Source organism: Crocodylus siamensis, chromosome 2 (assembly GCF_052110815.1).
Source record: "Crocodylus siamensis isolate JL-2025a chromosome 2, ASM5211081v1, whole genome shotgun sequence".
In the NCBI taxonomy this organism is placed as follows: domain Eukaryota; kingdom Metazoa; phylum Chordata; order Crocodylia; family Crocodylidae; genus Crocodylus; species Crocodylus siamensis.
This window is the reverse complement of record NC_143396.1, coordinates 224,997,545-225,057,422: the sequence shown is the minus strand read 5'-3', so window position 1 is coordinate 225,057,422 and position 59,878 is coordinate 224,997,545. Positions and strand designations below refer to the sequence as shown.

The following is a 59,878-nucleotide window of genomic DNA, read 5'->3' as shown; positions in this document are numbered from 1 at the left end:
GATCTAGCTTTCAGAAATCCCTCTGCTGCCTCACAATCAGAAATGTGCAAATGAAACACACCAGCAGAGTTCTTGTGTCTCTTTTCAAGACTGGGCACTGGAATCTTCTAGGTTTGTGGAACTTCCATGAATACCACAGCAAGCCAATTGTGCAGAGAGGCAGATAATGCAGACAGTGCATGAAAATCACTAGGTGCCACAGGCATTCATTGAACAGCTCTGTACACTGGAGCAGTGCTTTTGGGCTTCTCAAATGAGCACCAAGGGGTAGCTCTGGGTCATGACTCACAGTACTACAGGCACCGATATAAGAAAGTGGTACGCAGAACAGTCCCCGGGAGGTCTGGCTGGGTGATTCATAGACATCCTGAATATTCTTGGCAGCCCTTACTGGATGGTGTGTGGACGGAGGGCCCTTAGCAAATAGCCTCTTTCCCAATTGCTCTGGGTAAGTAGGTGTTGCCAAAAAACTAAATGAAAGAGTTTTAACCAGTCTGAATGACAGTCACTTCCCCCCTCTGCTTTGTAGGAACTTCCTGATGGTTTTTTGGAAGGCTGCCCAAGTTCAGAGCAACCAGGAGCCTCACTCCACACAGGTTGTAGGCCCCAGGCTGCATACTGTGGGGGGTGGAAAGGGATTCCCAACTGCTACCACTGCAGAACAATTAGAGCAATGGGACTGCAGCTGCCAGGAAGGAGCCCAGAGGCTATGCGTTAACCACTTGCAGGCTGGAAGCAGCCTGTGGGCTACCAGTTGGACAGCCCTGGTTTGAGGGATGAGCCTGTTCATGTTGTGCTCTGGACTTCTGGTCCTGACCACACTGACATGAGTCTTTCTTCTGCTACCTGGTTTCTGTTCCTTCCCTACAGCCACCCCATTTGAATGTGTACTGGCCACAATCCCTGAGGACCTACTTAGGAATCCCAGACAAGCTTCCCATGCATCCTGGCTCCCCTGAACCCTTTTCCATGAGCCCTGGTGCCTTTCTCCATGCATTATGGCAGTAAGAGAAGAAACTAGCTGGTCTGTTTTAATTTCCCTTCCTTCTGCCAGCATGGGAGCAAGACAAACCAGAAGTTCTCTCTCCTCCTTTTCCCATGCCCTGGCCTGAGCATGAGAACAATAGCCCAGGGGCAAGCTTGCTGAGGGTGCTATGCTCACTATGTTATATTTCCTCTCTGCATGCAAGAGTTGAGCAGGGTGAATGACAGAGGGAGGAGTTGAGTTTCCACTCACTGCAGTGCATAGCATAGGAAGGGTCACTTGACCTGCATAAAAGCTGAATGAGAGAAGTCCTTCCCATGTTGCCATTTGCTCACTCTTGCCTTCAGTCTACTCGGTTTGGTCATGCCTCTCTCAGATTCTTCCTCTGAGATGGCTAACAGAGTACTCAGCTGTGATAAGGGATTGTATGACATGGATGCTTGTCTATCCACTGGCAATTATTTTTGTTCCTTACCTACCTAGGCCCTTTCTAAAGGGTTGCCTAGGCTCCTGGCTCAACCCCTCACCTGCATGATAGTTCCAAGGTGCGCAGTGCCTCTGTCACTTGGCAGTGTTAGGGCTGTGGTACAGGAAATAATGCAAGCAGTTGGCACAGAATCATCTTCATGTGTGCTCCTGGGGAAGATATGGAGCTGAGTCAGTCCCAGGCCCTGGCTGAAAGCATGGAAAAAGGCCAAAGGCCCTAGTACTTCCAACTGCTTGAGAGAAAAATCAGCATGTTCCATGACAACCACACAGCTTCGGGTACTCTCACCCTGCTTGGAAGCCAAACTTTTTGGCAGAAAATGTTAAAAGAATGGCTCCTAGCCTGTGGTCCGCACACCAATGCATGGCCCACAAAGCCAGGGTAAGTGGCTGCAGCAGAATACTGGGACCCACACTTTTCACTTCAAAGTTGGTGAGAAGTGGGGCACGATGGTCTATGAGAAACATTGATGGTGGCAGGTGATCTAAAAATGTTTGGGAACAGCTTTTAAAACATTTTTTTAAAACCTTGGTTGATGCTATTGCTCTTTAACACTCCTTTCCCATAGCCCCTCTGAGTAACAACAGACAGTCTGAGGATCCCCAAGGGCTCTGAATTCTGCATCCACAGAACAGCTAGAATCCACAGGCTTTGACACCACCCCGAGCCTGGCTCCAACTCCAGGGGCTGGGCAAGTATAACACCGAGGCTGCAGTAGAAGTCAACTGGAAGAACTAGCGGTACTTTTCAAGCGGTTGACCTATTTTTCTACAAGCTCTGATTACCATTGTCTTGGGAGTTATAGATGATCATCCTCTGAATATAATATATAATACCCCATCATTTGCATTATCCCTTTTTAGCAGTTATTTCAGTCGCTACAGAAACGCTGTCTAGACTGGAGGGGAGTGCAGCAGCAGCATGCCTCAACCTATCCTCACATGTCAGGGCTTGAACTAGTTGTTTTGGGAAATGCTTTCTCTGCCTGCTATTGAACAGCAAGAGAAGGTGCAGGAGAGAGAACGACTAGCAAAATTTCACAGCCTTTTGTAAGGCATTGGGGTGAGAGGATCTCTGGGATGTTAACTGATATGTTCTTGTTTCACAGCGGAGAAACTTAGCACACTCAGACAATGCCAGCCAAAGATTCACACTCACCTGATGGCAGCAAGAGCAGAAAGGAATTGTATCCTATGGTCAGATTAGTATGGATTGTGGCAGGGTTCACCTTCCTCTGCAGCGGGGGTGTGGTGTTCTTCCTGGGATCTCTAGAGGGTATTTTAATAACCTTTGCAGCAGTGCATGGTGATCCTTCTGCTTCACCTGTGGCAGACCTTGCTCTGTATTGTATCAGGGTCGACTGTGGTTTTGTTAACAAGTTAGACAATAGTTTTGCATAAGAAGGTTTGGATAGGGATGATCCTGCCTCAGGCAAGAGGTTGGACTAGATGACCTCTTGAGGTACCTTCCAGCCTTCCTTCTCTATGATTCTATGGGTTGTTGTGTGTATGGGGATTGAGGGGAGGAGACCGAATCCTTTTGTACACCTACTGACCCACAATCAAGAGTGCTTTGGCTGTCACTGAATTCTGCTTTGTTCCTACTTTGCGTTAGCTTTCCCAATGAAATCCTATAATTGGGTTTTCTTCCTACTTATAAGTAGGTGTCTTTTGCTTCTGTAGCATTTGTGGGCCAAATGAGATTGGTGGCTTTCTTGAACTGGATACTTTCATTTGACATTGGAAATATGGCATATCATCTTCAAACAATGCTGCTCTAAAACTTTACTGCCTGTGGGCTTGGGCTTTTGGATGTTGGCACCTTCCTCACGGTAGCTTTCTCATCTTCCTCACCCCCTTGCATTGCTTCCAAAAGCTTGGGTATGATAACAAACAGAGTATCAGGGAGCCTTACCTATTTAATGGGACTCAGCAAAGTAGCTGGAAACCTTGCCATCGCCAGAGAATGTTGGTTAAAATTCTGCTTAATCCATTCTGGCATGTATTAATATGGATGCTGGCCTGCAGGTGGCTGTATCTTTCCAAGGGAGACAGCTTCAGCACAAGCTCCCTCAGGGTATCATTTATATTGGTGCTTACAAAACCAAGCATAATTTTCTAAAAGGGATATCAACATCTTGAAATTAATCAGGTTTACTCACGTATAGCAAAAGCATCTTTGGTTTCCCCCAGTCCCTTTGGTCTTGTTTTAACTAGATAGCTCTGTTTTGTTTGAGGCTTTAAAATGGTTTTCCTCATCAGTTTGGTGCTCTGCGTACCTGGAACAAATGGGGGTAGGTTTGGGCAGAGCCCCATGCAGGTCTGAGCCCTTTGCTGTCCATTGGGCTAATATGGGAAAACAACAGAAATACCCACTGCAAGGGTCTGTCCCCATTCACTCCCTCTGACTTTTGGCATTTCCCATGCAGGTCCAGGCAGAAAGGTCACCTCCCCTTTTCACCTTCACTAACATTTACCTGTTCCTCCTTTGCCCCATGCTGGCCTTGTCACTGCACCTTTTTGCTTCCTCTAGCTATTACTGTGGTTTTCAACCTGTGGTCTGCAGATCACCGGGGGTCCACAGACTATGTTTAAGGGGTCCACAAAAGATGACTATGATTAATCAAAAGTATGTGATGCCATGTGATTACAGTCATCAAATTCACCTCCATTCAACATTTTTTACAGGTCTGCAAATGAAAAAAAAAGGTTGAAAGCCATTGCTTTAGTACCACAGAGCTGTCTAAACAAATTCCCTCCGTGTCTTTGTTTCCTCATGCAGTTTTGCAGTAGAAACTGTCATGTTTTTACATTTTAATGTAAAATGTTTTTATGTTTAACTGTGTAATACAGTTTAAAAATTAAACTGTATGTGCCAAATGAGGAGATAACAATAGCGCCCACTCACAGAATCATAGAAGTCGGGTTGGAAGGGACCTTACAGATCTTCAAGTCCGACCCCCTGCCAGGGCAGGAGAAAAAACTGGGCTCAAATGATCCCAGCTAGGTAGGCATCAAGCCTTCTCAGAAACTGGAGAAATGTGACCCTGGAGTTAAAAGGGGAAATGCAATTAGCTAGTATAGAGTGGGGCCATATTTTCTGTTGGTTCAGTGGACAGTATTGAAAAACTGGGGGGGGTCGAGGAGTGGAGAATGCTGTCAAGTCTGACCAAAACAAAAATGTTTGGGGGCATCAGGGGTGAGAGAGGAGAAGTTTGCAATGTGAAAAGAAAGCGGATTGTATTTCATGCCTACCTGAAACACGGCATGACCCAGAATGTTTCGCTTCATTTTGCAGTGTTCTTAAGTCATTTTGCTTATCGGGTTTTCTTTTAATACAAAAATGCCACCTCAAAACAGGAAGGTAAAAAATTGCACCTTGAAAACACCAGCACAAATGAAACGAGTTGTAGAGCAGGACCACAGGGCACAATGCAGATGCCAGGGAGAGACATCTGAGCTAGTTGAGCCAGCCCTCCTCAGCAGGCTTGAGTGGGACATGGCTGAAATGGGTCTGCCATCTCCATACAGCATAGCATTGTGCCACAGAGACAAATCTTTAATGTAAATTAACAGATTACATGTGTGGACATTGGTTCCAGGTTGCTGAAGGGTTTTTCTTTTCTTTTCTTTTTTACTTTGAGTTTAATACATGTTGATTTTAACCTTAAAATACATTTTAATCCAGGATGTAGACTTGGAAGCCAAGGTGCAGGACACATAGGAGAGAAAAGCAAGTGAAAGCAGAAGGAAGGACAAAGATATATATGTGTATGCATTTCTCTCACAGATGATGTGCAGTGTCTGACTGGAGCAGTCAAATAACACAGCCACCATCACCAATTTCACAATAATGAATGAAGCCTGAGAAAATGAACAAGCTGACTTCCAAACAGGAGATGTGATAATCAGTGCTATGATGTTATAATAGGACCACACAGGAGCTCCCCCCAGAGATAATGTTACTTTATTATATAACTAATGCTGCATCATAAAGGCAGGCAAAATACAGCCATCTCCTGAGTATAACAGCTCTCTCAAACTGAAAATGTGGAGTTTGATGGCAGATTAAAGGTGTTGGATATACAAGTCAAAAAGTGATTTTTCTAACTGCCTGGATTGCAAACTCCCTCCCCAGGACCAAGCTTAGCCAGTCTCTTCTCCCCTCAACCAATACAGATTGTATATTTGGAAGTCAACTGGTGATTTTTGTTATGAAGAGGCAGGGAAGAATAGACTGCAGCTTGCTCTTCTGGAGCTATACTGGCACTGTGGGAGCCAGAATGTGTTTGCATGAGTTGAAAACATAAAGGGACCAGAACAGTCAGAGGAAGCACTTTTACAAGGTCACTTGTATGATCATATCACTTGAAGCCTTTGGTGTCAGACATTGTCACCACCTGAATCATCCCATTGCTGGGCACCAAAAATAAAATAGGTGTAGGCCATGTCCCCATGGCTTCCCTTCCAAGCTCCCTGCTCAGTTCATATCTGCTTAGAGGCACCAAGCCATGCTCCAGATTCACAGACCCTGCTGGAACTATTCTTGCTTTACCAGCCCCACACTCCTTGTGATAGCTTAAGCCTCAGTCTCCAGCCTTTCTCCTGATTTCTACCTATAAAGAGAACTTCACTGATAGGACAATTGATCTACTGGAAGGAGAAGGTGGCTAGGAGCACCAAGACCCTTCTTAGTTCACTTATGCCACCACTTTTGTAACCTTGAATGTTTCAGTGCCTCGGTTTCCCTTTCTATACAACAAGAATAACAATACTTCCCCACCTCATGTGTTTATGAAGTGTTGGGTAGTGTGCTTGTTGTATCCTGGATAACTAGCAGCCTTGTAGGGTTATTTATTTAAAGAAACTGCTACTGGCAATGGGGTCTCCACAAAACAATCCCTCTCTCTCCTTTAATTCACAGGGTAACCGCATGCTGGCTATCTCCTCTGGGCTAAGATGAATCCAGGCTTCCATGACAGCAGCAGCACGGGCCAGGATGGGAAGGCAGACCCCTCCCTTCTCAACCTGGTTATTCACAAAGGTGGAAGCTACACTGCAGAGGAACTCTTATCTAACCTACGCAAGGCAAAGCCAGTAGGTGGCTGGTATGACACTGGTGATAGCGCTCTGTGAAGCGGGAAGGAGGGAGCATTCCTCAGGTTGTACATTAGTTTAACACTGTGGTAGCAGGACTCATTGCTTGGTTCTCCTCACCTTGCTGCCTCAGTCTCAGAGGACTGTAATAAGCTACTGATCACATATGAGTGAGCTGTTAGGGGCACTGGAGAGAGGGGCACACAGGTCCTGCATCTGTCCACTTAGACCAGTGTCCATGTGTAGTTCTGTCCCTGATTCTAGTCATTGGTGTCACTATACAAAGCAGGGTCAGTGGCAGTGGCCCTTCTACTCTGTACCCACCAACAGCTGAACATGAAGTTTCAAATATGTGGATACTTCAGGAGGAGGCTCTCTCTCTCATCAGCCTAAATCTTTGGGCCACATTGGCCCCCCCACAAGGCATCCCTCAAGGTTTTGTCCATTTTGTGCCACTGCCATTTGCTTAAAAATTGTTGCACCAAGAGGTTGTTCTATGCCTGACATTATTGCACATGCTTAGTGGGCTGAGCCTGCTGCAGTCTCTAGGGAATGCACTAAATAACATCCCTCTTCACAGTGCAGAGCCAGGGATGTCCCGTCCCAGCCACAGAAAAGAAGGCAGACAGCAAATCAGCTTCATCTGACCTGCTAGGTTTGCTACCTGGACATTGGGGGAATTAAAAGTGTTTCTCAAAAGTACCTACATTTGGCAGCCAAACTAGATGGTAAAGAAGGTACTGGGGACTCTCTAGGCTAAGGTCTGTTGTTCACTGTAATACTGAGTGTGGTAGTTGGGCAGACCCTGTCCTAATGAGAACAGCTGAAGTAAACTGATGGGACTTGGACTGAATGGCAGAGAAGACCAGCTGGTCTAAAGGCAGAGAGAGAGAAAGAGATCAGCAGTGCTCAGGAATGCAAAGTAAAACTAACCACCAACCACAGGGTGTTGCACGTATCCTGCCTTGCCTTTTTCCTCACAAAGGAGCAAGCTGTCCTCCTGACCCCACTACCCGGCCATTTAGCATTTGTTGAGTTGCAGGATGTGTTGAGATCAGAAGCCCCCTCCCGATGGAAGGAGACAAGGCTTCACTTCTTGTCCCCACAGGCAGAATCTTTCTGTGACATCATGATCTGATAGAGGGTTTCCCGGAAGTGCTGGTCCTGGCTCAGCCTCTTGGCTGCTTCCTTCAGCTCCACAATGTTACCTGCTTCTGTCTGCGAGAAGACGAAGGACTGTGACTGCTTCACTGAAATGAGAGCACCACAAGCAGGTGAGAACTCACTTGTCAGCAATCCCCTAAAGCCGACCCAAGCCCAGATCAAACAAAGAACCTGTACCAAGTAACTGCAATGAAATCATTATGTCCCTGATCTATGGGACATCCAATTACAGTTGGGAGCACGTGGACCCATGCCACTGTCTGCCGACAGGGGAAAGAATGAGGGTAGGGAACGATACATGTGCCTTTTGCTGCTGTCAGACTGCAAAAGTGCCCTTGAAGTAAGGTTTCCAATGGGACAGCAGTTCACATGGACTCAGCTGCAGGAGCGAATTCCCCCCAGTGCTCATGCAGAGTGCTACTGGCAACGAAGGGGTTAACACAAGTTTCCTCATACACACAATGTGAACGAATTAAGATGGAGGTTTCTTACCTTCTCTGCGGACAGAGGAGCCCCACATTTCTCTGCCTGCAGCCCCTTGTGAGGGCAACAGCGCTGCAAGGGGACAGAAAACACGAATCATTTGTGGAGGCCACTCCTCACCTATCCCACTACCCCCACCCCACATCCCAGCTCCTCAGAGTTTAAGTGGGGAGATGGAGCCCAACACCTACAGTCGTTCCATGAAGCACTGGCCCTCCGGCGGTGAAAGCGGCAGCTTTTTATTCGGCGGGTGGCAGCCCTGTGAATGTACACGGAGTTCTTCATGATCATGGGCATCTTGGCTTCCAGCTCGGCGCTCCGGATGCACTCCTCAAAGAACTCTGGGGAGGAGACAGCCCAGGGGACACACAAGGCCCTGGTCAGCCTGACCCATGTGACAGACTTGACACCGAGGGCATGATCCTGTTGAGATCAGTTTGCACTCCTGAGGGATTGGATCAAGCGCATCTGGATACTGTGCCCTTCTGTTGCACCTTTTAGATTAGGAACTCAGAGAATCTGACAAACACTAATTCATGAAGCCCCACAACGTCCTTTTGGGGGTAGCAGTAGCTTCCATTCACCACTGATCTAAGCTGGATTTGCGCTGCTGAAATGAAGGCAGCAGATCCCACTACCAATCCTACATGAGCCATCCACTCCTCCTCAACTGCTGTTCCTCTGGCGTCAACAACCTCTCTGTATCACCATCTAAATCAGGGCTGTCCAACTTCTGAGTGGCCAGAGGCTGTAGGCGCTCCAGCCACATACCACACGAGGATGATGCATGATCCCTAGGCCACATGCTTTGTTCACTAGAAACCACCTTGCTTAGTTTGTGTTCTTTGGCCTGGGGGCATAGGGCTTGTGGCGATAGCTCCTCTTGCAGAGCATATTCACCAGTAGGAGGGGTGAAGGAATAGTGACTTACTTTTCAAATTGCTGACATCAGCTTTCATTTTCTCTTCCTTCTCCTTGTTGCGATCAACAGAATTTAAGCCTTGCTCCAAGCTCTGAAGGGCTTCTTCAGCCTCCCCTAATCTTCTCTCTAGATCCATACGTACCTTTACTTCAGCCTGGGGAAGGAGGAATGAGGAACACCAAAAAAAACCTAGTTAAGCAACTGTCCCACTGCTGCTGACTCTCAGAAGTTGTAAGGAACCTAAGCAAATGGTTTTATAGATGGAGAAAGGGCCAGGATAAGGACAGCCAGTATAGACAAGGTAAGAAACCAAAATCCCAATAAAACAGCCCCCAAAAACTGAACACTGAGTCAATGTGAATAGGGAAGTGCTTTAAAGTGATCACAGCTCTAGGTCTGAAATGGAAGTGCATCACTTTCTCAAACTGAACCCAAACCTAAGGTTCAGAAGTGCTTGGAGGATGGTCTCTTACTCTGGTTTTCCAATTTCAGAACTGCCCCCACCTTCTGGAGTCTGTTTGGAATCAGATGGTTGGTATACCCCAGAAAGTACTTGTGGCAGATCTACCCCAGAAAGTACTTGTGGCAGATTTACCCCAGATAGTACTTGTGGCAGATGAACAGGAAATACATGGGACTTCCTGGAGAAAAAAAAACAACAACAACAAAACTAACCCTGTCCTTTCTAACTGAATGTTCCTGAGCTGAGGTCAGGGTATAACAATTCAGATTGAGCACTTATCCAGACTGATTCTCCAGGGCCCTTGAGGTTCAGCCATCACGAAAAGATGGAGAGAGATCCCTTTTCCTCTGCCCTTTGGCTAATATCAGATGCTCTATCAAGGGTGGCATCCTGTCTTTCTGGAAGGGACAGTCTCATAGTCTAATAAATCAAAGGTTTCCAAAACTGTGCTGCCCGCTCCATTTATTGCAATATTCTTGAAGTGGAGCAGCCAAGAGCACTCCTATAATTCATATGGTACTTTTCAGAGGCAGCACAGGCTTCCTATTCTGCCCTGAACAAGGTCCTGCACAAAGTATCTGATTGTAGAGGCAGAGCAGTCTCAGGGCATGGTCATGCCTGCTAGAATAAACCTTGCTGGTAGATCAGAAACTAAGCCTAATGATTTATGGGGCATGGTATAAGTTTCCTCCAGCCACTACTGCTTTTACCTATAGAGTGGGAGAGAGTCTAATGGTAGGGAGGACAGTGAAGAGGGGTGGAAGAGGCAGTAGATTGCAAGGTAGGGGTAGAGTCAGTGGACCACATGCACAGTACCTTGAGGTCTCTTTCTGTTTGCAGCTTCTCTGCAGTCAGCTCTGAGAGTGAATTCTGCAGTGCCTGTGACTGAGAAGAGTAAAACTCCCGCTCCTGCTCCAGGGCTTGGGACCGCTCCTCATTCTCCTTCATCCTGCCACGCAGAATGCCACATCAACATTAGGGAAGGCCTGTCCCCCACAAGCTCAACTCATAGGAAGGAAGGAAGGAACTGAATCTTGGTGGAAAGCTGCTCTTGCAAACACAGTTGGCCTCTGTTGGAGATGCACATATTTCACTTTGGGGCATTCCCTTGGCACTTCAATTCTACTTTTTAAACAGGCAAGTGCAGCACTTGAACAGGACCCCTGAGGTCTGGAGGGTTAATATTCTTTATCCATAGAACACATGCAACAGTAGCATGGGATTCCTGTTTACTGCTAGGCCCTCATGCCTTCACCCAGCTCTGAAAGAAACAACTTTAGACATTAAAGGAGTTCAGCTAGGTCCAGTCACAACTTGACTCTGCAGACTGCAGAAAGGGAGAGACATCTGCAATATGAACATTTGACCAGTGGGAATTAGATGGCCACCAAGGTCATTTGATACTGGCAATCACAAAGCAATGCCATCCCAGGGTCACCATTTTTCATCACCCCTGACCCAAACTGAATTTGAACCAGTTGCCCAAGTAGCGCTCTACTGCCTTCAGCCAGAACCCAGGAGTGGAATCTACCAGAGATCTAGCCATGCTGTCTAGGTTGTTGGCCTGAAGAAAATGGACATCGGGTCAACATGAACGGGGAAGTACTTATTGTGGTTCTAGGTCTGAAAATAGGTTCCAGCGGCTCTTCTTGGCATCACACTTCTTCTGCAAGGGCTAGATTAGCCCCTTCCTTCTCTGACATTCTGCAAGAGCCTTTTACCACCATCACTCTCATCCTCACCTCCTCTCTGCTAGGAGTTTCTCCTCCAGAAGCTGATGCATCTTCTCCTCAATCTGGCGGAGGTTGCTGTGCAGACCCCAGCTGGGGTTTTGCTGCTTGCTAATGTTGGGGAGAGGCTGAAGCTTGTTTTCATTCTCTTTCAACAACTCCAGAGTTCTTTGCTTTTCCACAGAAAGCTCCTTGGGAAGGAGTAGGAACAGATCATGTTAGTTCCAGCCAGGTCTCCAGCTTCCAAATATTGCTGTTCTTTTGCTAGACACCTTTCTGCTTGCCTTTTCTCAAAAGTTTCCTTGTTGCCCTTCCTTCCTTCCTTCTGTTGTCTACCTCCTTTCCTTACCCAGCTAAACTCTGTGTTCCCCTTCTCAGCTGCAACTCCGGGGTCAATAAGCACCATAGTGCTCTCTCTTTCCGCCTGGCATAGGAAAGATCCACACTCAGAATGTTTGCCTTATGGTCAAACTGAACTCAAACCACCCAGCAGTGAGCTGAAGAGATAAAGCAAAGCAAGATGGCCCTGCTTTATGGAAAAGCCACATAGAATCACAGAGATTAAACCAATAGATTTCTTTAGTAATTACTCTAAAATCCATTAGAATGGAATACAAAACTAGATTCTTTTACCATATGTTTTGGACCACCCTGCAAAATTCAGTACAAAATTATGAGTCAGATTCTGGCTGCAGCTGACAGTGTCTGGGAAGGGGTAGAGAAAGAAGAGCTCCTCAGAAGGCATAAAACTCATGTAGTCATCCTTTTAGCCCTTTGTGGGATTGGGGTCATGAGAGGTGAAGGCAGAATGCGACAGAGCTCTGCTTTACTCCACAAATTCTCTGCCAGTGTATGATTCTTCACAGAACCATACTCAGTGGTGGCTCTGATTTATACCAGGGTTAGGGTCAAGGCAGTGGCAGCCTTCAGTGGCCCCCTGACAGCTTCCTCCCTGCCCTGAAGGGATACATCCATATATCCTGACTAAAGAATAACAGGATGGATCATTGCCATTGCAGATGGATTTCATTCTCTATTGCACTCTAAAAGCTTTCAGAATAATTTCTATGGGACACTCATCTAATTGCTGTTCTGTTCAATAGGACTTTGCCCAAAAAGCACTCACCTCCAGTGTTTTCTGCAAGGACTCTGTCAAGCTTCGCAGATCCTTCTTCTCTTCCTCCACACCCTTGAGAGACCGGGCTGTCAGCTCTAGCTCCCTAAGGTGAAACAATGGTAACATACTTTTGTGCGTTTCCAATGTCAGACATTGCACTCACAACTGGAGGCTATAGATTTTAGGGCCATTAATATAAGACACTGTACTGCTAGTTTGTAAAGGATACCATCAAAAAGTGGAAATGCCAGGTGTATACTTTGACGGGAGAATGTTAGATATGTTATGTCTTAAATACATTAAAAATTGCTAATAATGATTAGCTCCTTCTGGCCCTTTAAATGAGTGCGGGGGTGGAGTGGGGTAGGGAAATCAGTCTGTTTGCTGTGGGGACATAACCACAGTTACCAGCTAGAATTTGCTGAAAAATCTCTGGTGGAACAGTTTGTCAAAAATGCATTTTTGCAAAATCACATCGATTTTGCCAAAATTCAATTTCAGAGTAAAAAAACAACAGTAACAAAGCTGAAACATCCCATGGTGACAGAATAGAAACAAAACAGATTTCTCCTTCCTAAGACACTTTCAATTATTTTTTTCAAATTTTTTTTACTTTTCATTACATTATATAGTACGGAGCTCCCCAAACGGTGCCTGACAGGCTGCATGCAACCCATGAGAGGTTAACTTGCAGCCCCTGGGCTCCCATTCAGCTGCTATTGCCTACAGCAGCAGCCAGGCTCTCCAGGTTCCTCTTCCCTCCTCCAGCTTTCTACTCCTTCCCCAACAGCCCACGGCACCTGTATAGTGCACCTGTATAGTGCTGTGCAGTCAAAGAAGAGTACCCATGCAGTGTAGGGCCTGCAGCGTATGCTGATGCAGCCCATGTGATGTGTGGCCTACAGCTGCTTAGTTGGATGGCCCCAGTACAGCATATAGAATACTGCACTGCTCTACCGGTGACCACACAACATTTTTTCAGCCTGTGGCTAAGGTGTAGCTGAATCAAGAAGGCGGGTCTTGTTTCTCAGCAGCTGTTTTGGGGTCACCACAGGAACTTTATAAACACTCTATGGCTCAATTGACAACTCTCCTGTAGAAAATAAGACGATCCTCCATCAGTCCCTGAACGCAGCATGTGAAATAGGAGGCTACCATGTGGAACCTCAGATCAGAAGTACTACTGGATGCTTGGACAAGCCAGAGATAGCCTCCTCTCACCTCCAGCTGAAGTGAAGAATCCCCGTTGCAATGACAGTGGTTCTCTTTGGGTTTGCTTAAGCAAACTCCCCTTGGTCCTGTCAGCTTTTTGTGGGCATTAAACAACCCATGGCCAGTTTTGCAAAAATAAAAACAGGCCCTGGTGTCCTTCATCACTCTTTTGGTAACTTGGTAAAAAGGTCCCCTTTCCACTGCTGTGATATGCCACTTCTCTTCCCAGTCTGACACCTGGACATTGCCTTGCTGATAAAATTGACACTTTTAGGAACCAAACCAATCCAGAGCATCACTCTACCAAGAGATGTAGTCTACATGTGCCAGAAACAAACATGCTCTCACATGCCAGGACTGTAAATACTTGAAAGGGAAAAGATGGCCCTACTCAAGAGTATATGCTTACACCTGTGGCCATCCGCATGGCACTGATGGACACTGTGTGATCCTCATGCTGCCATTCTACTTATACTCTTCTAAATCAAGCAGGTGAGGGCCAGAACGGAAGTGCAACTGAGGCTGCTTGCCCTCCCCCGGCAGAGGGGGCCAGCCCTCTCACTCCTCTGCCTGGTTTTCTCCCTGGCTGGACCTCATTACCGTTTAATCTGGTCTTGCTCCAACCGTAGCTCCTGTACCACTTCTTCAAACTGCTGCTTTTCTGCCTCCAGCACCTGGTTAAGACGCTCCAACTCCTGACAGGCAAGAGGAAGATATAAGTGCACTGCTTAACATTTAGTAACCTGCATCATGTTTTATTTGAACTGCTCTTGGAGAAACATGACCTCCTTTACTTAGACTTCTCCTTAGCCCTTATGGAGGCTAATAACATACCCAAAGCAGCAACAGCACGAAATACACAGTTAGGCATTTGCACTGTTTATCTAGCCAAAGGATGTTTAGCCATCACTGCTGTCTGTGCTCAATGATAAACAATATGTCACTTCTCTTCCCAATCTGGATGAAGCAATGACACCTGGTCAAAATGGCTGTGTTTTATCCCACCTGTGTTCCTTTTATACAGGGGCATGTGACTATACCATACAGAAAAAGACTTCTTTGCATTTCAACTTAGACTGTACTGGACCTAACCAAAAGATGGTGCTCCCACAGCAGCCTCATGAATATCCTTCAATCTTGCTTGAACCAGACAACATATTCCATTATGAATCTGTATCTATACAGCAGATGTATGATTCAAACATGTATGCTTTCTGAAACTTGGCTGCAAAGCTCTGCAGACCCTTAGAACATCAGACAGGTAAACTCATGCAGATCATATGTACATTCGTTCTTTACTAATGGACACCTAGAAACTCCCCTTTGTCCTGTCAGCTCTTTAAACATTACACAACCCATGGCTAGCTTTGCAAAAAGAGAGACAGACCCCAGTGTCCTTCATCACGCTTTTAGTAACATGGTAAAAAGGTCCCCCTTTCAACTGTTATGAGATGTGTAGCAGACCTACTAACCAGCCTCTCCAAAATAAGCCAAAGGGAACAATAGGAGCATTGTAAAAGGAGCATTATACATCTACCGTAATTAAAATGGGATCAGAGGAGGAGAAAGTTGAGGCACTGTGGGTTAGGATACATGGAGGTCGAGGGGAAAGGGACTTGGTGGTGGGGGTCTGCTACAGACCACCCCACCAAGAGGAAAAGCCAGACATGGAATTCTTGAGGCAGCTCTGAGAGGCCGTACAGTCTAGGGACGTGGCTGTCATGGGGGACCTAAACTACCCTGATATCTGCTGGGAGGAGCAGTCAGCCAAATCCAACTGTTCACGTAGGTTCTTAACCTGCATGCAGGACCTTCACCTGATGCAGGACAGTATCCAGTTCCACTAGAGGGAATGCCTTACTGGACTTGGTGTTGGCTACGGGAGACAACCTGGAAGAGGAGCTGCAGATTTGTGGTCACCTTGGGGACAGTGACCACCAATCAATCAAATTCACCATACGGTATAGGGTGGGTAAGATAACTAGCAGGGTGGAAGTGCTTGATTTTACAAATTTATTAGAGGGATGCAGCAAGGGATTGGAGATGCTCTGTTCACCAGGGTGCCTCTTGGGGTAACAAGGAACAATGGTCACAAACTGACAGAGAGCAGATTTAAGCTAGATATCAAAGAAAACCTCTTCATGGTAAGGGTGGACAAATTTGGAATGGGCTTCCAAGGGTGGTGGTGCTCTCCCCTACCTTTTTAGAGAAGGCTGGATAGGCATCTGGCTGAGGTCATCTGACCCCAGCACTCTTTCCTGCCTAGGTCAGACTCAATGATCTGTTGAGGTCCCTTCCAACCCTAGCATCTATGAATCTATGAAGAGATTGGCCCTAGAGGACAAAGAATTGGGCCATCCGCTTTTGAAGGTGCTAGAGGGAGTAGAAGTTCCCTGACCCACCCCCACTGTCAGGACCCTAACTGGCAGCCCAGCCTGGACTAGCTGTCCAGTTGGCCAAACCTGCCAAAGATTGTGATTGACAGCCCCACCCTGGCTGATGAACCAGCTGGCCACTGTTGGGGCCTCCGGGTTGGCTGCTGGGGAAATCAGTCTCTCTATTTAAGTCCACCTGTAGCTGCAGACTATTCAGCAGTTCCACCCTGGATCTTGTGCTCTGTGTTTTGTTCTGGCTTCTGATGCTGCTGGGCTTCACTTCTGGACTCTGGGGGTGTTGACAGACATGCAGGTCCCCACTCTAACTCATGGCACTTCACATGAAGGACTATGAGTTAGAGAGATTCCCCCCCACCCCCACCCCCAACCCAACAGGTAGTTGGCTATTGGAAGTAGAAAATTGAGCTCCACTTTGGACCTGATCCAATAGAGAAGACTGCCTCTCTCTCCTAGCCCCCTTCCTCTGCAGGTCCAGTACTGTCTGCAGGAAGGGAGGGGGAGGGAGCTGCAGGTTGGGGTTTGCCAGACCTGAGTTGGAGGAGGCTGGCGAGGGGCTGCAAAGTGAGGGGTGGGGGCTCCAATCTACCCACCCCTACTCCAGTTCAGGCCAGGCAAACCCCAACCCACAACTCGCTCCCCCTCCCTTGCTTCCTGCAGACAGCACCAGGGGTCGGACTGAGCTGCATCAGCCCAGGCCCAATCATGTTGACAGACCGACCCTAGAGAACAGAAGTTCCCTAAGATGCTCTACTTCAGAGTACCTTCATTTTATTCCCTCGATTAAACTAGAGTTAACTTGTCATGCGATCAGCCACTTCGGAGTACCTTCATTTGATTCCCTCGATTAAACTAGAGTTAACTTGTCATGCAATCAGCCACTTCTAAAGCACTCTGCAGCCACATATGTGTCACAGCATGGCTGTAAAGTGCTTTCAGGCAGGTGGTCACACAACACTTGTCAGCTTTGGTAACTTGGCCCCCAAAGCAGCCTCTACCTCTGGAATTCCCCCTCAGATTTGGTAGTTTGGACTGTAGCTCCTGTACCCCCTGTGTGGCTCTGGGTCATAGTATCATAGTACTTAGGGTCAGAAAGGACCTAAACAAATCATCAGGTCAGCCAGCTTCTGCCTTCAGCTTTCCCCTAGTAGCCAGCCTATTAGGACAAGATGCCTGCACAACCTGGTCCCTACACCTGTCTCAAGGAGGTATCAGCAGGTGGGAGGAGAGCCTAGCCTATTGTGCAAGAGTCTTGTTGTACTGCAATCAGGGCAAGCAGACGCTCAAGATGCATGCAATTTGGATGAGTGTTCTACATATCCGAATTTTTGGGTAGTTATTTGAACTGAACCCAAACCTTTGGAGCTTCTCTCCTAACTACCTGTCTCCCTCCATTGATAACTTCAAGGAGTGTGGGTACTGCAGCTCAAGACTAAGGGGTGCTGGCAAGTCTAAGGCAGGGCTGGGGAGAGAAAGATGCCTAACAAGTCTTACCAGAACACCTCTATATTCTCCTATATAACAGCTGAAACACCAGCAGATGTTCCAGCTCTGCTGACTACACCCCAGTCCTGACCTACAGCCACTCCTACTCCAGGCTGCATGTCAAATGGGTGTCAGAATTCCCTGGCACAGTTACTTTCAACCTGAAGCCATTGTTCCTTAAATGTGACTGGCTTCCTAGCATCATGGAAGGGGGGGCCTAGTGGTATAAGGAGAGATACATCAATAAAGGTGGGCAGACCCTAGTGTTGGCCCCCATCTCTCTGATACGGCCATCATTTCAAGGAAGATTTAGAGACTGGTGATTAACTGACTATTCCCTGGCTTACCTCAACCTCCTCAAATGAACCAATTTTCCCAAATTCTAGTTTCTTTGCTCTGCAAGGTGAAGGAAGGGGGCCCATTTGATTGGTTTTTGGAATGAGCACCCACCTCTTTCTGTTCCCTTTGCAAACACAGCTCCTCTGTCTCTTCCATCAACTTATCTGCAAATAAATACAAACACACAGGCCAAATGCAAGAAAAAAAGAAAAACAATCTCTATTCAGTGTGGTATTTCTGAGCCAGGGCACAGATTGCATGAAGTTTGAAAATGAAGATTCCTTTAATGTATTATATATATCTGCCTGGGAGTATACCAAGGTCAGAGTAACATAATGGGATTTTCTTTTAACATTTTTCTGCCAAATACTTCATGAACGAACACTAGTGATACTTTGCACTCCTGTTGCTGTCCCCTCCCATGGTTTGTACAGCTTGCTAACAAAGAAATCCTCATCTGGGGCAGAAACATATCATTACCTCTGCTTTGCAGATGGGGAAGTGGGGGCACCAGAAGGCTAAGTGACCTGCCCAAGACTAAACACAGAGAGTGGCAGCACCAGACCTCAGATGTCCTGATTCCCTGTCACCCCAACTAGCAGGCCACATCCGCTCCTTACACTAGCAATAGACATTAGGGTCATGACTTTAAACCACCTGCTTTTACTGCTGGCTGCCCCTTGCCTCATCTTGCCTTCATCAGCTCACTGCTGTGCTAACCCCATCCCTTTTTTCACCCAAACCTTTTCTTCCCTAATTAACTGTTGTCTCATACATGTTGAATGCCCACTGCTTGTTGCTGCTATGGTTGCAACCAGCTGTCCAGGTGGGTGATAATAATTGTGCCTTAATGCACTGTCATCCTTATGGGGTGATGTGCTCTCTCTGTTGGCTTAGCCAGCCTGAAGAAACAGTGCTTTCCAATCCTCTTGGTGTGATGCCACAAGTAAGATTGGTTTCTTTTGTCTTAAAAAGCTTAAAGCCTCAGAGGAATTCATGTGAGAAATCGGATCACCTAGCCATCTTTCCTAACTGGGAGGTCTCCACCCAAAAGTTCTTATTCTGAAAAGCTCCTATTTAACTTGTTACAAAGTCTATCCCAAGGGCTACTACATATGCTGGAATTAACACTTAGCGCATCAGTGGATAAAGCATTGGATTGGAACTCAGGAGACCTGGGTTCAAATCCCAACTCTGTCAATGGCCCGATGCATGATCTTGGTCAAGTCACTTCTCTCAGTGCTTCTGTTTCTCCATCTGTAAAAGAGGAATAATGATATTGACCTCCTGTCAAAGACCTGCTTATGAAAAGTGTTGTACTAGAGCCAGGCATTATTATACACACTGGGGTCCCGATCACTCCAGGAATACAAATAATATTACTATAGTCTTTCTGAGAAGCTCTGCTCCACTTCCTTCCCTTTGCCTTCCCCTCCAGAAAGCAATAACCCCTTAGTGCTAGAAGTTGCACCCAAAGCTGTCTTCCCATTCCATGCAAAAGTGGTGACTACACCCTGCCAGATGGTGCTGTTGGCTATGTGTCCATTCTTCTCTGTCCTTCAAATCCTGCCCCTTCTTGGGGCACTGCCTGACTTCTGGATACAACCCTCCAAACTCTGTTGCATCCCATCCTGAAGGAGAAGGCTGGACACCAAAGGTGAGTCCTGAAGATGAGAGATGAGGATAGGAAATTTTGCAGCATTTGCTTCTCCTCATAGCTCTGATCTGATCTCTTTGTGGCCAGAAACTTTCCACAATGTCAAAACTTTCCATAGTGATAAGACACAGATCACAAAACATGAGGTTAATAAGAAAAGTGTCTCAGCACTACAAAGTAACAGCTGTCAAAGAGAAGTGACCAGGTGTGACAATATTTGAACAACCTTGCCATGGACAGAGAGCCCATGATATAGTTGCTAGTTAATAGGGAAGGTGTCTCCTCCCTTATGCCTGGCTGCATTCTGGGAACAGACTGTACATTCTTATTCTGCTCTGATGGTTGCAGAGGGGATGTTTGGGCACTAGTGGGGGAAACCTGGAAGAAGAATGGATGTTTTCTTTAAGATCATATCACACTGACCTAAGGAGAATACAGATCTACCACATTCTGATAGTCTCCCTTCCCCACAAATCTTTACTGGCTTTCTAAAAAATCTGATAATGCTATTATATTACATGAGATGGGCTAGGGGAATAAATTGAAAAAGAATGACATGGGGATTTAGAAATATCCTACAGAAGGGTCTAACATCTCTATCAATTACACAAAAAGATAGCAGTAAAAGATACCCACAAAAATCTTCCTTTTCCCATATTTCCTGGTCCCATCCCTGCCACAATATTCCAATTTATGTCTAATGTAATCCTAGGCATTAAAGCAATAACACAAACAGGGATATTATGGGACCTTGAGACTTGTCCTTTAGAGTCTTGACATAAGTGACATTAGGCCTGAGGCTTATTAAGCCCTTGACATGAGTAAATAACCTATATAGTTATGAAAATCCTGAGCCAAACACCATAGGCATGTGTGCAAAATGGATATTTGGGAAGTGAAGGAGATAATAACTGGAAAAAAATAAACCACAGTTGATTGTAAATTATAACAATGTGAAGTAAATAGGGCTGTGCAAAACTCCGGTCCCCGATTCAATTTGGCAGAGATTTGGCCTGATTTGGTGGCCGAATTTCTGAATCCAAATCAAATCAGAAGACCCTTTAATCTCTCAGAATCAAATTGGAACCCTCCAAATCAACATAGAGAGATTCAGAATGATTTGGCGATTCAGACACAGACACAGCTTTAAATGTTGTTTCTACATACCTCAAGGTAGCAGGCAGCTTGTGAATGCTGCAATGCTGGGGTGCATGGTGTGTCCCACAGAAGTGCGAGGGGCTCCCCAGCATGCTCAGCAGCAGATCTGGAAGTGGACCAGTCCACTTCCGGGTCCACTGGGGAGCATGTGGGGCACCCCCCCAAGCGACTGGTACCTCCTGGGTCTGGGGGGGGGGTACCTGGGGTTCCCCCATGGCTGATCACTGAGTCGGCGGGGGGGGCCACCAGTGTGATCCCCAGCAGACCCAAAAGTGGCCTGGAAGTACTTTCGGTCCACTTCCAGGTTCACTGCCAAGCACGCGGCGGGGGGGAGGGGGAGGGACATACTCCCGTGGGATGGTTCATCTGTCCCAGCATCACAGAGTTCACGAGCCCCACTGCTACCTCAAGGAACGTAGAAAAAACATTTAAAGCTGTGTCTATGGCCAAAACTAATTGAATCATTGTCCCCGATTCAGGCCAAATCCAAATCTAATAGGGCCAAATTCACACATCCCTATAAGCAAACAGATAATTCACTTATGAAAAAGCAGAAACCCCCAAGAAAGTGGGGTTCAGAAGGTTAAATAAGGAAAAGACCCAATCCCAAGTTCAAATGTATATAATATGAAGTAGCTATAATGCTCTGTAAATGATGTTTCCTGGTCATAGTGCCACCAAGAAAGGAAAATCAGAATGATAGCCATTTACTATCTCACCTGCTTTGGCTTTCCAGCAAAAGACTAAGTGAGAAACATGAATACTGGTCATTTTGCATCTCCTTCATTAGATCTCAAATGTGCTCTTTTATTTGGACTTGTGAATAAATCTGTGTTATATTAACCTCTTTCACTTTTGTGAGTCTTTGGGGTCCTCAATCAGTAATGATATCTATGTTAGCTGCCGAGAGACAAAGCTTATTAAACAAACCTGGATACTAAATAACTGATTAATATTAATAGCTACATCCCACCAAGTCAGTTCTGGGTAATTCTATGAAAGCTGCAAAATAGACCTGTGTGAGTAGGCAGCTATTCGATCCGGCTTCAGATCCGGCCACTTCAGATGTCATGGATCCGATCCAGAGCTCCGGACCAGGTTCCTGCTTCGATCTGGTGGCTTCGGAGCCACCTTGGAGATTCGGACATAGGGTATAATGGGGAGTCAGTTAAATATCTATAACTGTGTTGTTTTTGTCTGATTTGGATGAAACTTGCAGGGGTGGTAGCCTCTGCTGAGAGCATGAAGCTTGCCAGCTTTCAAGAAGATTGGTGCAGGGGTTCAGGGAGGGGAACTGCACCCCAAATTCTTGAAAGCAAAACTCATGTCACGTCTCTGTGTTATGCCACAGGGGGTTGTGCAACTGACTGTGTCTGTCTTGGGGCAGTTGATTGTCTTGATTATTTTCTCTCCTTAGTCTGTGATTTTGTAGGTGTTAATCCATGCTCGTTAACTCATTATGTAGTAGCTAGGTACTGTGTATTGAGCTGGTCTCTGAGTGAATCATGATTAATTGGTAACTGGTAAGAGTAGCTTAGCAGCCAGACCTGCAGTAGTAGTTCTCCCCTCCACCTCGCGCTCCCCTCGCCCCCTCCCCCCCATGCCCCGGGACAAACAGTTGCATAAACACCATTTCACGAGTTTTGCCTGTCAGCAGCTAAAGGTGCAGGGCCCCAGAACCCAGAAACCCTGCACCTATCTCCTTGACAGCTAGCAGGCTCTGTGGCCTGAGCAGGAGACACCACCCCTGCAGTTTTCAGCCCACTGCAGCTTAACACACACAGGGTCATCTATGTCATGAGTTTTGCTTGTCAGCAGCTTGAGGTGCAGTTCCCCTCAAACCCCTGCACCTATCACCTTGAAACTTGGCAGGCTTTGTGGCCTCACCAGGGGCCACAACCCCTGCAGTTTTCAACCCCCTGTGGTGAAGAATTTGAGGTGCAGTTCCCCCCAAACCCCTGCACCAATCTTCTTGAAACTTGGCAGGCTTCATACTCTCAGCAGAGGCTAGTACCCCTGCAAATTTCATCCAAATTGGATGAAAAACCCACAAAGTTATAGGTATTTCATTGATTCCCCATTATACCCTATGGCCAGATCTCCGAAGCAGCTCCAAAGCAGTTTGGAAGCTCAAAACAGCTTCAGAAAGCCTAACGAAGCTAGCGCTTCAATCTGGACATGCTGCTTCGGATGCCAAAGTGTCCAAAGCTTGTCTGGACCTGAAGCATGGTCCAAAGCATTGCACAGCCCTACTGCAAAGCAAGGCCAAGGGCTTAGAGCAGGGAGATGGGATCCAATCCCAGCTGTGGCTCAAGTCCATAGATTTGTACTGTGGCCTGGCCTACATAACTAGGACTGGTTGAAAATTAAAATATATGTTTTGCTAGGTTGAAATATATAATTATCTCTTTCATAAAATACATTTGTGTGTGTGAAAACATTTAATGAGAAAACTTGCTTTTTTAAATCAATTGGTGAATTTTGGTACAATACTTTTCATCAGCATTACTGCAACTTTTATAAAAATAGTTGTTGAACATTTCTGTTTATATTCTAATAAAAATGCTGACAAAAATATGAAATGGAAATAAAACTGACATCCAATGTATAAAAGTTATACATACACACAAAATATAGAAACAAATCAAATTGAACAATGCTGATGAAAAGTATTGTACCAAAATTCACCAACTAACTTAAAAAGGCAATAGTTTTCTATTACAACATTCTTTGGGAGGGGGCTGGTGTTTGTGGGGGGGAGGGGGTTGGTGGGTTGTTTTTTTTTGAAGAGCTAGGTTTTAAATGAAAAGAGTTTTTCATTCAAAACATCTCAACCAGTTCTACAAGTTACCCCTTTATGGATCCCATGTATTACTTATTCCCACATATAAAACAGCAGTGATAATACTTCCTTTTCTTATACATGAGCTGTAAGCTTTCACTCTTTCAGCAGATAACATAAATGGCTTTATGCTCTTCAGACTGAACAGCTCTTGTTATGGTTATTCCTTTAAATCCCACCCTAAGGACTGCATAATTCAGATAGGGTTTCAAAAGTTTGTGAGTATCTACAGCCTTCAGAGCTCTGCCTGTGGTAGCTCTGTGAGGCAGGTCAAAGAATGGGGGAGCAGATTAAGGACATTATAGAGAAATAAAGGATGGCAGAGCCATAAAATACATCAACTGCTCTACAGTAGCTCCTTGTGTGGATACTCTGTGCTGTGGTATGTGAAAGCTAGTCCATGATAGTTACTTCTCTCTCACTAAAAGATGAGCTAGATGCCTTAGGTTCCATTAAAAATGGAGTATGAGCATGCACACACCAACAGTGACCATGGAGCTGCTGTATAGCTCCCCTCCCCCCAATATTTTGGGGTAATAGCTCATTTCTGTGCCAGTGCTCCTAGAGTAACCCATTGGTGTTCTAGGAATAAAACTATACCCTAACTGTGCATGAAATCCTGGGCAACATACTAAGTTCATTGTTGGGCATGAGAAGCTCAGAAATGTAGAAAGGAAATCTCTCAATCTGCCCAGTTTTAGAGGGCTCCAAAGCAGGGACAGAGTGAAAGGATGTTACCCAGTGTGCTCATACAATGTGCCTTAGCCTACCATGAAACAAGCCTGCATTACCAAAGATGTAGCTAGTCATTTGAAATACCCCTACATACTGGTTGAGACATCTTGTCCACCTGTGCCCCCTTAATCTGTTCAGTGAGAATTGCCACCCTACAAAAATCACCACTTACAAAATGGGTAAATTTAGGTAAGGATTTAGCAATGTGAGAGTAAAAGCCCTTGCCAGGGAAAAGGGAACTGTAGTCATCATAAGAAATGCCATTCCCAAGAAATTAAAAGCAGCATATGAGTACTGGTGTTTGCCAGGTCTCCAGCCCCTGGTGCTAGCAACTCCCAGGACCAGGACACCTTGACTCCTGACGCTCTTGAAATTAAAAGGGCTGCAGCTGAATGGGAAAGATGCATGCATGCTTTCAAACATCTAAAAGAAATACCCCAAGCACAGCCCTCATTGTTGCTTGGATTTGTCTTGCAAACTGAATAGGCTACTGTTTAGGATGACCTTGGCCCTTGGGCATTCATTCCTAACTCTAAAGGATCTCCAGTACAAAAAGCTGTTCCATCCAACCTAAATATTCCTGCTTCTCCTTGGCCAGCTGCAGCCCCTGTGCTTCCAGGCTCTCAATCATGGCTTCTCCCAACTGGGCATTCTTCCAGGTCCTGAAGAGAGAATGAAGACAAATAAGATAATGGGAAAGAAAACAAGTCAGAGTTATTGGAAGAGTTGAGAGACTCCATTTTATATTCCACCAAGCAATGCAAACACAAAGTCCCTTGTGCTCTAAGAATTGCTTTGTTTTCTTATTTATGAGTAATAATATTTTATAAATTGGAAGCTTCCCTTTTCCAGGGACTGTGTATAAACATAATGCTTTCTCTCTTCTTCTGGGAGTCCTAAACTGGGATCCATCCTCCAAGCCTGTGCAGGATATGAGGAACCTCTGATTGAGAGCCTGCTTCACAGTAGGGATTGGCACTTGGATTGGAAATTGACCTTGGTGGTTTGGTACAGCTTTGATAGATGAAGATGAGGACTTATCTTCTATTACATTTCACTCCTGTCTAAGTCCCATATCTTGTAGCCAGTGGCATTTCTCCCTCTCACTCTCATCCATTGCTCTACCCCAGCACCACTACTTTCCTTCCAGCATTAAAACCTCCTCATTTTCACACGTGTTGGTCTTTATCCTCAACCCTGCAGGCTTCTGGTCTTGTATCTGCTTAAACATCCCTGCCTGCCTTAGCAGTTAGCACTTGGATTTAAGCTATATCCTAGCCCCCTAGTCTGACAAGTAACACTACTTCTAAAAATAAGAAAGACCCCCCGTTAAAAACTTAAGAAAAAATAAAGCCTAAAGTAAGAGAAGCAGGGTTATAGTAGTAATTTGTATGACTAGTACTACACACCAAGAGATCTCAATGCTTTCTGCAAACATTATTGAACAAAGCCCCCCCTCCACCTTATCCCATATAGCAGATGTGTTACTGGCTGCACCTGGAAAGCAGGGGCATGCATCAGTATAGAGGTAAAGTAACAAGACCAAGGACACACAAGTCAAAGGCACAGTCAGGAATAGGACTCAGTCTTCTCAGACCTGGGCTTGAGATCTTACAGAAAACATTTTTCATACTGAAAATGCAGGCTGATTTGTTTATATTCACATATGACAGTGAGGACAGTAATTTCTTTAGCATTCCCATTAAAACATATACATGATAAGGTAGGGCTTTTAGGGTTTATTTATTTATGTATTTATTTTCTGAAAAAAGACTAAATCTGTAAAGAGAGGTTTCATTTGATCTGGGACTGATTGTCTCTGTTTGACTTGAATCAGAACAGGAGGGGCACAGTCATTCACACACATCGCCCTTCCACAAGAACACAGCCTGACAGGCTTGTCCCAGGACTGAACCACAGTAACTGTACAAGATGTACACAACGTTAGTACACCCTACCCAGCAGGTTTCATAGAGATTTGAAGCATGATGGTGGACATGTATATCTGTATGACCCCAGGACAAAAGGTTTTCTCTTAAAACAAATGTGATGACTACTTGTAGCCCAAGATTCATAAATATGAGAAGCAAATTGGACTTTCAAAGCTGGGACAGGGTTGTGGTTTCTCCCCCCTCCCCACTAGCTGTTTGGCATTTACAGGTTTTTGAAATAACTGTAATCAACAACCTCTTGTTGAATACTTTTAAGAAAGCCTTTATCTTTGTCTCTAGCAAGCCTTATTTGCTGTACTAATACCTTTCATGCCTGCAGTCAGACCTTTCAAAAAGCAAATTAGAAGAGAATTAGTGAACAGGCGCAGCTTTGTGTGTGTTGCATACAGCTGGATTCCTTTTAAACTAATGGGCTTTTGTAATATTTTCCAAAATGCAGAGAACTTAGAACACAGAGTCATAGAAAATTTAGGTTGGAAGGGACCTCAGGAGGTCATCTAGTTCAACCCCCTATTCAAAGCAGGACCATATCCAACTAGATCATCCCGGCCAAGGCTTTGTCTACCTGGGTCTTAACAACCTCTAAGGATAAAGACTCCGCAACGTCTCTGGGTAATCTGTTCTAGTGTTTTACTACCCTTCTAGTGAGAAAATATTTCCTAATATCTAACCTAAACTTGAGACCATTGCCCCTTGTCCTGTCATTTGCCACCACTGAGAACAGTCTAGCTCCATCCTCTTTGCAACCATCCTTCAGGTAGTTGAAGGCTGCTATCAAATCCCCCCCCTCCGTCTTCTCTTCTCCAGACTAAATAAGCCCAGTTCCCTCAACCTCTCCTCATCAGTAATGTGCCTCAGTCCCCTAACCATGTCCATTGTCCTCCACTGGAGTCTCTCCAATTTGTCCACAGATTGTCTAATGTTAATAAAATTGTATAGTTTTGCAGATGGCTTGAATGTGTGTGCGTGTGTGCTTGCGCACATGCACACACGGCATACGCAAGGCAGTCATGATGTAGTATTTTAAAATATTGAGACACTGAATTAAATCCTGTTCTCAGGCTTAAGGGATTCAAAACAGGTAAAGCATGAGTTTTTTGGTGCAGTAGGATAACCCGCCCTGCAGGAGGAACCAATCTGAGATTTTCCTCATATGCAAGGGACAGCCTTATTAAGCCTACTTAACCCTAGTTTATGAAAACGGTGTAGTCTGCCTCAATTTGAAAAGTAATTGACACCTAACTGATGAAAATAAGTACCTTTGTTACAAAGGAAAGCAGCAGTCTTGTAACTAGAGCTGGTGGAGAATTGTTCCACAAAATGGATTTTCATCAGAAAATGCTAAGTCACTGAAGTAAAAAAAAGGAGTTGGCTGAAAGCTGTTTATGAATTATTAGAAATAAATATCATAATTCAGAATTTCCATTGGCTTTCAAATGATTATTATGAATACTATTCCTAGTAGCAGTACTCCTATAACAGCACCAGAAGTCATAACAGAGAACATGGCTCCATTGTGCCAGGCTCTATACTTCCCTATTACACATCACAATTATATAATATAACTTCTTATTTAAAAAATAAATCTCTTGTGGCAGTCTGATTTGACCTTTCACCTTTGGGTGGGTCCTCTGAACACCTGAACCAGAAGATCCCTGCCCTCTCCGCTCCACTTTAAAACCAAACATTTCCATGGTCTGACAAGTACTGACTACAGCAGACTTGAGGGAATTCCCTTACAGAAACTGTCAGTTCCACTCTATAATTAGTCAGAGAAGTCTTTGGGTACATTCCCATTGCCATCACCCCTGTAACTGCAGTTCATGCAGACAAACCTGAGCTCAGGTTCCAGTAGCAGTGTATCTACAGCACCCTGGAGCCTAATCTGGGCTGTTAAACCCACCCGAGAAGCTGCACAAACAGTCACCCAGGCTGAACTCTGTGCTGCTGCAGCTCGACTGCTAGTAAGTAGTACCCAAGTCTGGGAATGAGCAGTCAGCTCGGTAGGTAGTTTAGACTCCCTTGCAACAATACAGCGCATTCCCACCAGGCCACCTGACAGTGACTAGCCCATCTCCTCAATACTTCAAATAATACCTACCACTGCAGTGTCCTTGCACACCCTCCCTGTTCCAGATTTAAAGTAACAATACAAAAGGGCAACGAAAATGGTGAGGGAGCTGGGGGACATGACTTATGTGGAAAGACAGAGGGAACTGGGCTTATTTAGTCTAGAAACGAAGACACTGAGAGGGGATCTAATAGCAGCCTTCAACTACCTGAAGGAGGTTTCAAAAGAGGATGGAGCTAGACTGGTCTCAGTGGTGGCAGATGACACAACAAGGAACAATGGTCTCAAGTTGCAGCAAGGGAAGTTTAGGTTAGATATTAGGAAACATTTTCTCACGAGGAGGGTAGTAAAGCACTGGAACCGGTTACCCAGAGAAGTGGTGGGAGCTCCATCCTTGGAGGCTTCCAAGGCCTGGCTAGACAAAGCTTTGGCTGGGATGATCTTGTTGGGGGTGGTCCTGCTTTGAGCAGGGAGTTGGACAAGATGATCTCCTGAGGACCATTCTAACCCTAACTTTCTATGATTCTATATCTTCAGTCCTTTGCAATGCAAAGAATGAAATGAAGGGAAGAGGATGCTACCCATTCCAGTCTCATTTGCCCTGTTTTCCCTGCATACTTATGCTCTCTTTTCTTATTTTTCTTCTTCTTCATGATGAAAATGATGAAGAGAGAAGTGGAATGATCACAACAAGCTGCAAGCACTCTGGTAGAATCAGCAGCATGTTTTCCCTGTAGCAGAAGGGGACTAAAATGCAGTGCCTAAATAATGAACGCAGCATCCTTTTAACTTTCCCTTTCAGTGCTGCTCAATTTACTGGACCACGCTGTGTCTTTTTTGGCTACTGCTCAGCTCCTGACCTAACTTTGCTAATACATATCACATTATCCCTGCTCTTCTTCACACACAGCCGGTCATTGCAACTCATTAGGTAGACACTGGAGCTGCAGCATTCTAGCGGTGACGACACACAGGGTAGAAAGTAGGAGAGGAGGATACTACAAGCCTATTTTCCTCCTGCAGGGCGGGTTATCCTACTGCACCAAAAAAACCCATATGACAATGGCTTCATCAGTTTCTACATCAAACACTTTGGGTTCAAGAGCCAGAATCAGGGTCTAGGAACAGGGTGGACTCTGGGTGTGGGGCGCAGCCACACAGGACCTCATGCTTTTGGAAGCCCTGTGCCCGTACTTGTTCCCCACTTGCATTTTTAAAGGGAAATCTAGCTGACTCCCAGCAAGAAAGGTCCCAAGGCCAAAATCAGCACCGGTATAAGCAAATGCAGCTCTATGGACTTCAGTGGAAGTTCTTCTACTTATAAGACACTAACTGTGAGGTTTTTGTATTCCTTTATAGTGGGGGGGCATGGCCACTCAAACATATTTTAACAATCCTCAAAGAAGTAAGACATTGGTCACTGTTGTCCCTCTGCCTTCCCTATGGCGAGTTAATGTGTTACATCTTGTGTTGTGTCAAGATTGACTGTGTAATTTTACTAACAAGTTAGACAATGGGTTTGTATAGAATGGTTTGGATAGATGGGATCCAGGCATGGGGCTGGACTAGATCTCTGAAGGTTCCTTCTACCTTTATTTCCCTATGATTCGATGAATTAATTTACACATCCCTGCCCATCCTCCTCAAGAGCCATGCCCTTCCCCTCTACAGGACAGATCACAGGGGCCTGCCTGGGGCTCAGCATCTCTCACACCTGGTCCTCCCAAATCTGAGCCGTTTATGGTCAGAGCATAGGGGGACCAAACACCCTGTGTACCCTAGCACTTGGAGGGTAATCTCCCTCCATTTCCCAGTCTCTGGAGTGGTCCTGCCAGTGTTTTAATTCCTATATGGCCTAGGCCTCAGTCAAACAGAGTTATAAGGCAAGTCAGTAAAGTCTCCACTGCCTACTTGACACAAGTATTGTCATAGTAGCTAACATCATTGGAGCTCCAGCGAGGAAAGGGTAGGGTAGGGACAGCATAACAAGCATACTGGTGCTTACAATGCCGAAGAGAAACAGTGAGCTGGGGGATTTGCTTTTCCTCTCAAGTCTGAGCACCCAGTGGGCACAATTGGCCTTTGGGTGGCATGATGAGTGGAGACTGAGCTGCACATCTATACAGCCCAGAGCCAGGAGCGAGCAGAATGGGAGGAGGGCAAAAAGTGCTGCATATTTAGTCACCATTAATAAAAAATGACCCTGTACCACATCCTGATGTAATGATAATATTTCCTTCCTCCCAACACACAAGCTTCTGAGAAGTGAGTGGTCCTGATCTGCCCATGCCAACGTGCTAGGATAAACTCATCTGAATGAGAAGCCCTTTTTTCTAGCCATATTTTACAGGGGCTCAAGGGTACAAATCCAGTGTAATACCCCACTGGGCAAAAGCTCCTGCTGCAGGGCATATGGCAAAGCACTCTTTCCTTTAAGCAGCTTAGCTGATTACCAGGCTCCAGAGGTTCTCAAAGTCTCATGTGGTCTGGGAGAACTCCCGGCCCTCAGCCCCACACCCCCTCCCTGCCACTGCCTTTCCACACTTCTGCTAAAACTTGAACCGTGCTTGTCCTGGTTTCCTACCAACCTACCTATTTCACTGGGAGGCACTTGAGCAATGACATTCCAGAGCTAGCAACAGTCAAACCTCAAAACGTACAAAGGTGCCAGTCAGATAAGCTACCAAAGCATCCTGGTGCTTACAGCCTTTATGTCACCTAGGTGTGCAGAAGTGGTTTGGAAATGTGATAAATCAACCCTCTCAGGGGATCTGCTGTACTCCCCAAGGGAGCTCATAGTTAGCCTCTCTCATAGGGCTAAATTCTCCTCTCCCCACGTGCCAGCTGAGTGTGCTGAAATATGGGACCTATGCCTCAAAGTTCACAGAACCATGTCAGAACTGCTGTTGAACCCTTGGGGCCACTGTTATTGTCGTTCCCTTTGCATGGGGGCCTAGACCTCCCTCATCCTTGCCCCATGTCACCCCAGATACCTATGCTAGTGGTGCAGGGAGCCTCAGAGTCATAAGCTCCCAGGTCTTGCTCCTCATCCAACAGAACTGCATTGCTTTCACTAAGTCCAAGAAGTGAAAAGAAATAGCAGGACAGAAGTTGCCACATGGCATTTCATTACTTCCCAGTCCTGTCCAGAGCCAGGGGATGACATAGCAGAATAATGCAACTTTAGCATAATGGAGGAAGATTTATATTAAGTCTTAAACTGTTTGGTTTATGTAGTAGAGTGGTTGAAATCTGAGGTTAACCAGCACTAACAAGCCATGGAGCAGTATTTCAACTTTTCTACACTGTAACGCTAGTCACACTTTGCTCTTCTCATAAGACACACCCTCTGGTCCCCTTCACCTTACCAAAATACTTTGGAAAAGAGAAAAGACTAGAAATAAGCCCCTGGTACTTACACTTTCCCAGACTCCTGCAGCAGTTCCAGCCACTGGGCCTGTTCAAACTCTGACTCAGCTGCCAGGACAATGTTACCCTGGGAAAGAAAAGCAAAGCCTGCAATGAGAGCTGCTGGTGTAGCACATGCATATGCATATACAACATCCTGCACATGGTCCTATCCAGGCCACCAGTGGACTCAGGTATTGTAAGCACTGCTACCTGCCCACCATTGATACTAGTCCAAATGGTAGAAAAAACTGGATGGGCTCTGGAGCCAGCCCTATCCTTTGACTCTCATTGAGGTGGCAAGGCACTTAAGCAAATGATGGAGGGCAATGGGCAGCAATGCTGCTAAGTGGTTCCATTTGCTGTGAATAAACAGAGCATATCAATTGCCGGGGCTTTTGCTCCAGCCCTCTCTTCAGTGATAAGCTCACCTACTTGAAAAGAAAAGAGTTCACTCACATGGAAGTCCTCGTGGGAGATCTTTATGGCATAAGGCATGTTGGGCTCTTCTTTGGCCTCCACGATGCAGCCCCCCAGAGGAATGACACCCTAGTGTGGAACCAGTGTTGAAATCAGTCAGTATACCTTCAGTGAGCAGATACAAGGCACAGCCAAAAGCAAGGCATATCAGGGACTCCCATTCTCAGCTTTCCCCATGCCCCTCTTCAGAATCTGGCAGTATCACAAAAATCAGCATGTATAGTTCCTGAGAAGCAGGACTGACACCTCACAGCACCCAGGGGAGCCTGCTATAACTGATTAAAGGGACGTGCTAATCCGGGGAAGATCTGGGGGTGAGGAGGGAGCGTCTGAACCCTGCTTTGACTCCTGCTCCACCCAAAGTATAAAACCAACTGCCTGGCAATAGCAGCAGCATTTCTAGTCAGGCAGTGCTGAGGAAGTCCCTTGACTTCATGGATCATTATAATCTACCTGATCCCTTCCAAACTCTTCACCTTCTCCTTTTTAACGGTCTTGATGTTTCACCAATCAAGCTTTCCTTTGTTCTACAATGCTGCTGTCTGTTAGCTGCTCCCGAAACTCCTGTCACAGCCCTGCGGATGGTCTTTAACTCATTCCAGTGAAGTTATATTTGTTTTCACTGCAATCAAACTAAATAATACAGCCCTAGGCCTCTAGAGCAGTGGTCTCCAAACTTTTCTGATCGTGCACCCCTATCAGTAAAAAAATTTTTGAGCACACCCTTCCAATATATGTATATTTATTTATAAATTATATACATGTACTACTTTACTAATATATTACGTACATTATAAAACATACACAAAAATAGAAATTAAAAAAGGATGAGATAAAAATAAATATAAATAGTTCTAATATTTTCTTCCCGCACCCCAATGGATCGTCTTGCGCACCCCACTTTGGAGACCACTGCTCTAGAGTATTAATAAAGCTTCTAATTTAACTGCAGAAAAAGATGTTGTTTTATAGGTGATGATGCAGCCAGAGAGCAGAGGAAGCAAAATTCTAGATTCACACATGGTGCTAATGGGCTGTACAGGGAGCCTAATCTTGCCCACCTCCAGTGGGTGCTGGGATATGAAAACTGGAAAGAAATGGGAGGTTCTTTTGTTAAAGACCATGGGGTTAGTTGCTAACTTTTGCCTTATATTTTACAATTTTAGCTTTGCTGTAGGCTAAGCTTCTATTATTGTTGTAAGTATATTATAATTACGGTTTCCTTTATTATGTTCCATATTCACAAAATGCATCTTTTCATGTGCAGAGTACAGTGGGTTATGGATGGTTGCTTGCTCACTTACAGAGAGAAATGTGGGGGTCGTCCATAGGAATACAGTGTTTTTGGATAAAAGGGCTATTTTGCTCTATTTCCAAATGTTCTTTCCAGTCAACACTACTGTAACTCCATTCAGTGGCACCATGCTCACTTTGTGAAGTGCCAGATCACCTTCACTTTTGTAGCCAGGTCAGTGGTACTTGGTTACCTTCTCTTATGATCAGGGATCCTGTTTTCTCTGATCTAAAAAAAATAATCCCCAATTTTTGGTTTAAAAAAAGTAACCCCAAATCCACCTTTTTGTGATTAAAATGAAACGCCACTATATATCTCTCTTTATATTAGTGGTGTTTCATTTAAAGCATGGCAAAATTTAAATCATGGCAAAATCATCCAGCAGGTCTAAGAAGTTATGCTTCAATGAGTAACTACAAATGCAACCATGAGGGAGTTGGTGTCCCCATTTATGGCTCCTGGACTTCATTTCTCTAAGTGGTAGTTTCCCATGCATATTGGTGCACATTGGTGACAGCTAGCATATCACCAATGCCTGCTGCAGGTGAAATCAGACCCCCTGAAGTGCATGTCCTTTGTGGCTGGTGGTCCATGGAGAACAAAAAATGGGTACTCCCACTAAAAGCACAGGTGGCAAAGGCCTGAGAGATGAACCCTCCCCTTCCTTATCCTGCATGTGTATGAGGTATACTGGGGCACTGTTGTGTCTGACTAGATTTGCAGGTACAGATTAACAGCAAGTCATGACGAGTCAAGTAATAAACCAGGTGATGATTAGAGTAGCCTCACAGCAGACTATTCGAATGGCCACCAGATGAACTGGGTAATCATGAGATCAGAGTATGCACCATGGCTGGGCAACAGCACTAGCAGGACATGGACAGACAGTGGCAGCAGCTTCCCTTCCTCCACTCCATGTTGGCAGTTGCAGCTGGTGACCCAGCCACCTGGCTCCTTGTTACATTAGTGCATGAGATGACTAAAGAAGTTGGGCTGTGAACCTAACATCAGGAAAAAGTATTAAAAAATAAAACCAAGTAGCTGGTGGGGTTGGAGGGAGCCTGAGTTAAGTTTGTTTTTTTATAAGAGGTTCATCAACATGCCTATATCATTTGGAGGTGCCTCTGGGTCCAGCGACCCAGGGTTGGGGTTAGATAACCTGCTTCCTCTGCTCTCTGGCTGCTTGTAAGAACAGAGCTGGAGTCCTAATGGACCCCACAGAAGAGTGCTGACCTTCGGGTGAATATTGAAGTATTTATTGCTTTCAAAATTCTTCTTCTCACTCTCAGCATAGTAAAGCAGAAAGCTCTCCTTGATGATGAAGAACCTGAGGGGAAAAGAAACAAAAAAATAAATAAATCCTAGTAATGCCCTCCTGTCTTCGAACATCCAATTCATCACAACCTCGGACAACCTTTACCTAATGAAACTCTCCCCTTGAGCCAAGAGGTTTTATTATTTCCATTCTGCAAATGGAAGAACACAGGTAGAGAGAAGCAAAGTGCTTAGTCAAGGTTATTCAAAGATTCAAAGTAACCCCTGGAACCAGTGAAGGTTAATTTGAAGGCAACAGAGATTTCTTATAATATGTGCCAGTGGGGTGAAGTAGCCCCAGAGAATAAGTCACTGTTCTGATCCTGCTGCTGACAAATGCCTGGTAGCCTGTTCTGTGTTCTTGCCATTAAGGGCATTAAAGGGTGGAAGTAATTTCCCCAGAATCCTGAGAGCAGAGATCCTATCCAAGCCTTTGGTGTTCATCCTCTGGAAAAGAAACAATTTCTTCAGACATTCATTGCATTAACAATGTACTGTGTTCTGCTCAGCCATCATCCCAATGAATGCCATTGAATAGAAACACAACATCAAAGCTCCTGTAAATTAAGCTTTGAAACTATAAGAATTCTTTGAGTGTTCCTCAAAATTATGAATAAAAAAGATTTTTTTTGCTTATTTAGACTTTCAAAAAGCTGTTGAAAAATCTCACTTCTATTAAGAAAAGTAAACAGTTGTAGATTGAAAGGTAAAGTAGTGCACTGTGCGGACTGTAACCAAGGCACTGGGGAAATAAAAAGCAAAATTAAAAGGACAGTTTTCAACATGGCAAAAGGCTAACAGTAGGGGAACCCAAAATTTCATATGAAGGTGGGTGGGAAGATCAATGGAGTTATGGAAATTTATAAGTCAGGGATATACGGGCCAGCGTTCTTTATATTTATTAATAACCTGCTGAAGTGGTTAAATGGTGAAGTGCCATAATCTATAGATGACACAAAATTATGTAAATCAGTGAAATGTAGAAAAGAGTATGCATAATTTCCAAAGGGGCCTGCCAAAGCTAAAGAAGCAGACAACATGGTGCCAAATGAAATACACTGTACAAAATCTGGAATTTACACCATTATGGAATCATTTAAATTATCCATATGGAAATTAAATTGAGTGAAGGAAAAAAAAAGGCTTGGATATCACTGTGGGCAGTGCAACAAAACCTCCTGCTCAATTCACAGCAATAGCAGAATGCCCCGTGCATTTCATGGAGTCTCTGAATCTTTGGGGGGTTTTTAAAGATACTGAATGGTAGAAAAATTAAATGGTCTGTTCTTATTTACTTAGCCAAAGAAAAGTGCTCTTAGATTACTTTGAATTTAAGACTGCCCCAATAATTAGATTCTACACACGGACATTTTTTACATTACCTATACATTTTCCATGTATAGCTTCTAATTATCAGAAGGTGTCTTAAATTCATCAACCCACTGCGGCAGCATGGAAAGCAGCAGCAGCAACAGCAGGGGAGGGGGCAGGCAGTTTGGGGGGCAGGTAGCCCCCTTGTCTCATGGCCTCACACCAGTTGTCCCCTTGCAGCCAGTCCCCCTGTTGCCTCTGCCTCCCCTATTGCCTCTGACCCAAACTTCAGCCCCTGCAGGCTCTGCTCCCCACAGCCTTTCTTGCTTGCCCCACCACTGCTTGCTGTCAGGCATGGCTCTGTCTCTCTTCCCTCCCCGGCATGAACCACACTGATGCCCTAGCTCATGCCCAGCCATGCAGCAGTGTCCCAGGCAACAGCTGCCTGCTCCCTGCAGCCCCTGCCCCCACCTCCCCCCAGTGGCCTCTGCCCCCTACCTGCTCCCCAAAAGTCTCTGCTCCCTTGCTTCCCCTCTCCTCCTCCCCCCATCTCCCCAAACCCAACATCACTCACTGCTTGAGACACTTATATGAATGTGAGCATTAGACAAGATAGAAAAAACCAGGGCTACAAGCCCTCCACTTTCAGGTCAAAGTGCCCAGATTGAGAGACCAGGAAGAAATTTGCCCTGTGGATAGTGGTCACTGTCAGAGACAGGATGTTAGACTGCATGGACCTTGGATCTGACCCAGAAGGGCAGATCCCATCTCCCCAAAATGCAGAGACCTCTCCTATGGAACTGAGCACCTGTGTCATAATGCAGAGAAACAGAGCAACCCTTTGGCAGCAGATTAGGACAAAAAGTTACAAAATTAATTTGAGGTAGGTCAAGTATAATTATCCAGCCTGGAATATGGCCAGGTCCTGCTCTTTGATGAAATATCACCAGGTCTGTGATGACAGCCGGTTGGGTCAGCAGCTCCATCTTCCATCTGAAAGTCTTGTGAACATAAAAACTGCTGGCAAAACTTCAGATTTCCTGGAGTTGCCTTCCTCCCTGCCCGGTTGCTCATTTCAGTCTAGGTAAAATTCTGGGTAGAGCCAGGGGAAACCAATTTGCTGCCTCAGCAGAAGCAGACCTCTTGATTCACACTCGGAGCACTTCATGCTTGGCTGGTTGCTCTGCTTTCTGTTCCTTGAACAAGCAACTGCTTCTGCTCTCAAGGCAGCAAAGTATCTAGAGAGATAGAAGCAGCGCAAGCTCCCTGTTCACTTACTACATGCAGTCAAATAAGGGCTGGTTCACGGTAAGACTGATATTACAAATTATCCAAACAGAAACTATGGGCCTTGTACACATCACACTTTGATTGGTGTTAGTGTTACCTTGAGTTTGGAGCAGTTATACTTAAAAGGCTAAAAACCTTTTCTGACTGTCCCCCACCTGCACAGCTGAGACTTGCCACTAGAGGGATGGTGAGCCAGGACAGCTTTCCAACCCTGCTGTAGGCAGCAATAAGAGAAAGACTGGGGGGGGGATATGAGGCCGGGTGGTAGAGAATTATTGGGAAGGGGGTGGGGAATGAAGTGGGAGGTGGGTGGACAGAAATGAGACTGTGGAACAGTGGTGAAATGAAGGGAGTCAGCCACTGAAGGATAAAATAATAATTTTAAAAGAATTTAAAAAGAAATAAACAAGTAAATTAAAAAAAGCCTTATATTTTAACAAATTGTTATTTGGGATTGGGCTGTGGGGGGTGCTGGTCATGCTTCCTGAGATGGCTGGGAGGTAGGAATGGTGAGGGAAGGTGTTTTTGGAGAAGCTCCTGCCCCTGCCCTGGGAAGGAAGTTCTAGCTCACGGGGACCCAATGTGGCCCCCCACCTTGTTCCCCCGTACCCCCCTAGAACCTACTCCTGGAGCCATTCATACCCTGCAACCTGGCTAGTGGACATGTACCCTGCAAGCTGTTCACACAGGGTTGCACCCATGGGAGTGGGAAGGTCACAACTCTGGGGGCAGGAGGGGGATCTGGTTTGGTGCCAGAACTGCCTGCTGGGCAAATAAGAGTTCAGGGGGTGGAAAGTTTGTCTACACAGAACAGGAGGGTGGGGGAAAGGACACCACAGGCTGAGATGCTGGCAGACTGCAGCTTGGGCAGCTAATCTGTGAAGAGTGGCCACACATCAGTAGGACATGAGCTGGGTAACACAGATCAGAGCTAAACCTGTCTTGAGTGGCATAACTTTAACCCACTTAAAGTGTGCTTAAAAGTAATTTCAGGTGTTAATGTATGGGCAATCCAGGGGTTAAGAGCTCCAGGAGCTGCCTAAAATTAAGGTGTAACACAGCCCTATTGCTCACCCTCTTCTTTTTGAGGGGCCTGAACCCCTCCCACCTTTTGCTAATTTCTTACTTTCCTCTGATGAGTAAAAGGATGCAGTGTCTACAGCAAGGGTCAATGCTGCTTTGTGCACTGGCCAACAGAGGGCACTATTTGAGCAGGCAATTAATACACAGACTTGCAAAGCCCAGCACAGTACCTTGGTACTGACTTGTCCTGATTTCTACAGTTTGCTGTGTAGCTTTGCTGCTCCTTCTACTAAAACTCCAGTCCTTCCTCCTTATTTGGAACAAAAGGATTTACACAGGCTACACTCAAATTAGAACAAGAAAAACCAACAGCTGCCATCATTAAGGGAGATTAAATTAAATTGTACAAGAAGGGAAACAAAAAATCTTAGGTTCCAGAGCTCTTCCCCCAGCAGAGGTCTAGGAAGCATATTGAGAAGTGCAGACAGACGTGCAGCTCCCAGGCCTAGCTCATGACCATTCACAGAAATTGCCATGAGTTAGACTGATCCTCCCTATCCAGCAGACATTAGCTGTTGGTTCAGCTGGGTGGAGGATCAGATCCAATTTGAAACCCATCCAAGGAGAGAGGCTGTGTTTCCACCTGGCTCCACCACTCCTCCCTCCCAGCTCTGGTGCTCTCTCTGGATAGGAGGGAGAGAAGGCAGGGGATGGAGGGAGTTCTGGGGTTTTCAGCCCCACAGGATGGGGGGATAGTTTGGAGGTCCCCTAAGGTGAGGGTCTCCAATCCACCCCCCACCCACCACTCCAGCAAGTCTGAAACCCTCCCCCAGAAGGGATCTCCCTCTCTCCCCACCCAGCTCAAGCCAGGCTGCTGTTGCAGCAGAGCAGACAGAAGTTAATGAAATCAACTCCACTTAGGAGGGGCTTGATTTGAACTCTCAAACAATTAGGGTTAATTTGTCACATGATCAGAGGGCTCTGCAGCTTTGCTCTTCTGTCTGGGCATAGCTCTAGAGCTATTTCAAGGGACCAGTCACACAACAGATGTCATTTCTGTCTGCGCCTTAAGTGGAGCATAACTGTAAAAACTGACTGCAAGCAAAACACCTTCTAATGCAGCAGTGCCAGTGACTTTAGGAGGACACCTTAAAGTTCTTTTTAAATAGCTGAGAGAGAGCAGGCCAGCTGATGTCTTTGCCATATTGTGAATCAGCCTGGAGTTCAGTTCCAGGCAGATGCACCGGTACATACCTCTGGAAAACTGGAGGTTTAACACGGTCTAACTGACTGAAGACATTCTGGAAGGAAATGTTCAACCTCAATGGGCTCTGAAGAGCCAGGAGATAGCCAAGATACCTATTTTTCTTTGTATTATGAATTCAATATGGACATATTTGAGAAAGCAACAACCTGGTAACCGTGTTTAGAGCTGTTTTTCACTGTACAAACAAGCTTTGAGTGACACTGCATTCAGTTGAGGAGAACAGAAGCAACCAGCATTACTTTGCCTGAACAAACTCTAATGAGCTGTTTGGTGCTCAGAAGTGCATAGTGCAACTGGCCCTTTTGTGGCTGTCATATACATCAGACATCCACTCTACTGACTGATCCTCAGGGCTGCCTTCCTGAAAGATGGCACAAGGAACTGAAGATGTTCTCCTCCTATGGCTTCTCTAGAAAGCTCACACTTATCCTGGATCATGGGTATGCCCTTCCAAGTGTCTCCAAAACATGCATCTCTGTCCTGCTTGTCCGTGACAGGATCAGTGAAAAGTTATAACATGAATGCAGACAGGCAGTGTGAGAAGTAGCAGAATGCTCCAGGGGAAATGGGGGCTGAGACACACCTCTACCCTTTTAATTACCCTTTCCAGAAGATCCAAGCCTGTTTACCATGTCCGAGCCTACCCCTGTATGACCCCTCCTGATGCAGCCGTTGCATTTAAATTCTACCCCCCATGACAAGAGTTGGTAGTTTCCAGCACATATGCTAATGGAAAATGCATCTATATTTACTAGAGTACCTCCAGACCTACTGGCACCATTGGAATAATTCTACGTGACTAAATCTAAAGCACCTTATAATAGTGCCCAAACAAGACACCAGAAAGATCCAACAGAGGCTGACTGGCTGGTCTGATCATCAATCTCACTGTCTGATCCGCTGTTTCTGTAGGATACAGGTCTACGCTCAGTGTGTTCCAGTCACCTGTTGCTTCTAGTCATTAACTATAGCAGGGGTGGGCAAAATGCGGCCCGGGGGCCAGATGCAGCCTGCCGCCAGGCTATTCTATCCAGTCCACAAGGCCCCTAAAAAAATTAGAAAATTAATATTTATTGTCCCCTAGCTGCCTATCATGCGGCCCTCCATGGCTTGCCAAAACTCAGTAAGTGGCCCTCCACCCAAAATAATTGCCCACCCCGAGCTATAGGCTATGACTTCCATAGGCTGGAGTCGTCTTTGTACTCCTTTGTTTCCACAACATGCAACACAATGACACTGGATCCCTGACTTGATTGAGTCTGTTACCACTTCAGTGAGAAATCAAATAATAATATCTGAAGGCATCAGATCTTCCTTGGCATGACTTGCAACTCTGACAACATGGCACTGTATAGATGTATGGAAACAGGAAAGTGAATCTGACCAGAAACACCAATGCAACAGTGAAAATACAAGTTACAAGCAGTGTGAATTAGGAAATGTCTATTCATTTGTCTTCACATTGCACAACCTTGGATACTATTTCCAAGACAGGCAAGGACATTTCATTATGAATAGGAGTGCTTGTTAATTTAACAGATCCCCTTTAAACCCAAGTGCTACAGTTTAGTTTTAGTGGTTTGGATGGCTATGGCTCCTGATAATCTTTATGATTTAGATTTTTCTCTGAAAAAAAAAAAAATCCCATCTGAACTCCCAGCAGGGTTATGCTTCTTATGGATTAATGAAATTTTAAAGTCCTGACTTCCACCAGATGGATAGAATCCAGGGGGATTTGGAATTATAAATAAATGAAATAGAATTTAATAATAGAAGAATACATATGGATAAACGTGAAGGGGGAAAAACGCATTTCAAACCTGGGTCATTGACATCCACCTTACTGAATGTTACAAACACATCTCATGTCCTCTCGTGATGGCTAGAGGCAAGGTCAGTAAAGTTGCTGCTTTAGACCTTTGACTTTCAGGACAAAGCCAGCACATTTCAACGTAAACATAAGGGTTATGTCAATGTGCTGTCTGTGCTGAAACCAGGAGCTCCACTTGGCCCATTTGTCACTGCTCCATATGCAAAAGCTACTGGTTAAGGCAACATAGCCTCAGACCAGCCCTATGGGAAGATCCCAGCCCTTTTTATTTAGCTCTAGCTACTCACAGACTAACAGCCCTGAAATCACACTGGAATCAAAGTAGGGCTCAAAGTGCAATTATAATGATCCAAATTACAGTATATGAATAAAGTTACAACATGATCCATTGGAGACAGAAAAAGAAGCCACGATACTATGTGGAAGCTGAGGTTCCCTCATTTTTAAGTACATTTTTCCAGCAGCGATGGTTAATGAAATTGGTTACTTAATGTCTGCAATGTATTCTGAAGACATAATGGACCAAGTTAAATCCTACCATTATCAAACTTTAAAATTGTCCCTGGTTCTTCAGTCTAGCAGGATTTTTTGGCAACAGTACAGTCCTAAATATACCAAGTCCTAGATGTCAGAACAGTGTGATTTTTACTCCCTAGAGATATACCAGGAAAACTAGGACAATGGCAGCATTATAAACAGGTCAGCTCTCAGGCTGCAGCACTTCTCACTTGTTCTGCTTCTAGGCATATTTACAGACTTCCCTTAGCTGTTTTATATTCTGGAGAATTTGGGGTGGAGAAAGATAACCGGTATGGTACAGGATAGTATGGAATGGAGAACTGGTGTGCAGAGCCAGTCAATGATGTACTGAGAGGAGGGGTTCAAGCTTAAATGAATATGTGTCTTCAAATCCTTTCTTCAGAACAGCACTCTGAAGATATACCAATATCACAGTGTCTCCATGGCCCAAAATACTACCCTGCTCCACGTGTGCTATCTCCCACATCAGAAGCAGCACAGCCATTTTTGTGTGGTGCTGCAGATGGGCTATTTATTTAGCACTGCCTCTCTCAGTTACAGTTTTTCTGTGCTAGTTAGCCCATCTCAAGCACCATGTGAATGTGAACACACTGCTTCCAGCTTGGGAGGCAGCATGTGCAGAACAGCACAGTGTGTTTAAGCATAACCCTCCTTGCATGGTAAGTTTGCAATGTAGACCTACCCTAAAGTTAGTTCTTGATGCAAGTCTGTTTACACACACACGCTGTTTTTAAGTGTCACTTTTAAAAATCATACCATAATTTTTCTACTATTCTAGGGCATATGAGAGTCCTACAGGCTGACATCCTCTGTTTATCCACACAGCTGGTACTGGAGCAGTAGGACCTTCTCCACAACACTCCAGCTCCTGCCTAACCCTTGACCTGGAAGGTCACTTGCAATGAGGAAAACAAAAGTCATGCTTGGGCTTAAAGATAGACTGACACCTGCCCCTAGGAATTGGATTGAAACCACCTCAACCGTATCCCTACAAACAGTCCTAACATGGTAACATCTGCTGACACTACCAGGGGACGTTAGGTAGTACACAGGTAGCTGACTGTCACATGTGTGGTCATTTCAGTGGGCTGTAGCCCACTCAGCTCCTCTCAGTTGCAGGATCAGAGCCACAGGCCAGATTCAAACAAAAGATATGAAAGCCCCTTCCTCCCTGTTCTACTCCCCCGAGTCCCCCATGAGTAACCACTTTGACTGTCCATGGTTTTTCTGAGGTGGCTGCTACCTGTGATGGCCATCCTGCTGGAAAAGGGAGGTTCTGTGCCAGCTCAGCAAAACTGAAATAAGGCTTGGTCTCAAGGGACATTAGCGCTCTGGGAAAAAGCAAGATTTGGCACTTTCTCCTAACTACTATGCCTCTTCCCATTAGCGTGTACAGCCCAGCAACAATATGGGACCCTTGCCCCTTTCACTTCTCCTTTCAAAAAGAGCCTTTTCTGGCTCTTCTAAGTAAATGCTGTCTCCTGGCAGAGGGTCCACATTCTTGCTCAAGGTCCTGGGAGGACTGGGGTCCTGGGCAGGGGTGTTTGTGCTTAGCATCTGGTAAAGGGATGGTCAGCCAGCTGGGAGAATCCATGAAACCACAGACAATGAGAAGGGGCTTCTATACATGTGCAGGGAGGCTGCTCCAATGAATTGTAATTCCAGCACATAACCAAGTCTGCTGGAGCGCAATAATTACTGCACTCCAGCAGACTCCAGTGTCACATGCATTAGCGTCCCCATGCTGAAAAAATGGTGGCATGGTGCTTTAAACTAAAGCTCGTTTGACAAGCTTTAGTTCAAAGCACCCCATTGCCATTTTTCAGTGCAGGAATGCTGAAAGAAGTGATGCTCCGGGCACTTTTAATTAGTGCGGCTCTCAGAGCTGTGAAAATAAAGCGTCCCCCTCCCCACTGCCCTGTTTCCCAGAGCACAGTTATAAATGCCCAATGTCCCCATCCTACAGGCTGTTAATATCTCCCCTGCTAAATGTTGTGGCAAGTCTCATGCATGCCAGTCATGGCTTCATTTCCCTTGATGTGTCCCTAACACTGTAGAAGGGACAGGTCTGAGTTGCTTGTTGAGCAATAATGGGAGGTGCAGGCAGCCTCAAAGTAGAGGGGATTCGCAAGCTCAGGGCAGCAGAAGACATCTTTCCAAAGCTGGCCCATACTCCAGCAGTCTCCTAGCTTGGTTTTTACTGGTCCAAAGTACTTTCAATATCCAAACACTGTCATTTCTGTAAATGTCATGTGTAAGCATCATGCCAGCCATGGCACCAGCAGTGTGAAGAGTAACAGATGGGGAGGTGAAAGGGGGAGGGGAGGAATGGGCTGCGCTGCCCTCACCGTCTCCCACTGCCAGCTGCTCCTACACTGGGCTGTGGCTATACCCTGCACCATGGCCCAGCTCAGACCACAGTTCTACCCCAGAGAGGACATAGGGTGGCAGGCAGTGTTGTCTGTACCCGTCCCATCCCTCTGACAGGTCATCATCAATGATCTGGATTCAGGAATCAGATGTGAACTGGCCAAGTTTGCAGATTATACCAAATTATGGGGGAGGGCAGTCACAATGCAGAACAGGCTGGGAATACAGACCAAGTTGGACACGCTCTCAAGGTGGGCTGACCAAAACCTGATGGCCTTTAGTGTAGAGAAGTGTAAGGTGCTGCACCTCAGTAGAAAAAACCTTCAACATACTTACAGGCTCGGCAGTGCTATGCTTGCTAGCACCATGACCAAAAGGCACTTGGGGGTCTTGATTGACCACAGGATGAATATGACCCACCAATGCAATGCTGTGGCTGGCAAAGCAAACCAAACTCTGGCATGCACCCACTGATGCATCTCAAGCAAAACCTGGGAAGTCATCCTCCCACTTTACTCAGCCCTGGTGAGACTGCAGCTGGAGTACTGCATCCAGTATTGGGCCCCCCACTTCAGGAGAGATGTGGAGAAGCTTGAGAGAGTCCAGAGGAGAGCCACTCATATGATCCAAGGCCTGGAGGCCTGACGGAGGCTGATGGACTTGTGACTTTTCAGTCTGGAAAAGGGAAGGCTCAGGGGGGACTTGGTGGCATCCTACAATTATATAAGAGGGGTACATCAGGACCTGGGAGAACAGCTGTTCACCAGAGTTCCCCAAGGGATAGCAAGGCCTAATGGCCATAAACTCCAGGAAGGCCAATTTAGACGAGGCATAAGAAAAAAGGGTTTTTATGGTGTGAGTGTTCACGGTCTGGAAGAAACTGCCCCCAGAGGTGGTGCAAGCACCTACTCTGGACTCTTTAAAAAAATTTTTGGATGCATTTCTTGCTGGGGTCACTTGGAGAAAATCATCAAGGAGCACATCTGTGGAGGGCTAGCTGGGCAGATCATGCTCAGGGGCAACCAGCATGGGTTCATCAAAGGCAGGTCCTGCCTCACTAACCTGGTTGCCTTTTAAGACCAGGTAACTAAATCCTTAGATGTTGGTGTCGCCGTGGATGTAGACTTTCTAGACTTTAATAAGGCCGTTGACACTGTCTCTCACCCCATTCTCATTAATAAATTAAGCGACTGTGGCACTGATGCCTACACAGTTGGATGGGTAAAAAAATGGCTGACAGGGCGTACCCAGAGAATAGTGGTGGATGGGTTGTACTCAACCTGGCAAGATGTGAGCAGTGGGGTACCCCAGGGATCAGTCCTCAGGCCCAGATTGTTTAACATTTTCATCAGTGACTTGGACGAGGGGGTGGAAAGCACACTGTGCAAATTTGCTGATGTCACTAAAACGTGGGGTGAGGTGGACACACTTGAAGGGAGAGAGAGGCTGCAACTAGATTTAGACAGACTACAAAAAGTGGGCAGATGAGACTAGGATGGGGTTCAGCGTAGACAAATGCAGGGTGCTGCACCTTGGGAGAAGGAATCCACAGCATACATACAGGCTGGGGAGTTCCCCTCTTGAAAGCACAAAGGCAGAATGGGATCTTGAAGTCATTATTGACTCCAAGATGAACATGAGCCGCCAATGCCAGACCGCAGCCAGCAAGGCCAGCCATACCTTGTCATGCATCCAAAGATGCATCTCAAGCCGGTCCAGAGAGGTGATACTCCCCTGCAACACTGGTCAGGCCGCAGTTGGAGTACTGCATCCAGCACTGGGCGCTGCACTTTAAAAAGGATGTGGCCAGCCTGGAGAGGGTTCAGAGGAGGGCCACCGGCTTGGTGAGAGGGCAGTAGGACAGGCCCTAGGAGGAGAGACTGAGGGTCCTGAACCTATTCAGCCTCAGCAAGAGAAGGCTGAGGTGGGACCTGGTGGCTGCCTACAAACTCATCAGGGGAGATCATTAGCAAATAGGAAGAGCCCTTTTCTCCCCAGCACCACCTGGGGTGACGAGGAACAATGGTAATAAGCTGATGAAGAATAGGTTTAGGTTAGAGATCAGGAGGCAATATTTTACAGTTAGGGTGGCCAGAATCTAGAACCAACTTCCCGGGGAAGTGGTCCTCACCCCTACCTTGGGCAAATTCAAAAAAGAGGATTATCACCTGTCTGGGGTCTTGTGAACGCAGCATTCATTCCTGCCTGTGGCAGGCAGTCAGGCTAGATGGTCTATTCAGGGTCCTCCTGACCCTAGCTACTATGAAACTACGATCCCAGCTGACTTGCCACCTATGGTAGAGGGGCTGGACCCAATGATCTCACGAGGTCTCTTCCAGCCCCTAATGTCTATGAAATCTATGAAATCATTGCCTCCCCGCATTCTCCCACAGACCTACCTCCAGGGAACTGTAGTAGCTGCTCTCGACGCTGCCTGGCTGCCACATGCATGTGTGCACATGCACATGCACATGGCACCCCCTGCCTGATCACTTTCCTCCTGCTCCCCCCAGCCCCAAGCAGCCCCTTGCAGGCTGGAACTCTGTCAGCTTTCAAGAAGAAACCCACAGTTTCCTACGTCTTTCTTTTTAAAAGGAGAACCCAGTTTTAAAGTTTGTTGATCCATTTTTAAATTGTTCATGACTTTCATATATTCTTGCAACTCACTTTTGCGTTGTGACCCACAGGTTGAGAAACACTCATCTCGTCCAGTACCCTGCCCAAGGCAGAATCCCCCCTGACTAAACCACCTTAGCCGAATGTCTGTCCAGCCTGCTCATGACAATTTCCATGGAGGTTTCACAACTTCTCTAGGTAGCCTGTTCCAGTAGACTGCCCTCATAGTCAGAGAGTTTGCCCTAATCTCCAAACTAAATTTCTCCTGCTGCATCCTGAGACTATTGCTCCTAGTCTTGTCCCTTAGGGCCACAGAAAAAAACCCAACTCCATCCTCTTGGTAATTGCCATTTAGATATATGAAGACTTATCAAATGCTCTCTCTCCCTCGCCTGCTTCAGCCATGGGACTCTTTAGCCTGGAAAAGCGTAGGCTCAGGGGTGATCTGATGGCCACCTATAAGTTTATCGGGGTGACCACCAGGATCTGGGGGAATGATTGTTCACCAGAGTGCCCCAAGGGATGATGAGGTTGAACGGTCACAAACTCCTGCAAGACCATTTCAGGCTGGACATAAGGAAGAATTTCTTTACTGTCCGAGCCCCCAAGGTCTGGAACAGTCTGCCAGCGGAGGTGGTTCAAGCACCTACATTGAACACCTTCAAGAGTAAATTGGATGCTTATTTTGCTGGGATCCTATGACCCCAGCTGATTTCCTGCCCTTGGGGCGGGGGGCTGGACTCGATGATCTCCCGAGGTCCCTTCCAGCCCTAATGTCTATGAAATCTATGAAATCTATGAAACAGCCCCACCCTCCAAAGTATCTGCAAATCCATCCAACTTGGTGTCATCTGCAAATTTGCTAAATGTGCATTCTACCCCATTGTCCAAATTATTAATGAAGATGTTGAATAGTACTGATCCCAGGATAGACCCCTAGGGAACCCCACTTAATACCTCCTCCCAGCTAGACATTAAGCCATTTATGACTGCTCATTGAGCATGATCCAACCAGGTATGTATCCTCCACCTTACAGGACTTTCATCTAGTCTGTACTGCCTTAGCTTGTTAATGAGGATGTCATGGGAGACTGTGTCAAAAACCTAGCACATCCACTGCTTCCCCAACCTCCCTTCCCTCCACATAGCCTGACACTTCATCATAGAAAGAAATTATGCTGGTCAGGCATGACTTGCTCTTGGTGACTCCATGCTGGCTTTTGCTGATCACCTTGTCTTCCTTAATGTGCTACATCATAATACATTCCTTGAAGACCTGCTCTGTGATCTTTCCAGGTACTGAGGTCAGGCTGACTGGTCTGTAAGTCCCCAAATGCTCCTTCTTTCCTGTCTTAAAGATGGACACTATGTATGCCTTTTTCCAATGATACAGTTTGGGCTTTAAGGTACAACACATTATAGTAAGAGGCTGGATTGAAATAGCCCTCATCTCTGATGCTGCTTCTCCTCAGCTTGCAAATTCTTTAGGTTTCCCTCTGCTTTGCACCCTGTGCAACTATTTATAGTTGAGAAAAGTGGGTGTAAATCATGGCTATTCTAATCTGTTGGAAATGGGAAAGCATCACTCTTCTTATGGAAATGGTTACTCAAGCAGCAGAAAATGGGTTCCAGTATCTCTCACCAGTGTTCACAGAGCCAAACCTTGTCTTTACACAGGCAAAGCTTCCATTCACTTCAGTGCAAGGTTAACCCAAGTCTGGACTATGGGACTCAATCCTTAGCTCCCCTCAACCTCTCCACTCTTCAATTCATTCAGTCAATAGCATGGAGTTTCTTTAAGCCAAGTATTACAATGTAGATGTTTAAGAGGACAGGAAGCTGGATTTCTTTATGACACTGGCAGATGGATTAGTTACTATTGATCTATATTCCCTTGGTTCCTCTATGCCATTGATAGTCCCATGGCAGAAAGGCATTTTCACTGTCACTGCTGAGATATGACTGATTGAGGGGGTGGAAGGACATTGTAGTGCACACACTTCTCCGAGTTTGGGAGAAGGCTATTGTAATAAAATGCTAGCTACTGGGGACTCATCCAGGAAACCATGTTTTCCTAGCTTGCTTAAGTTCAACAGCATTTGCTGACTGCTACAATGGGTGCCTTGATTCTGAACATCTCCCCTACCTGAGGATTTTTGAATACCTTCCTGACAGCCAGCTACAGAGGAGGTACTGTAGTAACAGCCCAGACTAGGTTAAAGGCAGCCATCATCAGCAGTCTAACACAGAGGGCCTTCATTTCTTAACCCTGAGTGTACCCTGCCGCTGCCTGGACCTAGATTCTATGGCAAGATCCCTGGCCTCTGCAGCTCTGGGTCTGCAGACTGGGAGTGTTGGGGTATTACCATTTAATTATGCAAACAGAGCTGGGGCTTGCACATGTAGAAGTTTGTAGCAGCAGGACTTTCAGTATCCCCTTCACACATACCATCCAGGCACCAGATCCATATCTACACACCGGGCCAGTAGCAGCCAACAGGAAACTGAAGGTATTGAGCCATTCTTTTCTCAGCTACACAATTTCTTAATGGCCTGAGCAAATCACTTTTTCTCTCATCGGTAATTCAGGCTTGATAACAACACTTCCCTGCATCAAGGAGGGCAATGAGGATAAACCAGTGTGACTGGCACTTGGGTACTATTGAGGTAAGTGCTATGAAAAACCTGAATCAGAATCCTTACCAGTCAAACATCACATACATAAGGCATGGCCAGCACTCCTCCATCCTTGGGTACCTGGGCTATGCTTTGCAAATCTTCAGTATAACACTACTTCCTGTTGCTTCTGTTTCCTGCCCGGGGCAGACTGGGGGGCAGGGCAGGGGAAGGTAGTGGTGCAGTTGCACCCCCTATGATTACTGCTCCACCCAAATTTAAAACCAACTGCCTGGGAGGGACAGCCACATTTCATCAGGTAGCACTGATAGGAGTCTATTGACTTCATGGCTCATTATCTTCTCCTTGATTCCTGTTTATCTATCTCCACTTCACAGGTGCTAATGATCCTCTATACTTTTTAATGGTCTTGATGTCTCACTATTCAAACTACCCTTTTTTCTGCAATGTTGCCATCTATTAGCCGTTCCTCTCTTCTGTTTTACAGTGCTGCAGACTGTTTCTCGCTCCAGCTATAAACCTGAGCTCAGGTGTCATAATATTAACTTGGGTGTAGAAATGACTGACAGCAAAGTACTGAGACCCTATCATGACGCTCAAGAAAGCTAGTTTTTGTTTTATAAATCTAAATAAGAGATGGACATTTAACTGTAATGGCTACAGGACTAATGATAGAATATCCTTTGTTTATACTTTGCCTAGTTTGTTGTGGGTTTTTTTTTTAACTTTATGTATACTCCAGCAAATTCATGCACATTTCAAAAGTTATATTTGATTTTTCATAGATTTCATAGACATTAGGGCTGGAAGAGACCTCAGCAGATCATGGAGTCCAGCCCCCTGCCCAAAGGGCAGGAAGTCAGCTGGAGTCATAGGATCTCAGCAAGATAAGCATCCAATTTACTCTTGAAGGTGTTCAATGTAGGTGCTTGAACCACCTCCGCTGGCAGACTGTTCCAGACCTTGGGGGCTCGGACAGTAAAGAAATTCTTCCTTATGTCCAGCCTGAAATGGTCTTGCAGGAGTTTATAACCATTTGACCTTGTCATCCCTTGGGGCGCTCTGGTGAACAATCGTTCCCCCAGATCCTGGTGGTCACCCCGATAAACTTATAGGTGGTCATCAGATCACCCCTGAGCCTGCGCCTTTCCATGCTAAAGAGCCCCTTGGCTCTCAGCCTGTCATGGTAAGATCTGTTTTCCTGACCTGGACAGGGGATCTCCCTCACTCGGACCTCCCTGTCCCGTAGAGGGGAGGGGTGTCCCCTGGGATTGATTTTTGCTTTGCTCTTAAGGGAAGGGTAGGAGATGGGGTGCTCAGGGTGCATTGTTTTGCATGCTATGCCTCTGGCAGTGAGCAAGAACTTCTATTTCCCAGCAAACTCCCTCTGCAGTCACAGAAAAAAAGAAAGAAAAAGAAAAGCAACTCTAGTTTTAGTGAAAGCTTTGCTTTGGAGGCCCAGCTGATGTACAAGAGCTGTCTTCAGGGAGAAGTTAGCTACAGCCTCATTAAGTCCTAGCCCTTGGCCATGTGTGTGACATGTGACATGCCAAGAGCCCTGGCAAGCATGCAGTAGGGTGGTAATAGGCTTTGATGCCTATCACTACACATTTTAAACGAGAGGCTTACTGGAGAGATGCAGCAGAGGCCACAAACAAGAGATGGGAAAGTCTGTGAAGCTTCCACATGTTACAGAACTTGAAGGGACCATAACAGGGGCATTTTCTGTTCCCTTCCCTTTCCTCATGCCTCCTCCCTGCTCAACACTGACCATCTGCCATTCTATTTTCCCTTTCCCCTGGGCTCTTGCCTTTCAAGCTCCCATTTCCTTCTGTGCCCCTTCTGCCTGCTTTGCTTCCAGGCTTCACCCTCACCTTTCCAAGAAACCGTCTCTCTACCCCCTTAGTTCCTCCTGCTTCCCCTTTGATCTTGGCCATCACTAAAGCAGACTCTTTACTCTGGACTCTTTACCCCAATTCCTTTCCTTTAAATCCCACTCTCCTCTTTTTTTATCCCTAATTAGTACCAGCCCTCTTCCCTTCTGTCTTCTCCCAGAGCTCTGAGTCCTTGCAATTGCAGCAAATATCCCACCCTCTTTCTGCCTTGAAAGGGTCTTCACCACCTCTTGCCACCTGCTACCACTAAAATATTTACAACTTGCTGAAGAAGAGGCGAATTCTAGGAATAGCTCAGTGTTAAATAAATAATGATATAGATGTCAGGCGGAGCTGGACAGCATGGTTGCAGGAAATCTTGATTAGGGAGAAACAAGCATTTTAAGAACTACTTATAATTTCCCCTGGAGGCCTAGCACTCAATTATCCTTTCTGGTCTCTTTCAGTGACACAGTCATATTTCTTTTCAAGTGTAATTCAATTAACAATTGCTTATGAACTGAGCAGCGGTTATATCACCACAAATTATCTCCTAGAAAAAAAAGCCACAGTTTGCAGAAAAAAATTAACAGCACAGATAAAAAGAAAGAGGTCTCGACATTGCCAGAGAGATGCCTCAATGTCAAATTGCTTTTTTCTGTAACAGTATTTCTGCAAGTTGAGCATGATGGTCAGTGGTGAATGCATGTGGATAGCAGATGGTTGCTATTCCTAGCTCAGGTTGTGTGTGTGCATGCTGCAGACGGCAGGTAGTGGAGGGAGACTGGAGGTAACTTGTACACGCTGTTTTGGCTGCTCAAACCAATCTAGGTGCAATAGTATGAAACTCCATGCAGGGTAAATAATCATACTGAGAAGCACTGCAGAACTCCATGCTACAACAGTTGGACTGTTTGAGGTACCCAGGCAAGGTTGTTTAAAGCAAACCTGGGTGTCTCTAGGGTATGCGCATCCCCTCAGATTTCTTGTGTGATCTTACAAGTGACTTAGCCTCTCAGCGCCTCAATTTCCCTTAGTGGTAAAATGGGATAATTAAAGACCTTTGCATTGTATAGTGCTGTTTAATCTGTGGGTATCAAACCCCTTTGCAAAAGGTGGGCAACTTATTAGCCCCATTTTACAGAAGACGACTCTGAAAAAAAATAGTAAAGTCACCTGCCCAAAGCCACCTGCAAATCACTGACCTAAACCCAGACCTAAACCATTAGATCACAAGTGGCCTAAGGTGCCACCCTACTGTAACTGACCTACTTTCCACCTGACCTCGGACTAACACTACTAACCACCTCAGTACCTAATAATAATGAAGCTTGCCTCCTGCAGGGGGGTGATGAGAGGCTTAATTTATCAGAGTTTGTAATGGCCTCAAATGGGAGGTGATAAAGAAGTACAAAACTGCCTCCTTACAAAAGTGTATGTATGCACAACAGCCACCCCTCATTGTTTGAAGGTCACTTGAAGAAACTTCTAAAAATGCAGTGAACTTTGCAAAGAAACAACATTAACTTTAAAAACCTCACCTTACCCCTAGCTTTTGTAGCAAAGTACACACTTTCATCCTTGATGATGCAGTAATGAGGGCACAGCCAAGCTACTGACTCCGTGACTATCACTGTGCAACACAGCATGGCTGCATGAAACTTGATGGCAATAGCAGGGATCCGGATACAGACCATCCTTCCCCACAGGAGAATCGCCTGCTGATGCTAGCAGTACAGTCTCTATGGCACACAGGGAAACAGTTCTAAAGCCCTTTCAGGAAACAAGAGGAAAACAGATGCACACACAGACATACTAGTCACTTCACTAAAATAATCTTGCATCTCATGTTCTCATAGAGCTTTACCACCACTGATAAATGAACTCTCACTACTCGGGGTCAAGAGAGACAAGCAGCCATTTCAGCTCCCACAGTCTTATCTCAATGTGAAGCTGTGAATAAGCAGATTGGTACCCAACACAGTCCTAAAGAGATGTGTATGTGGCAAAGGAGACAGGGGATGGTAGGACTAAATGAAAACAGGCAGACCTGCACTGTGCATAAAGCAGTGTGAGAAGGGGGTAATTATTGACAAAGGTTCACATTGCTAATCTAACTCAGACTTTAAATCTAACTCAGTCATAAGTCACCTTGCTTATGACTCCCTCCAGATCTGTCCAAACTCATCTGATATTACTTCGCTGCCCTACTGGTCATGCCCACAGAAGATCCACCTGCTTATCTAACCCACCTACACACCTGGAACTTGGCATTTTTTTTCCAGCTAGGAAGTCCCTCCATGACTGCAGCTGTTAAGAGTCCCATAGCTGCTTACCTCCTGGACCACTTGGCAGACTGCCTTCCAAAGGGTCTCTTCCAGAGCACTCCATACAGCTGCACTTTGGTGCTGATGTCCAGGGCATCCGAGTCTGCCTGCTCCATGGACGGAGAAGGGGACACAGAGTTGGATTTTGAAGTGAACATTCTCAGTGGATTTTATTCCCTCGGCTTTGCAGCTCAGGGAATCCAATTAAATGAAATGAACCAGAAGGACGGAACCAGCCACTCCAAGCGAGAGACAGAGAGAGAGTGAGGATATGGTTTAAATCAATTACTGGACTGCTCAGTGCTCAGTCAATAATTCTCTCCCTGATGCAGAGGGGATGAGAGGTTCCTCATTGTATATCACTTCCTGATGCATTAAAGAGAGAAAACATCCCAGTCCATGAGAAAGAAGACTGAAAAAACACACAGATCAGGAATACACAAGGACAGGGGATGAGGGGAAAGAAAAAGATAGGGGGGAGAGGGGAGAGAAAGAGGGAGAGCACTCAGAAATATCATGACATGCCAAATTATCTGCGTGTGAGCCAGTCTGTAAGGATGGATATTCTGCAGAACAGCTCAGGAGCCCTGGATGGAAGCCAGGGAGGGACGGAGGATGGAAAGTCTGCGAATTGCCAGGCTCCTGCGACACATACCCCAAAATCTTGTGCCTGTTTATGGATTCTTCTGATTGGCTGAGAGAGGTATGTGAGCAGAGTCAGTGTGACCTGGCTAGCTCCAATCAGACTTCCTCTGGCATTTGGAGGTTTTCCTCCTGTGCCAATCTGAAATCTCTTGGGTGAAGTTCCTGGGCAAGCTGCATTTTGAACGTGTACTGTCCATGCCACCAGTCTTGTTCATCCTTAAAGGGCCACTGGCAACAATAAAATCATGTGTTATAAAACTCAAACCTTCTGCCTCAACACTTTCTGCACACAAGCAGGGCAGGAGGGTTGCTATTCACTGACTCCTCACCCTTTCCTGGGTACCTTCTGTCTCTGCTTCTGCATACCTGTTGGTTTCCTCACCAAAGCGCACCAGCAAATTATAAGCTCCAGGTGAGCAGCAGTGCTCCATGCATCTTTTTCTACTAGGTCCCCAAAGAACAGCTCCCTCCTGGCTGCCTAAGCCATCACCCCCTCTTTCCTCCCACCCCCCATGAGCTCCTTCAGAAGACTTACATGTCCCACGATGCTCACAAAAAAGCAAACATCATCATTATCATACAGGGCAAGTTGCTGTACCCTGCAGCCAGTGTGCTCTGTTTCTGCCCTTGAGGCTGGTACATATTTAGGAAGGCACCAGCCAGGTTACCCATGGGCCACCAGAAGCTGGGAGGCATGGTCCCCTGTGTCATGGCCATGGGCAGTGAGCTTGTCTCTCCACTGCTGCCCCTAGGCTCCTCTCCCAGGCCCACTTCTGACACTGGACCCCTAGATCCACCCCAACCACTGCCAGACCCCTTGCTACTGTGGCTGTTACAGTGGCCATGGTAGCTGGTCTCATACCCCACTCTAAATCCAGCCCACAAAATACCCTGCAGTTCAAATCCAGCCCAGACTCCAAGTGAGTTAGACACCCTTGCCTTGGACAATGCAGACAGCCCATGGCCCACAAGCTCATCCACACTACCTTGTCCACAATGTAAGTCCCTGTGCACATTTCTCAGGCTGGCTACTGCTAAAGGACCTGTAGGCTCTGGGTGCATCCCCATCTGAGCTGCTACTTGGCTTCTCCCTGTGGCCAAGCTGCAGCATGGCTTCAGTACAATTGCTAGTTACAGGACTCAAAGCTAGGCCCTGAGATTCAAATTATCCACTGGCAACCCCACAGTTATGCCTTCTGGCCCCCTCCTATTATAAACCCCGGGGAATTTTTTGCGCATAAAATGTATGACTGCACATAATTGTCCATAATTTAACCTGGGTGGGCTCTGTGCCTCCACTTCCATGGGGCTCCCAGCACTCCAGCTGGGAGCCCCTTGTGGAGGCACTGAGTGCAGTGGCATGCGACTGGGCAGCTGGTAAGTGGGGAGGGGAGCTTCTGCCTGCAGGAAGGGGAGATAGGCCTGGGGTTTGTGGGTGGGTGTGGGCTCCCGTCACACCCCTGCCCCATAGTGCACAGCCCCATGGCTGGTGGAGGGCCCTTGGGGTGCTCATGGCCTCGGCAGGTACAGCCCCCCCAGCAGCGCATGGCTCCAGGTGCACATGGTGGCATGGGGCTGGCTAGCGTGTTGCCACATCCCTTCAACCCAGACTGGGCTGGCCCCATGACAGCACATTGTGTTTGCGGCACTGCAGGCGGGACCCGCTGCCCATCAGGCCAGGCCAGTAGTGCGCGACTCCATGCCTCCGTGCAAGGTTTCCCATTGGTGTGCTGGAAGCCCAACATGGAGGCACAGAGCCTCCCCCCACCCAACAGCATGTGGCTCCCAGCTACAGTGCCTCTAGCCCCACATGCTGACATGGAGCCAGCCTGGTCTGGTCCAAAGGCGAATGCCAGCAGCCAGGCCAGGCCAGCACCATGCTGCCACATGCAGCCACCAGGACTCTGTGCATAATTTTGAATTTTTCTGCATATACTTCCCTGAGCTGTACTTTTGGCCTTCTATTCCCCAGGAGCTGGACAATTCTTGGTTTTGCCTTGGGCAATGTTTAACCCTTCATTTGCTGCAGGGATCACTCTTGACCAGCAGCACATTTTGTAGAGGTTGTATGCATGCTGAGCCTTGCTTTGGCAAGCCAAGGATGTGGTCTTAATATGCAGCCAGCTGGCCAGATGAGTAGGCTTGCGTCTTAGTGAATATCTGGTGGCCTAACACCAAGCACTATGATTTGGGCTGTAACAGCAAGGACTTTCACCCCAAAAAGGTTGCTCTGAGGCAGCTTGCTCAGCTGCACCGTATCATGGTGCTAGGAGCTTATCAAACACCCTAAGGGATGGTATTGAAAGGCAAAGAATACCAACCAGAGGTTGACAAAATTCTAAAATGCTTGGTTCAGAGGTGATAGCTTTTATTAGACCAACTAAAAATTACAAAAAAAAATATTTCTTTGCAAGCTTTTGGGCACACACACCCTTTCTTGAGGCTGAGGAGAAATCAAAGATTGTAAAAGTCCTTTTAGGTAGAAAATAAATTCTATTTTGCACAGGAGAAGTTGAGGCTGGAAGTATATTCGCCCGAGTCTGTAAGAGTCCTTTTGTGTGAGTTGCTTTTTGATGTGCGGAAGTGTCAGATATCAGAAGCAGGTGGGGAGGTGTAAAAATCTTTCATTTTTATTTAGCAATGAAGTTTATTTTTCTAAAAATGGCTAAAATATGGTATTTTCCATGTCATCCAGAGAATAAAAAATAGCAAAAAAAAAATTCTGCTGGTCTAATAAAACGTATCCGAACCAAGAGTTCTGTATTTCTTTTTTTCTCAGACCAACACAGCTACATAATAGATCTCTGACACATGGAAAATACCATCTTTTGGAATAAACATCATTGCTAAAGGGAAGAGACTTGCAGGCATTGAAAGAAAGCCATACTTGATCACAGATGACTGCAGCCTCAGGTCTGGTCTGAGAAACATGATTCCACCCCAGCAGAGAGGTATTTGCTCAAGACCAGAGATCAGCAGGAAGATGCACCTGAAAAACATGAGCATGGCCAGAGGTGCAGAGAGTCCAAAACTTATGACCAGGTGTTTTCCCTAGAAAGACCTCAGATCACCTATACAGTGAAGTACAAATTATAAACAGCAATCTACCACCTGTGGGGTAGATTACAGAATCTGTCTACCATGCAGCACACTTTACCTAATGGTTTAAAAGGGTGAAAAGGAACAGGGCATACAACTAAAACTGCACATACAGCCTTAGGCAGAAGAGTTTAATTCCTTGAAAACTGAGTGTGTAGTCAGGACACTGGGATTAAAACACTATTGTTAAGATAGTCACCTGGAATCATCAAGGACTTAAGACCTTGGCTTCGTATTTACCCGCCGTCTGAGACACTGCTGCTCGATGTGCTCCAACTTCCTTCACCAGATCGGGAAGTTGAGTCAGTATTCTGTCAAAGGCAGGTCTTTTTATCAGCATCAGCAACGGCTTTTCCTTCAGAGGTCAAGTTCTATTCAGGCCTATTCCTGCTTCTCTTATGAGATTTGCTGATCATAGTTTAAAGTAATCGACAGAACTTTGGCCTGTATAGCATATTCTGTCGTATTTGTTACATTAATTAGAATATTGGGTTCTCCTTGGTGAAAGCCATATGAAAATGAACACACCCTGTCCTCCAGGGCATTTCAGTGATTACGGACCAATCAGTTTCCAGTGTAAAAACAAAACAAAAATATTCCTTTATCCACAGATGCATTTGGTCTTACCAAAATGCCATAAATAGTGCAAATCTGCTCTCAAACTGATACTGGAGAAAATAATCTGTATAATCCAGTCATTCCCAAATGTTTCCAGGAACAGACTATTGTCATTCCTTAAAATTTCTAATGGACCCATCCCTACACCCTTACCATCAAACTTAACTGAAAGCACTTACCATGGCGTCCCACAACTTGTGAACCATTGAGTTAATCCATTTTTCTAGGCTTTTATTTAGCTTTCCTCACTTTTTAGTGACTGTTACTGCTGATTATTGTGTTGGCTATTAGAGAACCTCTACACCAGGAGTCAGCAGGCTGGGTGCTTCCCTTACACCAACCCCCAAGCCCTGGCTGCTCTGATCTTCTTTCTGCTCTGTGCTCCCATCCACTTACCAGGTGCTGCCAAATTATGCTGAACACCAAAGGGGAACAAAAAATTACACTGCAAGGGCACAGAGCAGGAGGTTTTAAGTGGCCACTTAAATGTAGCCATTTTAAATAGGTGTTCTTCTCTTTCCCCAAGTGAATCAACTTCTGCGGAGCCCAGTTCCAGCCTGCAGAGTGCCAACTTCTGGCTCAACAGAGAGGGGATAGATGATATTGTTGGGGCTTGTTTTGTATTATCCAAATGTACAATGTCTTCCAAGTACAACATTCTTCTTCACAATTGCTGTCTTCCCATGGATTACTAGTTAAGTGTTCAGCTCACCAGAAGAGACCTGACTGCCTCACAACTCACATCCTGTCTTGACTTCCAACAATGCTGAGAGACTCTTAATAGGCTGCATGTCATCATCACCATCATGGACCTTTTTTCAGCTGAACAGTGCCCCTTGGGTAAGTCTGCTGCAGAGTCAGGCAATGGGTTTAGTCATCTGATCCAAATGGAACCTGGTTGGAATTAGTATGGATTCCAATGAGAAAATATTTTAGCCCAAAAGTCCATTGGACATAATTTGAATTTTGTATGATGATGAGGTAGTGACAAGACACGGAGGAGTGGAAAGGTTAGGAGTCTGATTCTGATAAGACCCTGAAAGGACAGAGATTTAGCAAGCTTCTCTGAATTTTACAAACCTCTTGAGTTTGGACAAGAACTCCCCAAAATTTACTTTCTGGGTTTTTTTAAGTAATGGCAATGAGGGCAATTTGTCTCTCAGCATTTTCAATGCTTGCTCTCTGAATCCAGAAGGAGAAAGGCATCAGAGTGAATATGGACAATAAGAAGGGTATGAGTCAGCAGTGTGCCTTTGTTGCCAAGACAGCTAGCAACTTACTGGGCTGCATAAGTAGGAGCATTGCAGGGAAGTAATTATTCTGCTATATTCAGCATGAATGAGGCCACATCTGGAGTCCAGTTTTGGGGACCCCAGTATAGAAAGGATGTGGACAAGTTGGAGTCTAGCAGAGAGCAACAAAAATGGTGAGGGGGGCTGGGGCACATGAGTTATGAGAGGCTGAGAGAAATGGGCTTATTTAGTCTGCAGAAGATAAGACCGAGAGGATTTGATAGGAGCCTTTAAATACTTGAAAGGTGGTTCCAAAGAGGATGGAGCTAAACTGTTCTCAGTGGTGGCAGATGACAGAACAAGGAACAATGGTCTCAAGTTGCAGCAAAGGGGTTTTAAGTTGGATACTAG

General features: G+C 45.9%; 1 protein-coding gene across 1 annotated transcript; it reads right to left on the bottom strand.

Moving 5' to 3' along the window:
- Positions 1-4,938: 4,938 nt before the first annotated feature.
- Positions 4,939-54,501, bottom strand: PLEKHD1 (pleckstrin homology and coiled-coil domain containing D1). Its single transcript, XM_090033228.1, has 14 exons — positions 53,883-54,501; positions 34,707-34,800; positions 32,159-32,248; positions 31,711-31,787; positions 24,839-24,930; positions 17,988-18,040; positions 14,260-14,354; positions 12,457-12,550; positions 11,343-11,521; positions 10,417-10,549; positions 9,147-9,291; positions 8,407-8,556; positions 8,225-8,287; positions 4,939-7,818 (listed from the first exon to the last, which is right to left on the bottom strand). The coding sequence occupies exons 1-14, from the start codon at positions 54,029-54,031 to the stop codon at positions 7,658-7,660; spliced, it is 1,575 nt and encodes a 524-aa protein (XP_089889354.1). The 5' UTR covers positions 54,032-54,501; the 3' UTR covers positions 4,939-7,657.
- Positions 54,502-59,878: the final 5,377 nt, after the last annotated feature.

Bases quoted from the DNA above. Each gene is read 5' to 3' on its own strand.
- PLEKHD1 (XM_090033228.1), bottom strand. From the start codon at position 54,031: ATGTTCACTTCAAAATCCAACTCTGTGTCCCCTTCTCCGTCCATGGAG. The intron at 24,931-31,710 runs GTAAGTACCAGG...TTCTCTCTTCAG, and splicing joins CTGCAGGAGTCTGGGAAAGT to GACCTGGAAGAATGCCCAGT. The intron at 8,557-9,146 runs GTAAGTCACTAT...TCTCCTCCCCAG, and splicing joins TGATGTCAGCAATTTGAAAA to AGTTCTTTGAGGAGTGCATC.